This window comes from Rattus norvegicus, chromosome Y (assembly GCF_021556685.1).
Source record: "Rattus norvegicus strain SHRSP/BbbUtx chromosome Y, alternate assembly SHRSP_T2T, whole genome shotgun sequence".
NCBI classification, from domain to species: Eukaryota; Metazoa; Chordata; class Mammalia; order Rodentia; family Muridae; genus Rattus; species Rattus norvegicus.
In genome coordinates, this window is record NC_141555.1 from 22,156,248 (window position 1) to 22,228,336 (window position 72,089).

At 38.0% G+C, this 72,089-nt stretch overlaps 1 long non-coding RNA gene and 1 pseudogene across 1 annotated transcript; one reads left to right on the top strand and one right to left on the bottom strand.

The window, feature by feature from the left end:
• The first annotated feature begins 9,500 nt into the window (after positions 1-9,500).
• On the top strand, positions 9,501-29,340 carry LOC120099673 (uncharacterized). The gene is given in 3 exon segments (NR_190834.1): positions 9,501-9,674; positions 12,348-12,436; positions 29,242-29,340. It is a non-coding gene; the product is annotated as an uncharacterized LOC120099673 (long non-coding RNA).
• A 770-nt stretch (positions 29,341-30,110) lies between these two features.
• LOC147997985 (glutaredoxin-1 pseudogene) lies at positions 30,111-30,455 on the bottom strand (annotated as a pseudogene).
• Between the last annotated feature and the right edge of the window lie 41,634 nt (positions 30,456-72,089).

Consider the following 72,089-nt stretch of genomic DNA (forward strand, 5'->3'; position numbering starts at 1 on the left):
TTTGGAATAAAGAAATGAATGATATAATCCCTCAGGAACCATAAGAACAGGGAAGCCCAGAAGCTTCTGAGAGTCTCACAGCTCCTGATTGCCTTATGTATAAGGCTCAGATTAAGGCTATCTCTTCAGCGACCACTCAACTCCTACCAAAGACTCACCGAGCTTTCCCAAAAACCACATATTTCTTCCTTATTATTTATACCAAGACAGAAGGCCAGCTTCCTTCTTCCCATTTCCAATCTTTTATCCTCTTTGTTATCACATCCCAATTTGCTCTGAATTAGAGGATATCAGTAAAACCTATTGGTACTGAAGGAATATCTGAGAGGCAGTTGCAGTCACGACAATAGTTGTGACATCACAGAAGAACCTAGGACTCTCCAGGTTACAAGAGAGTTTTCAGGGAGGGCCTAATGATGATGTCACTGAGAACTGCTGTGACCTACCTGCATAACACCTTTCCTAACATTGACCAGATTCGAGTTTGCAATTTCCAAGTATGTCTCCTGTGACACAGTGGAAACCTATACATATCTCATCTCTATAAAGCTAGAGAAGTCTCTCTGCTTCACTAGTGGTTACAAGTTCTGAATGGAGAAATGTAGACAGGGACTTGGCATGGGTAGTAAAGATTTAAGAACATGGAGTGTAGGAGATTCTTCTAGACAATATTTTTATTCTGTATGCCACAGGTTTTTTCCTGTGACATACAGTTCAATTTTCTAGGTTTTCTCTGTTTCCCAAAGTCTAGTTTTTCCCTACAGACCTTTAATTGAATGAATATTTTATTTCCATTTTTATTGTAAATTCCTTGAAAAGATACTGTAGGCACCAGCGATGTGTACGGTCTCAAAGATGGTGCTGGTTTCTGCCTTCAACCCTCCCAATGGTGAGATTTCCTTGTACTAAACTAGTCCTTATTTGGCTATGCCTGCCTGGCCTGCTAGCTTCCGCATAGTGAGAGCCTATCTGCATGACCCACGTGGTTTGCTAGGATAGGCCATGGCTAGCTATTTAAGTGTGGTGCAGGGGTTCCCTGGGGTCATAAATGTGTATCAAGGTTCCTGAGTAAAACTGCTTGAAGAAGACCTTCGCTATTCATGTCTTCCTTGATGGTCGAGGTTGGGTGCGGCAAGAGGTGGCCCCTATGTGGACCTCCTTAGATAAGAACTTCTTACAGTCAGGGCAGCGCTGGAAAGTTCCCAAGGTAAGGTGGGACCATAGGGACCGTGTGAAATAAGCGGCTATAAATTCTCAGGGTAGTTAACAAGAAAGTTATTGGTAGCAGCGAACCAAAATTAGGAAGACGCTCGGTGAATTTAGCCGTAGAAGCATAGAAAATTTTTGCCATAGGGACCTCAGAATTTCATCCAATTTTTCTGGCTCTTCAAGAGCTGTTTGAGCATAAGAATCTAAAAAAAAAAGTAAAATAAAATAAAGGAGCGCCATAGAGAGATTTTTGAGCAAATGTGATGTCATTGCCCCCTGGTTCACAGTCTCTGGTACTCTGACTGTGGCAAGTTAGGAAAAATTAGGAAAAGACCTTGATTTTGCCTGGGAACAGGGGACTCTAAAACCTGGGGTCCATCCAGGGTGTCGCTTAGTGCGTGGTTGCCTTGAGGATGAAAAATGTTGTTTGGCAACTATTGAGAGGGGGCATGCTGCCCTAGAAATGCTTCAAGAGGAGAGGTCAGAAGAGCATGGAAGCCCAAAGGAGACAGATTCAGAAAAGACTGATACAGAGGAAGAAACAGACAAAACAGAGTCAGAAAAAGATTTACAGGAGTTGATAGATCAAATGCATAAACAGTCTCTAAGGAATAGACAGAAGAAGAAAAGGAAAAAGCCTAAAATGGTGGAGGAACCTCCTGGGTTGTTCCGCTCAGCTCCTCCTCCATGCAATGTTGGAGAAGGAGGAAGTATAGGGTGAAAGGCACCCTCCTGTGGTGAACAACAGTACAGGGTATGCGCAGGCTTTGCACCTGGCATCATTTGGCCAGTAATATGCTACTGAGGGAGCAGCACCATGCTAATGAGGTAATTCTTACTCAGCCAATCCCTGAAGGACAGCATAGCCTCAGCTGCTCTCTATATATCACTCTTGCTGTTTGAAGTCTCCCTGTCCCTGTTCAAGAGAGCTGTACAGTAAAGACTTCTTCGCAGAAGAATCCTGTTGCCGTGCTTTGTTCTTGCTGGTGAGAGATTGGGCATGTGACAAATGGGTAGTACATTCTGCCCAGAAGTGTGGAAGCCAGTCTGCACAAAACTGCATCTGGCCTATCCTGTTTATGTGGATGCTAATCAACAAAGGTATCATGAGACTTTAGACTTTAATGTGATCAATTCCCTGATGGAATCAGTAGGACATACGGCATTATGTCCTCATTTACCATAGCTCAGGTTGAGGTCTGATACAGATTTTTGCATTACTGCTAGTGATTGGATTAAACTGTCTTAGACTGGGACAGTATTTGGACTGGAGAGCTTTTCTTATTGAGTTTGCGAATGAACAGAATGCTTCTAACTTGGCAGCAGGGCAGGAGGCAGCCAGGCTGCCTGGGATAGAGATATGGTGCTGGGTCAGGGATGCTTTGCCAATGCTCAGACAGGGTATCTAGGACAGGTTTACCAGCAGATTAATGAAGTTGAAACAAAGGCATAGAAATCCTTACCTAATAAGTGAGAAGTGAGTGGAAACCACATCGAGATCCTTCAAGGACTTATGGAGCCATTCTCTGATTTTGTAGCCCGATTAGTGGAAGCAGCTGGGAGAGTCTTTGGTGACCCCGATACGGCTATGCCCTTGATTAGACAATTGGCCTATGAAGAGTGCACAAAGTAATGTCGAGCTGCTATCACTCCTTACAAGAATAAGGGACTTACGGTTGGGGATTTAGCTCAGTGGTAGAGCGCTTGCCCTGGGATCGGTCCCCAGCTCCAGAAAAAAAAAAGCAAGAATAAGGGACTTAAAACATGGATGAAGGTCTATAGAGAAATAGTGGGACCTTTAACTGATGCTGGACTTGCAGCTGCTGTTATGTAGATGACGCAGAGAAAAGGAGGAAAGTCAGGAGCCTGTGTTAAGTGTGGTCAACAGGGGTACCTGAAAAGGTAATGTCCAGAAAGGAGAAGTCTATTCAGTACATGAAGTGGCCAGTGCCCAAGGCAACAATGGCTGTGCCCCAAGTGCAAAAGGGGAACCATTGGGCTACTGAGTGCCGCTCAGTAAAAAACATCAATGGACAGACTTTTGCTCAAGTTTTGGTGGAGCAGGTCCAAAAATGGACAGTGGAGCCCACAACCCCAGGGCCCACATATATATGGGGCAGTTGAGAATCAGGATGTAGAACAGAGTCATGAGAGACCGCCATCCCTTCTCCGTCTGAGGGGCCAAGGGGAGCCACTAAGGGCTCCACAGGACTGGAACTCTTCTCCACTGCCAGATTCATACTAACTCGTTGGATGGGGGTCCAGTTGATTGAAACTGATTTTAAAGGACCCCATGAACTTGGCACATTAGGGCTACTTATAGGGAGATCATCTACAGCTTTAAAAGGACTACATGTCCATCCAGGAGTTATTGACCCAGATTATACAGGGGTAGTCAAGATCATGTTAGAATCACTGAAAGGGATTAGTGCCATTTCCCCTGGGGACAGAATAGCCCAACTATTACTTTGCTTAAGCTTCATGGAAGATTTGCAGCCCAGTCTAGAGAGAGGGGAGAGAATGGTTTCAGTTTCACAGACTCTGATCCTACATTTTTAGGCTTGGGTTTAAACCAACGCCCAATATTGGTGCTAAGGGGATATGGTAAAAGCATCCTAGGAGTGTTGAATATAGCAGCCAATAGAAGCATAATAACTTAGAAAGATTGACCCTCTGGACAGCCGGTACAGACCTCATCTCAAACATTACAAGGTCTCGGTTATGCAAGAGCTCCCGATATGCGTGCAAGACAATTGAGTTGGACAGATCAGGAAGGCCATTCAGGAGTTATGCAACCCTATGTGTTGGATTTGCACATTTACCTTTTGGGGAGAAAGGTAAGGGTTTCAAATTGACCAGTGAGTACTCTGAAACTTCACAAAAGATATCAAACATATGGGCTATTTTTCCGGTAAAAGAATAGGGAAACACATGCAGGGTAGGACTAGCCTTATAACTGCCCAACAGAGAGAAAGGAATCAGGACCTGGGTTTTTCCTTGGGGCCACCGAGGATGGGTTGCCATTACCTGGAAAGCAGAGGACCCAGGTGTGGGTTCCTCAGTGGCTGCTTTCTTCTGAGAAGCTTGCCACAGCTAAAGCTGCCGACAAAGCATATAAAAACATCACTATTACCTTGGAATACCCCAATATTTGTGATTAAAAAGAAGTCAGGAAAATGGAGACTGTTGCATGATTTATAAGGTAGTAATCAACTGATGCAAATCATGGGCCCAGTGCAAGGTGGGCTTCCTCTTTTTTCCTCTTTGCCATTCTGTTGCCCTGTTGTAGTGATTGATATGAAAGATTGCTTTTCCTCCATACCTCTTTGTCCAAGGGATAGTGAAATATTTGCTTTTACTGTTTCATCATGCAATCATGAAGAACCTGAACAACAATATGAATGGGTAGTTTTACTACAGAGTACAGCCAATAGCCCTTCTATGTGTCAACTTTTTGTGGGCAACGCCATTGCCCCAATAAGACAGAATTTTCCTGCACTTAGATGCATCCATTTTACAGTTGATATCCTTTTAACTGTAAAGAATTAAGAGATTTTAGATTTAGCATATCAAAATTTAGTTAAATTGCTAGAAGGTAGGGGATTGATTATTGGCCCGGGAAAGGTACAAAAGGGCAATCTTGTAAATTCTTTAAGAGCAAAAGTAAGTCCTTATACCATTATCCCCACAAGGTTGAATTGAGGAAAGATAATCTTAAGACTCTTAATGATTTTCAAAGATTACTAGGAGATATTAATTGGGTCAGATGTCATTTAAAATTACCAAATTATGAGTTAAAACCATTGTATAACACTTTAGTTGGGGTTTCGGCCTTGTATTCTCCTAGAATATTGACTGATGAAGCAAGGGAAGCTTTAAAGAAGGTTGAAATAGGATTACAAGGCAAAATATTACATCAATGGAAGGAGGGTGCAGACATTGTGCTATGCATTCTAGCCACCTACATGCAGCCCACAGGATTGTTGTGTCAAGATGGCCCTCTTCTTTGGATTTATCTCAAGGCTTCTCGAGCTAGATCAGTAGAGTATTTTCCTACAACAGTTACACGATTAGCCTTGAATGGGATCCAACAGTGCACACAATATTTTGGTGTTTCCGCAACCTCGATCATAGTGCCCTATACAGGACAGCAGATGAAGATCTTGTGTGGCACTGTAGATGATTGGGCTATATTATGTTGTGCATGCCATGGAGGGATAGATAATCATTATCCAAAACACTCTTTACTATCCTTCTTTAAAGAATATCCCGTGATCTTTCTAAGGTTACCTCCAGTCTTCCTATACAGGGGGTGCCAAACATTTTTACAGATGGATCCAAAAATGGCTGTTGGACTTATGGGATTAACTATCAAGAGCCAATTTTGTGTCAATATCAACCCGGCTCTCCACAAATAATGGAACTCAAGATTGGGCAGGAAGTGTGTAAAAATTGTTCCTTTCCCTTTAATTTGCTCTCTGATTCATCATATTTGTTAATATAGTTAAGATATTAGAAGTGGCTTGCCCTGTTAAAATTAGTAGTACAGTTTGCTAGCTGCTGAGGGAACTTCAGGAATTGATCTAAAACAGAGGTCACACGTTTTTTGTCCAACATATTAGAACTCATAAAGGTCCAAATATTAGAGCTCATAAAGGTTTGCCTGTTCCTCTAAGTGAGTGAAATGATCTTGTGGATAGATGGACCCGAAAGGAGTTCATCTTCCTAAGCTCATCATTGGATCAATCCCGACAGTTTCATTCAACAATTTCATATGACTACTAAGACCTTAGAGCAGAAGTATCATCTGTATTGAGGAGATGCTCCAAAGATAGTTTAGGATGTCAACAGTGTATCACCTTTCACCATCCCCCTAGTGTAGGTGTTAATCCTTTTGCCCATAAAGTTTTGGCAAATGGATGTACTTACATATCTGGATTTGGGACTCTAAAATACAATCATGTTTCTGTGGATACTTGTTCAGGTGTCATTCTTGCTACACATATGAGTGGAGAAAATGCATGCAATGTTATTGGACATTGCCTATAAGCCTGGGGTGCTTGGGGAAAGCCTCAACACTTAAAAACTGATAATGGCCCAGCATAAACTGCCAAATCTTTCAAATCCTTTTATAAAAAGATGGATGTGCACTTGACGCATGGCCTGCCTTATAATCCCCAACGTCAAGGTGTTGTTGAGCAAGCACATCGTACCTTGAAGGAATGCGTAATTATACAAAAAGGGGGAATAGGCCATGGTAGAACCCCAAAGAAAAGATATCCTTAGCCCCTTTTACTCTTATTTTTTTTTTAAATTTTGGTTGATGATGGCCTTTCTACTGCTGACTGACATCAGTGTCAGGCGGGCACATTGAAAGGTTATATGAAATGGAAAGACATGATCACTGGCTTATGGCATGGACCAGATCCCGTGTTGGCATGGGCAAGAGGTTCTGTTTGTGTGTTTCCTCAGGACCAGCAAGGTCCGTTGTGTGTCCCTGAATGATTGACCAGGAGGTGCAACAAGAATGAAGATCCTGCTCTTGCTGAAACTTCTTGGTGTGACCCAAATGCTGTTCCAAACGGAACCCCGGTGGGGGATACTATCGGTGTTCCCGAGACTCATGCCGTTACATCATGATTTTAAGCCCACTCCTCTAATTTGTCTAAACAGTTGTCAAGTTATCTTCTAGGCAATTGGATGGGAGAATTCAATTTCTTAATGGATCAGGTACATGTAGCCATCCTGACCATGATCTCCACATGTGCAGATACTAGACTGCCTACGGGAATGTCATCTTGGATTGCTGCTGCTATGAATCATCTGAGGGAGTGGGTGTGTATGGGAACCCTAGCTGGACTCTTGCTGCTGGTCTCCCTAGTGACCCTGTGGGGTCTCTGTAGAATGAGGTTTGTTTAGAGGTGGCACATGGTTATGGTGGTACACCTATTTGCAGCCATTGAAGCAGGACAGTCCCCTCAAGCCTGGCTTAAGGTCTTTCAGAAGACCTTGTTGTACCTCACGCCTGAGTATGTGTGAGTGACCCTGCCCAGTGATGGGCAACCTCCCTTCTATCTAAGGCATGGAACCTTGTGGGAGACAAGGTGTCCTAAGACTGATTTAATGAGCAGATGTTCCTAAGACAGGGGGTTGGGGAGGGGTCTCCATGCTCAACAGTGCCTTTGCCTGCTTAAATAATTAAACAAAAAGCGGGATCTATAGCTAGCTGTGAAGTGGCATGCCTAAAAGTTCGCACTGGTTTCTGCCTTCCACCCTCCCAATGGTGAATGCTCCTTGTAGTAAGCAAGTCCTTATGTTGCTATGCCTGCCTGGCCTGCTAGCTTCTGCATAGTGACAGCCTACCTGCATGACCCACATAGCTTTCTGGGATTGTCCAGCACTGGCTATTTAAGTGTGCTTCGGGGGTTCCCCAGGGTCAGAATATTGTATCAAGTTTCCTGAGTAAAACTGCTTGAAGAAGATCTTTATTGGTCATGTCTTCCTTGCTAGTCGAGGTTGGGCATGACAAGGGACTTGGTAAATATTCCTCAATGTGTACTCAAAAATTTTGTTTTCCAATTCCATTCTCTGCAATGATTTTGGACACAAAGGGGGCCCAAGTATAGAGTGAATATAACAGTGTAAATACCTGGTACCTTCTTCAAATGATAAACTCCCAAATCCTTATTTTATCAAAAAATTACCAGACATCAGGCATGCAAAGGAAAACATGGACTTTTGAAATCGATTTCTTTGATTTCAGTACTATACTATCGAGCTTCCAGTATTCCAATGCCCAGACTTGAGGTTTTAGGATGTTTTAACATGATTCTATCTTAAGGCCAAACATAAGATACCGCATGATGGGCAGGGAGAAGGATGGCTTTAGGACCAGTTAAACATCTACTTCAATAGCTTTATAAAAACATGAAGGAGTATTTTTGAAATGGTCATTTGTCAGTATTACGTTCTTGACATAGTTGGGTAGAATCCATGTTAACATTCCACTTCACCACTTAGGTGTAGGAGCCACCAAAATTATATATGTATATATCAGTTAAAAAAACTAGATAAGACTGATGAAGGTAAGAAGTGCATTCTGCCAGGAACCGGATATAAAGATTTCCTGAGAGACACAGATACAGCATGTCAAATACATAAGTGAATGCTAGTAGTAAACCAGTGAAGTGAAAACGGACCCATTGTTCATAAATTTTGAAAAAGGTTAGAGGAGCTGAGGTTGCTTTCAAACCCATACGAACAGCAAGGCCAATGAACCGGATCTTTCTTGTACTAGACCAACATACAAACAAAGTACATGGACTGACCTATTCTAAAAATGCATATGTGGCAGAGGATGGCCGTTTTGGGCAACATTGGAAAGAGAGGCCTTGTCCTCCACAGTTTGTCTCCCAGTTCAAGGAAATGTCATGTGGCAGAAAGACTGGTTAGAGAAGAATGAAATGGAACAGGTAGGGATTTTTAGGGAGGAACCTGGAAAGGAAATAATATATATATACATCTATTTAAAAAAGAAAAAAAACATGAATGATATAAAAGAAAAGAAAGCTGCCAAGTAATCTCACTTATTGTCTCAGAACTCTGAAGTGGTGGTCAGGTTAATACTAGTATAAAGACTGAGATGATGAGGTCTCAAATAGAAGCACTTCTCTCTCCCAGATATCAGTGTCAGTCAAAAAGTACACTATAGTTTTCTAAAGCATTGAAGAGTTTAACTTGAGTTACGGACACAATACTTGTTTTTCCCTTCTTCCTTAGGACCTTTTATTCTTGACAAAAAGAGTATAGATCATTTGCTCTCAGGAAATCAACTGTGCCTTTCATAACACTTGGTTTTGGATTAAAGAAATGAATGATATAAGCACTCTGACATCCAGCAAGCATAAGAACAGGGAAGTCCAGATGCTTCTGAGAGGCTCCCAACTCCTGATTCCCTTATGTGTAAGTGTCAGATCAAGGCTATCTCTTCAGTGATAGCACTCAACCCCTACCAAGAACTCACTGAGCTTTCCAAAGGACCAGATATTTATTCCTTGTTTTTTTTTTATACCAAGACAGAAGGCCAGTTTCCTTACCCCCATTTCCAATCTCATCATCCACTTTGTTATCACTCCCCAATATTCCCAGAATTAGGGGCCAATTAGTAATCCTTAAAGTTACTGAAGGATATCTGAGAAGCAGTTGCAGTCATGACAACAGTTGTGACATCACAGAAGAAGGTATGACTCTCCAGGTTACAAGAGAGTTTTCAGGGAGGGCCTAATGGTGATGTCACTGAGAACTGCCATGGCCTACATCCTGAAGAGCTTTCCTTACATTGACTGGTTCGAGGGTGCCCTTTCCAGGTCCGTCTCCATTGACGCAGAGGAAACCTTTACGTACACCATCTCTCTGAAGCTAGAGAATTCTGTCTACTTCAATAGTGGTTACATGCTCTGAATGGAGTAAGTTGGTCATGGTCTTGGCATGGGTTGAAAAGATTTAGGAACATGGAGTGTAGGAGATTCTTCTAGATAATACTTATATTCCAAGGTTCATTCCTGTGACTCAGTTCAATATTATAGGTATTCTCTGTTTCCCAAAGGCCAGTATTTTCCCTACAGACATTTAATTGTATGAATATTGTATTTCAATTCCTTATTGAAAATTCGTTGATAGGGGACTTTGGAAATATTCCTCAATGTGTACTCGAAAATTCTGTTTTTCAATTCCATTTTCTGCAATGATTTTGGTCACTAAGGGAGGCCCAGCAAAAGAGTGGGTATAAAAGTGTAAATACTATGTACCTACTTCAAATGGTAAACTCCCAAATTTTTATTTTATTGAAAAATTACCAGACATCAGGAAAGCAAAGGACAACATGGACTATTGAGTTAGGTTTCTTGTCGCATTTCATATCAGTACTACACTATCTAGCTTCCAGTGTTGTGAAGCCCAAACGTAAGATACCAGATAATGTGCAGGGAGAAGAATGGCTTGAGGACCAGTTAAAGGTCTACTTCAATAGATTATAAAAACAGGAGGGAGTCTTTTAGAAATTGTCATTTGTGAATTCTACATTCTTGAAATAGTGGGGTATAATCCATGTTAACATTCTTCTCAACTGCATAGCTGTAGGATCGACCAAAAGTATATGTATACATTAGCCAACAAAACTGGATAAGATTGATGAAGGTAATATGTGCATTCTACCAGGAACTGGATATAGATATTTCCTGAGAGACACAGATACAGCATTTCAAGTACAGAAGTGATTGGAAGCAGCAAACTAGTAAACTGAAAACGGACCACTTGTTGGTGAATTTTGAAAAAAAGATTAGAAGAGCTGAAGGTGCTTTCAACCCCATAGGAACAACAATGCCAATGAACCACCACGTTCTCATACTAGACCAATATACAAAGAACGTATATTGATCCTATGGCTCCAAATGCATATGTGTCAGAAGATGAGTTTTGAGCAATATTGGAAAGAGAAGCCCTTTTCCTCTCCTAGTTTGTCTCCCAGTTTAAGGTAATGTCATGCAGCAGAAAGGCTGGTTAGAGAAGAAAGAAATGCAATGGTTAGGGATGTTATGGGCCGGAAACTGGGAAAGGAAATAATATTTTAAATGTAAATATAGAGACATCCAATTAAAAAAATCAATAAATTTCGCTAAAAAATAAAAACCGAATGATATAAAGGAAAAGAAAGCTGCCAAGTAATCACACATATTGACTCAGAAAACTGAAGTGATGGTCAGCGTAATACTAGTGGAAAGTATGAGATGATGAAGTCTCAAATAGAAGCACTTCTTTCTTCCAAATATCAGTGTCAGACACAAACTGCACTATAGGTATCCAAAGCATGGAGGAGTTTACTTGGAGCTAGGGAAACAATACTTGTTTTTCGCTTCTTCCTTAGGACCATTTCTTCTTGACAAAAAGAGTAAAGGTCATGAGATCTCAGGAAAACAACTGTGCCCTTCACAACACTTGGCTTTTGGAAGTAAGAAATGAATGATATAAACTCTCCAGGAACCATAAGAACAGGGAAGTCCAGATGCTTCTGAGGGTCTCCCAGCTCCTGATTCCCTTATGTGGGAAGCTCAGATCAAGGCTATCTCTTCAGCGATAGCACTCAACCCCTATAAATGTCTCACTGAGCTTTCCATAGGACCATATATTTATTTTTTGTTTTTTATACCAAGACAGAGGGCCACCTTCTTTCTCCCTATTTCTGATCTCTTAATCCTCTTTGTTATCACTCCCCAATTTGTCTGAATTAGAGGCCAATTAATAAACACTAGAGTTACTGCAACTGAGAGGCAGTTGCAGTCATGACAACACTTGTGACATCGCAAAAGAAGCTAATGCTCTCCAGGTTACAAGAGTGTTGTCAGGGAGGGCCTAATGGTGATGTCACTGAGAACTGCCATGGCCTATCTGCTGAAGACCTTCCCTTATATTGACCAGATTCGAGTTTGCACTTTCCACGTATGATTCCTGTGACACAGTGGAAAACTTTATGTACTCCACCACTCTAAAGTTACAGATTTCTCTCTGCTTCACTAGTGGTTACGTGCTCTGAATGCAGTAGGTTATTAAGGGGCATGGCATTGGTAAAAATATTTAGGAACATGGAGTGTAGGAGATTCTTCTAGATAATATTTTTATTCTATATGTCACAGGTTCACTCTTGTGACATACACTTCAATTTTCTAGGGTTTCTCCATTTCTCAAAGGTCAGTATTTTCCCTACAGACCTTGAATAGAATGAATATTGTATTTCAATTTCTTATTGTACATTCTTTATTAAGGGACTTTGTAAATATTCCTCAATGTGTACTCATAAAATTTGTTTTCCAATTCCATTTTCTTCAATGATTTTGGTCACAAGTGAGTGTAGCTATAGAGTGAGTATAACAGTGTAAATACTGTGTACCTACTTCAAATGATAAACTCCCAAATCCTTATTTTATTAAAAAAATTACCAGACATCAGGAAAGCAAAGGACAAGATGGACTATTGAATTCGGTTTCTTGTCCCATTTGATATCAGTACTACACTATGATGCTTCCAGTGTTCCTATGGCCAGACTTGAGGGTTTAGGATGTTTTACCATGATTCTTTTTTTTCAGGCCAAATCTAAGATACTGGATGATGGTCAGGGAGAAACATGGCTTGAGGAGCAGTTAAACATCTACTTCAATAGGTTCATAAAAAAAAGGTAAAGTCTATTTGAAATTGTCATTTGTGAATTCTACATTCTTGTCATAGTTCGGCAGAATCCATGTTAACATTCCACTTAACTACATAGGTGTAGGAGTCACCAAAATCATGTGTATAAATCAGTCAACAAACCTATATAAGATTGATGAAGGTAAGAAGTTCATTCTGCCAGGAACCAGAAAAAGATATTTACTGAGAGACACAGATACAGCATGTCAAATACAGAAGTTAATGCTAGTAGCAAACCAGTGAACTGAAAACGGATCCGTTTTTGGTAAACTTTGAAAAAGTATTACAAGAGCTGATGGTACTTTCAACACCTTAAGAACAACTATGCCAATGAACCAGAGCTTTCTCGTACTATACCAATATACAAGGAAAGTACATGGACTGAGCTATGGATCCAACTGCATGTGTGGCAGAAGAAGGCCTTTTTGGGAAACATTGGAAATAGAAACCCTTGTCCTCCCTTGTACGTCTTTCATTTAAAGGGAATGTCATCCTGGAGAAAGGGTGGTTAGAGAAGAACGAAATGGGAATGGTAAGGATCTTATGGACCTGAAACTGGGAAAGGAAACCATATTTGAAATGTAAATATAGAAATCTCCAGTTAAAAAAAGCAATAAAATTTGCTAAAAATATAAAAAAATGAAAGTTATAAAGGAAAGAAAAAGCTGCCAAGTAATCACACATATTGACTCATAAATCTGAAGTGGTAGTCAGAGTAATACTAGTGGAAAGACTGAGATGATGAAGTCTCAACTAGAAGCTCTTCTCTCCCAGATATCAGAGTCAGAAACAAACTGCACTATAGATATCCAAAGCATTTACACTGAGCTAAGGAGACAATACTTGTCTTTGCCTTCTTCCTTAGCACCTTTTTCTTCAGGGGAAAAAGAGTAAAAGCCATGAGCTCTGAGGAGAACAACTGTGCCCTTCCCAACAACTGACTTTTGGAATGAAGAAACTGATTCTATACTTCCAGGAACCATATCAAGCAGGGAAGTCCAGATGTTTCTGAAAGGATCGCAGCTCCTGATTCCCATGTGTGGAACGCTCAGATCAAGGATATCTCTTCGGCGAAATCACTCAAACCCTACACAGGAATCACTGAGCTTTCCATGGACCATTTATTTCTTCCTTTTTTATACAAAGACAGAATGGAAGCTTCCTTCCCTTTTATCTCCCTCGCAAATGGCTGTTTATCCAGAATAAGAGGTCAATGAGTTAAACCTAGAGGTCCTCAAAGAATATCCAAGAGGCAGTTGCTGTCACCATGACACCTGTGATATCACAGAAAAGCTAGGGCTCTCCAGGATACAAGAGAATTTTCCGGGCGGGCCTAATGAAGATTTCACTGAGAATTGTCATCGTTGAACATGAACTGTTGAACATCTTTCCTTACATTGACCAGATTTGAGGGTGCCCTTGCAAGAGTGTCTCATGTCACACACTGGAAACCTTTACATACTATATATCTCTAAAGCTGGAGACCTCTCTTTTCTTCATTAATAGTTACATGTTCGGAATAGAGAATGTTGGTCAGGGGCTTGGCATGGATAAAAAAGATCTAGGAACATGGTGTGGAGGAGATTCTTCTGGATACTAATTCCACTCCCAGGGCCATTCCTGTGAAATACAGTTCAAGTTCCTAGGTTTTCTCTGTTTCCCAAAGTCCAATATTTTCTCTCCAGACATTTAGTTGAATGAATATTGTATTACATTTTCTTATTGTACACTTTGAAAGGGAACTTTATATATGTTCCTGAATGTGTACTCAAAAAATCTCTTTTCCAATTTAATTTTTTGCAATGATATTGGCAACAAAGTGGGCCCAGCTAAAGCGTGAATATAACAGTATATTTATTGTATACCTACTTCAAATGATAATCTCCCAAATCCTTATTTTATACAAAAATTACCAGCCATCAGTAAAGCTAAGGACAGCATGGACCCTAGAATGCGGTTCTGAATTTCTTTGGGCTTGAAAATTTTTGCCTACAAAGTCTTGTGGGTGTATTTGTGTGTTTATCCCTCCACTGGTGGTCCTTCCGGGCTACAGGAGTTGGCCTCTTAATGTTCCATATCACAAATGTAAGTCACAGCTTAAGTCATCCTATTGATTTGTGGGTACCTCCATTATCCCAAGTCTCTTTCTCTTCCTGGAGGTTTCTCCCACCTCCTCATCTTTAAAAGTTCAAGGTTTCCTTTCTTTCTTATGACTATCGGGTCATATCTCCTGTCCCTTCCCACACAGGATCAATTCTCCTCTTCCTTCCTTCTCCCATCTAGTTCCTTCCCTCAATCTGCCTCCAAGACTATTGTATTTCCCATTCTACATAAGCGTCAATCATATGCACTTGGGCCATTCTTCTTGTTTATCTTCTTTGTATCTATGAGCTTAGTGGAGGATGTCCTGTAGTTTATGGATAATATTACTTATAATTGAGGAATTTGAAAAACCCTGCTGAATCATATTTTTATTGTAGTATGTTAAAATTGAAAACTATAATTTAGTATGAGTGAATGTCAGGAGGAGAAAATTTAAGTAAAAAAAAAAAAACTTAAAACATAGATCAAATCACAGATTTTAAAAATTGACCTAATAATAAAAATCTCTATTATCATAAGGAATTATTATTTCACAGGCAATTTTTTAAGTGGTACCATAAATTTGGCAGACAAAAGATGTTTTCACCAAATAATTATGGATAATGTGACTAAGATCAAATAAGATAAATATATTGTTTTCATTTTGATATCACTTACTGGCATTTTTCTTCAAACATGATGTATATAGCATTAAACATTATGGCATTAGTTTTAAATTTTCATATTTATTTTAACCTAACCTGTAAAGTAACAGGTTGCCTTTTGTTATTTTTGTAGACATTCAACCTCATCCTCGCATACTCCGTTCTTTATTCCCACCTGCCCTATGTCCCTCAGTACTTATACTAGTCTGTCTCATTATTCTTACTTCTACATTCATATCCCACATGTTCAATATCTTCCATACCACACCGTTTTAAACCCTACATTCTAATCTCTGCGACCTATTCCAGTTAAATAAACTCAAACCACCCACAGCTTCACATAAATACAAGTATATTAAAGGGAGCTTCTTTGATCTATATAAGAAAGGACACATGTTACTTGCCTTTCTGAGTCTTTGTTACCTTTCTCGGTATATTTTCTAGTTACATCTATTTTTCTGAAACCATGGTAGTTTAGTTTTCCTAGGGGAGAATGAAGTGGCATTGTGTATATTGTCACATTCTTATGTATCTACATATAAATGAACATTCCTTACTATTCTCAATAAAACAGCAATAGATTTCATTGTGAATAACTATGAGAAGGCTCAGATAGAGAAGTCAAGATTAATTACTAAAAAACTAAGAAAAATTTTTCAAAGATAAAAATAACTAACATATTTGTGGTTATATTAACTAGAGCGGTATATGTTAAAGTTAATAAAGGATGTGGTATTTATAATATTTTTATACTAATTAAAAATGTAGAATATTCAATACTTTAAAGAATACTTATAAAATTGTCCATCACTAAGTGATATTTCCACTAAAAATGTAATCTTTTTATAAAACACTTTGGATATATATATATATATATATATATACACATATATATACATATAATTTATATATACATTTTGGTTATATACACACACACACACACACACACACACACACACACACACACATATATATATATATATAATTTACCTTCAAAATAAAGGACATTAAGAAGTTACTGTCATAAAATAAAATAACAACACCAAAGACATGTTATATGAATAAAAAATACACTTGGAGTTATTGAAAACCTCTCCAGTTAAATTAAAAGACTTAGAAAAAAGATAGCATTTTAATAGAAATGCACATGTCAAACAGGATACAATAAAATACTCAAACTCTACTATAATGGTTACTATGCATTCCTATGAGCTAAGGTTTCATCAAAAACATGGTACATGAAGAGAATGTATATATCAGAAAAATAAATTCACGTTTAGCATAGTAACTTTCTTCATAAAACACAACCAGACACTTCTCTATTTTGTTGCTTAAAATGTATGTACAAAGCTCGGCTTTTGATTATAACACTAATATTTCAAAACTATCATTAAATATGCAAAGATCCTAACACAAAACATAGGGTTTTCAGGGCAACCATACAAACTTAAGAAGGAAAAGAAAACACTTTTAAGTGCATAGATATGCGTAATGAAGTCCTCAGCTAACCAGTAAAATATGAGTCAAATTTATTGATCTATATAGTCCATAGAATACTCTCTCCCAGTTCTTTATTCCTTAGCATATGTTATTGCTTATCTTTCTCTGTTTCTTATCTTCTGAGAGCAGGTGGTGTTTCTCACAAAATTATTTTAAATCATCTGATCTTCATTCCAACAAATAGAAGCTGTTTACAATAGAGTAAAACCAATTAAAAGTTCTCATTCTTTATTGTGCAAAATTTATATTTGATTTTGTATGCTTAATTTGCTTCTACACCTTAGTGATGACCATTCAACACTAGCCTGAAATCCACCATTCTTTATTCAAAATGTAAAAACTAATCACAGAAAATCCTTCAAAGTATTTTTACATGTTTATTTAATAAAAATTTAGCTTATAGTTTAAGGGGAATAGTGATGGAAAACATCTTTTCATGCATTTTTTGGTGTCTTCACATTATTTTATAGCTAAGACATTTCATTAGAAACAAGATAACGTTATTAACATCTTACTAAAATCAGAATTTTTTTCTTTGTATAATACTCAACTTATTCTTGAACATTTTTGAGATAGTGTTTCTTTTATATCCCTGGCAGACTCTCTCTCTCTCTCTCTCTCTCTCTCTCTCTCTCTCTCTCTCTCTCTCTCTCTCTCTCTCTCTTTCCCTGTAGACCAAGCTGGCCTCGAACTTTGAGTTATGCCTGCTTCTGCTCCCCAGTGCTAAGATTAAAGGCCTGTGCCATCACACCCCGTGTTTTTCTACATCTTTAAGAAGCTCTTGTCTGATTATATTCCAAATCTTATGAAGTTAGTTCCCTAAAGTACCTAGAAGAAATCCAATACCAAAAATATATTTTGAATATCTAAGTCCCTCTTCCTGAGGTCCTGATTCATCTAGTCACCTAGCAAGCTTTCTGAAGGAACTGAAAACAGCAAATTTTTGCTTTCATTACAGGAATAAAGAAAAGGCCTGTTCACTGAACAATCTCATGATATCATGGAACAATTCTTCCAACACTACAAAGTGAAATCTCATAAAGAGACTGTTACCAGAAGCCACAGTTTGTTACCTTCTATTTTGTTGTGCACACTGTGACCATCATTTCATTATAACCAGGTTGAACCCAAAGGTATTCTCTGCCCCAAGGATCCATTTCTATTATATTGTCATATTCAGCCATGATCAGTTAAATTTAAGCACCGACCACACCAAAGTGAGGATTTATAAAATATCTAACAGAAACATGGGAAGAAATGCTACAAAAATAAATTTATAAATAATAAACAAAAGTTCTTTTACTTGTTGTAACACAACATCTATCCATTTTCATTGTGTTGATTGGTTCTGTGTATATTCACAAGCCAAGAAAATTGTATTTAAGCCAGGAAACAACTTGTGAGATTTAGTTCTCTCTATTATTTAGACTATGAAGACTAAACTTAGATATCAATGCTTAATAGAAAGCAACTTTCCATGTTGTGTCATTTCACTGTTCCTCAGATTTTTTTGTATAATTGAAAAAGTATAGCTAAATCTTGTTCTTTACTATTTTTCCCACTCCATTTAAATTTCTACTTTAATTCTGAGTAATAAGTCACAATGGGATCTGATTACATATATTGTCCACATACGTATTTTTCGAAAAATTACAAGGCAAAATTTTACATGCTAGAAAGTACACTTTTGAGAGTACATTATATTGGAAATTTAATTCATCCTTTTTCATTTGTTTTCTCTGAATGTCTATTATTTACTAATTTGTTTTAAATTTTTAGATAATTGTCTGTGTTTGTTTGTGTGTGTGTGTGAGTGCCAGTGTGTATACATACATACATATGTATATTTGATAATTCAAATATAATACTAGAGAAAGTTGATTGAGTGATATTGATAATTTATTGACGCAGTGAATTTTTGTATATGCTGTATATATTACCTTGAAAATATTTCTGTGTATTTTTTCAAAAGCAATTTTTAAATATGTATACTAGATCAAACCTACTAATTGCAGTTTTAGCTTTTTCCACACTAATTTTATCTCATTAGATGTCTAGAAAGAAATACAAGGATGCATGAATCTTAACTCCAACTGTAGGTAGAATCAGTGATATACCTTTCTTTTGCTCATCTTTAATTCATAAATTATATAGTTAATTTGCTCTAATCATATTAGAAACCTGTGTCACATTATATATACGTATTCGTTGATAACTTCCTCATGTCAACAAACATTGAGAATTATTGATTTATATATATTATTACGAAATCTAAGAACATTCAGTGTCTTCCATAATCAACTACCATATGCATGAATATTAGGACCATTTCCTGATTGACGCGATTAACAAAAATTATTTGATGTACCAATCCTGTAAACATATTTTGACATTAGCCATCAGAATTTTTTCAAGGAGTTGTCTAACTTTTAGTAAAGGGAAATATAGTAAAATTGAATCACAAATTATGTCAGTTTTTTTCATTCTATATTCCTATAAATTGTAAAATACAGTTTTGTTCAAATAGGTCATAACAAAAAGGGACATATGGGCTATAGACAGCAAAAAAGACCAAAGGAAAGTAATACCAAACTCTAATATTTGTGCCAATATCAGAAATGGGAAATAATATTTTACTATTAATTTAATTATACAAAATGTCATTTTTATTTAATAATTTTTCCTGAATATTTTATATATTTTCAGTTCAAATGTTATCTCCTTTCCTCCCTCTCCCATAAACCACCCCTCCAGCTTCTTTGAGGATATTCCCATTCCCACCCACCCACATCAACCTCAGTGCCCTGGAATTACCCTTCACTGGGGAAACAAGTCTTCATAGGCTTAAGGACTTTTGTCCTTCCAATCATGCTGGACAGTGCATTTCTCTACCACACATGTGGCTGGTATCATGGGTTCCCCATTCTGTACTCACTAGTGGGTTGTTTAATCCCCCGAATTTCTGGTGAGATCTTGTTGATTGATATTGTTGTTTTTCCTGGGGTTTTTCAAATCCCTTCAGCTCATTACTATTTTCTCTAAAACCTCCATTGAAACCCCCTTGTTTGATCCAACGGTTAGCTGCAACCATCCTCATTTATATCAGTAGGGATCTGTCAGAGCCTCTAAGGAGTCATCAATACCTGACTTCTATCAGCAAGGATTTGTTGGCATCAGCAATAAAATATGTATTGTGTGACTGCATATTGGATGGATCCCCACGTGGGGCAGTCTCTGGATGACCCTCTCTTCAGTCCCTGCTTAACTCTTTATCATTCTATTACCTCCAATGAATATTTTGTTTTCCCTTCTTAGAAAGAATGTAGCATCCACATTTTGGACTTCCTTTTGCTTGGCCTTCATATGACCTGTGGATTCTTTTTTATGCATTCCACACTTTTGGGTTGATACACACTTCCAATTAGTTTATACTATTTGTGTTCTTGCCTCACACAGAATGGTAATTTCTAGTTCGGTCCTAAGAATTTTCTTCAAACATTGCTTTTGACAGCTTAGAAGTACAGGTGTGTAAATGTACCACATTTCCTTTATCCATTATTGTGTTGAGGTATATCTGGGTTTTTTCCAGCTTCTGACAAATATGTATAATATATATATAGTACATATATATATTGTATATATGTGTATATGTATAATATATATAGTATAATATATGTATATATATATGTATATATATGTATACATATGTATATATATGTATGTATATATATAATATAATATATATATATATATATATATATATATATATATATATATATATATATATATAAATTGTTGCTACCAACTTATAGCATCATGTGTCCTTGTTATATGTTGGAGCATCTTTTGGGTATATACCCATGAAGTGGTATTGCAGGATCCTCATGTACTACAAATTTTGTGAGAAAATTCCAGACTGATTTCCAGAGTGGTTATACCAGCTTGCAATCCCACCAACATTGGAGGAGTCTTCCTCTTTCTCCACATCTTTTAGGTACCATTTTTCAACTGAATTTGTTTTTATCTTAACCATTCTGATTGGTGTACTGTGGAATCTCAGGATTTTTTTTTATTTCAATTTACCTGATGGCTAAGGATGTTGATATTCCTCAGTTAAGAATTCATTGTTTAGGGGTTGGGGATTTAGCTCAGCGGTAGAGCGCTTGCCTAGCAAGAGCAAGGCCCTGGGTTCGATCCTCAGGTATGAAAAAAAGAAAAGAAAAAAAAAAGAATTCATTTTTTAGCTCTGTATACCATTTTGAAAGGACTATTTGATTCCCTGTAACATAGTTCCTTGAGTCTTTGTATAGATTGAATTTAGCCCTCTATCATATGTAGGATTGGAAAAGATCTTCCATAAAAGAGGTAAAACAAAAGCCAACATAAACATTAAAAGTTTGAAAATAAAACAAAAGAAAAAGAACTTGTGTATGTTTCAGAACAGGAGCACTGAAAAATGAGCTAATTCTGGTCAAGTTGAAACCTACCGTGGCAAGCCGGAACTAGAATTAAGAGCGGCAAGACATAGACAGGAGAGCAGTGACAGGAACATGGCCAGGCCTCAGAGATAAGGCTGGTCCTTTATAGGGGCACAGAATGAGGAAAGAAAATATTTCAAATAAAGCAGCACCTTGCCTTTCTGCTCACTTCAGTAATCCCATCCTCCAATAACCCCCATTTAGGGACTAAAACAGAAGAGTTATGGTATGAATGTCCCTCACTTCCCGTTTACTTTTAACCCTGCCCCCAAAATCAGGAAATTCCAAACTTTCTAACTTCCAAGAACAAAAATACAGCCCCAGGTATAAGGAGGTCCTGAGGACCAATTGACAAACTGCAAAATGTGAGAGTAGAGAAGGAGGAGATGTCTCATTCAACATAGCAGAAGTGTGACTGCCCAAGGTGAGAAGAGAAAAGTCAACCATATCAGGTAAACCAGGTCTGCTTCTCACAACATTTAAGTCATTTATATTATCCTTTCCTTTATAAAAGAAATGATTTATTTGGCTTACATTCCAGAATTTAAGAGTCAGTGATGGATGATATCAGAGCAAAGATACACAGGGAGAGGTTGCTGAAAGATTACATATCAGACCACAACAGGAAGGTGGAGAAAACAAGATTGAAATAGCTTCAGTCCTTTGAAACCTCAAAGTAACCCCTAAGTACATACCTCCTGCAACAAGGACATACCACCTAGTGAGATTGCAATTTTTGGGCATTTACATTATTCTTAACTATACTTATTTCAAATCACTTTCCAGATCATTCTTCGTTTTGAATGAAGCTGATTTATCCTGCAATGTGTCTGTACTATCTTCTCTTCCTAATATTGGCTTTCAACATGGGGATAATAGATGGTTCTGGATGCATAGAGGATGTTTTTATTCCTATATATCTCTCCCTTTACGTACTATATATGTAGTGACATTTCAAAGAGTTTCATTTGGAGAATGTATAAATGGTTGAGCTTAAATATACGGTTTAAACCTCTATTGACATTTTTTAGAAAATATTAGGTATCCATTATTTGTTAATAATTTCTTCTCTCATATGATAAACAAACAATAAAATTTTACTCTAATCAAAATAATTCTCTATAATTTTAATATCCAAAGATACAGAAGAACATTAAGATAATGTGGAATATTAAATCAGCTGAACTGCATGTTCATTTATTTAAGAATAGGAAGAATCATTGACATGTTTCTGGAACATAAAATAGGAAAAAAATACCAAAGCATTGAATAAATAGTGGCAGAAGAACAGGGACATTTTGTTAAATATAGTTTACCTTCAGGTCCATTGCTTTCTTTTATCTAGTAAAAATTCATTTTTTCTTTTCTTTTTTTTTTTTTGGAGCTGGGGATCAAACCCAGGGCCGCGCTAAATCCGCTGAGCTATATAACCAAACCAGGAATAATTCAATTTAAATACTCTTTTTCAGTATTTTTCATCCTTTCATTGACTCTACTTTCAAAGCTCTATCCCATAAATAGCATGATTGTTAAATTTAAAACCAAGAATTTTGTGTGTGTCAATCACTTTCTGTATTTCCTTATTTGTGGTTTATTCTGTTCCCAATGGCCATGTTTTGTTGAAGTCATGAAGAATTTCTGGCTCATTTGATGAAAATTTTCTGAAAACATATGTTATTAATAGTTGTAAAATGCTGTGCATATGTTTAATAGTGCTGTATATTATAGTTAAAAATCATTTGGATAAAGAATTTTTCCATGAATATCGTAACACACTAAAAAACTAAAGGGAAAACGTAGAAGCACTAGATATTAATTATATATTTTTACTCTTCTAGATTTTGCAACTTTACACAATATGAGCAAATCACTTCTTTCTGTGAAATTCATATTCATGAGCTTTATATTCTAATCAAACTCCTGTGTCAGCTCCCATAAAGTTGGATTAAATGCTAATTGTAATACAAAATGTTTGTAGTAAGTAAATGGGAAAATTATTTGACTGCATGTATTAAACAAGCATGTAATGTAAGCATAGGTTTTCTCTTAATGAAATAAGAACTACCAGATATAACGTGAAAAATACATCTATTAAAGTAAATTCTTGTTATATCACAGCTATTAATTCATGGTCTGATTAATGGCTTAAATCACCAAACCTTAACAGTAAGTAGGAATTTCTAGTGAATTAGAGGTTCTCTCAAGCATCTTCATGTAACTCGATCTAAAATATATTACTTTAAAATTCTCCTAAATACACTTATCATAAAATTTCCACATCAAAAATAAATCCAAAAATTTTCATTTGCTCAAAACAAGACATTGTCTTTCTTTACTTCCTGCCCTCCCCAAAATCAGTCTACTACCAAACTCATAAATTTCCAACATAGCTCTCTGATTCATATCTTTTTCATTACTACTGACACTACTTCCAGATTGACTTCAAAAACATCCTTCAAATCATTCTCTGTATCATTTCATAATACATAAGTAACGAGAGTCACTTACTATACACATAGTGAGTTAAACAAACTTATTTAAAACTATTCAATGATTTCTAAGACATTTTCAGTAAATAAGAATTATATCTTTAATATTGTTTCTATATTCCCAAATGTGACATTGCCTAAGCTTCAGCTTTATTTGGACTGCTCTTCTATCTCTTTATCAATACAAACTACTCTCATATTTACTTTTTGGATATGTCAAGGTCTTTGTCCTTTTATCGTCCTTATATTTACTGTGATTTTGCCCAAATATAGTTCAATTATTTTCCATCTAATTTAACTTAAATGTCACTTCCTTAGGACAATCTCCATGACCTTATTTCTAAAATAGATTCTTCAATTATTTGCATACAATCAACTCCAACACACTGATTTATGCATTCTTTTCTTTCTTTTTTCTTATATTTTTTCTTTCTTTTTATAAAAGAAAGTTCATAATACTTTTTATTCATTCCTAATCTATGCCACTATTATGGAGCCTGGTACATTAATGGAGATTTATTATTTATTACATGATTCAGTAAGTTATAAAAATAAACTTTATACTATTCTTCGTTTTAATGAATATGCATTCCATGCATTGGTTAAACCATCATGAAGTAATTATATGAGTTCATATATATATATTACAATTCAATGACCTAGATGACATTACCTAAACATTTTTATTTGTCAACGATAGTCTATTTCATATTCAACAACAATACTTTGTTGACTGACCAATTATCTCAGCTAGGAATACATTTGACATGAAAGAATAATATACCTAATTTTAATTCATAGCACCCATGTAAATGTGCCAGGTGACATTCATTTGTGGTCCCATCTCTGAAGATACAAAGAGAGGATAATTCCTAGTGACTTATTGATCACAGAGTCAAATTTAAACATAAACCATTTGAAGAAATGATGCTACCCTAACTGTTGGTCTGTATATAGCTGAGTGCCAATTGATCCATTTCTATCTCTTTCTTCAAAGTTCAAGTCCACGACCATCAAGGAAATCTATATAAAACCATATATGCAGAAACCAACAGAAGGGAAAATGTCAGAAAGTGCTTAAAACACATTTGCACAGGAGAAAATTTTCACAACAAAATGCCAATGGTTCTGGCTCTAAGATCACCGGTCAATATATGAAATCTCAACAGTCTGAACATTTTCTTTAAAGCAAAGTACACTGCCAATAGGACAAAACAGAAATCTACACATTTGGGAAAGACTTTAAACAACCCTATATCTGGTTGAGTGCCATAATAAAAAATATAGAAATAATTCAGAAAGGTAAACATCCACACAACCAAGTAACCCAACTTTTAAAATGGGTTAGAGAGCTAAACCAAGAATTCTCAACTGAGGTATCTCAGTAGCTGAGAAACACGTAAAGAAATGTTCAACATCCTTAGTTATCAGGAAAATGCAAACTGAAATGAACTTGAGAGTCTACATTACACCAATCAGTGTGACTAAGACAAAAAACTAATGAAGTAGCAGAGTAGGCTATGATGTAGAGAATGTGGAACACTCCTCCACTGCTGGTGGGATTGGTACCTATACAACCACTTTGGATATCAATGTGGAGGATCAGAGAATATTACAAATAGCATTGCCTGAAGACCCGGCTTTACCTCTCACTTCAACGCAAATACTCATACATGATTCACATGTAACATTGACATGTGATTGAACATGTTCATGGCAGCATTACTTATATTAGTCAAATGCTGGAAACAATCGTGATATATGTCCACTCAACTGAGGAATAAATACAGAAAGTGTGCTATATTTAAACAAAGAAATACTACTCAGGTATTAAAGATGACGAAACCAAGAACTTTGTAGGGAAAGGGATGGACCTGGAAATTAATGAAGTAACAGAGATCGAAAAGGACATGACATGGGATGTACTTAGTGAGAAGTGGAGGTTAGCCCATAAAGATCAGTATACCCAATGCACAAATCATTTATCACATGGAGGGTAAAATGTTCCAAGGCCAAACTGCGGATTCTTGAAACCCACTTAGAAGTGAGACCAAAATGATAATGGAAGACAGAGGAATAGAGGGTCCTTGCTAGAAGTAGAGAAGGATGGACAAAATGGGGGGAGTAGAAACAATATAAAGCAAAAAGAGGGAAAATCTAGAGGAAAATTGGAGTAAATATCAATAAGCATCAGTGGTGCGTGGTGAACTTAGGTATCCCACAGGATTTCACAGATGCCAGGGATGCAAGAGGGTCCCATAAGTTTCCAGGGATGATGGTAGTTGAAATACTAAGGAGCAAACAGATAGAACCACAAGAGTCTGCCTTCTGCAGCTAGACATGCCCACCTGTGAAGAGAAGGTGATGCCCACAAAATTCAAAATCTTTAACGTATAAATGCCCAAAGTCTAAAAAAAAATGCAAAGACAAAAAAGGAGTAGAGACTGAGGGAAAGGCAATCCCGAGACCACCCGACCAGAAGAACAATTTCATCCACAGACTCCAAATCCTCAGACTATTCCTGATGTCAAGATGTACCTGCAGATAAGACCCTAATAAGTCTGTCCTCTGAGGGGCTCTGCCATCACCTGATGGTGACAGATTCACATACAGATGACCATTTGACAGACCTGAGAGCCAGAAAAGCATGGTTAGGGGATTGCCTGAAGGATCTGAAGGGGATTGGAGCCCAATATGATGTACAACACTATCAATTAAATTTACCCTTCAGAGGCTCAGGACATTTACCACAAATAAGTATATACTTGGGCCAGTCCATGGCTTCTGCTACATAGATCGTAGAGGATATGGAGGAGACAACTGCCTCATCTTCCATCTCTGGGAACGCAGTCAATTGGTACTGTGGAGACGTCATATTCCAGAGAAGGGGGATGGTAGAGGACAAAAGTGGAAGTGGGCATGTAGGTGGGGGAGCACCATCTTAGAAACAAAGAGGATTTGAATGGCTTGGGTGGTTCAAGGAACAAAGACAAATTTGGGAAATGACATTTGAAATGTAAACAAGTAAATAAATTATTGTACACATATAATGTTTATAATATAATACATTTATGTTTCCAAGAGGGACATTCACATCTCCCTCCTTAAGGTCTATACAGTCATTATCTGTACTACAGGTTTACTGAAAGGTGAAATCCATAATTTTTGAGATGTACTTACTATTGAAAATTTAAATAGATAAACCCAAATAATATTTTATCTTCTGTCCCTGTACTTATAATAAATTGTTTTTAACCTTGATAAAAATTTTAAAAAATTGTTTCTACTCCATTAGGTTTCCATTCTATGACTCAAATTTCTCTCAGTTTTAGCTGTACATATCTATCTTTCCTCCATTGTTGCACTCTTCCCTGTCTCTTCACATTTGACATTCCTGTACCTGACAGTGTCCCTCAGCAATTCATCACTACATGTGTACTTCCCATAATGAGGACAGCACACTCTAAACTGATCATACAGAAACACAGTTTTCTGAATTAACATTCAAGTTAAAGTGAATAAGTATCCCATTTTCCCTTTTTGATCTGGGTTAAGTCATCTATGATGACTTTCTCAAGAAACATTCACTGTCTTGAAAATTACATGCTTTCCTTTTTCTAGTCTGTCAATGCACTATATTTTCCTTATGCATTCATTTGTTAAAGAACAACTTGCATATTTCCAAATTATCAAGTGTCTCTATACTAGAATAAATCAACATTTGGATATATGCCCTCGATTTATACATTTAGGTGTATCCATTTCTACATTCATGAAGAAATATACAGATTTCTAAAGTTGCTGTAGAAGTTTGTGTTCCCACCAGGAGAAAAGCAATGCTCTCCTCTCTCCATAACACAGTAAAGATAAGTAGGCTCATGTGTTATTAAACTAAGGTTTCTGAAAGGGATGAAAAAATTTCAGAATAATTTTGATTTGCATTTCTGTCATTTATAAGGGTGATATGTATTTTGCATTAGATTCTTAGTCATTCAAGTTTCTTCAATTGTGAATATTTTGTTTAGATATGTACCCAATTAATTATTTTTCTGGATATACAGTGTTTTAGTTTTTTCATTATGATTTATAGAAACCCATTGTTTAACGTGTACATGCAAAAATGTTTACTATATTTGAAAATAGCCACTTTAATTTACTAAAGTCAAATTAGATAATGTGCTCTCACTAAACTCACAGAATTGGCAGATCTCTTGGTACTAACAGAATTCATTAGATTACTTTATGAAACATTCCTATATAATAAAACATTCTCTATGTATATAATATTGAGGAATGTACTTTAATTGTTTTATTTTTTTGAGAATTTCCACCAAAATTTTTGACGATAATTTTTCCATTTATTTTACCTACATCACTATATTTCTTTGAATCCTTTCTTTGTATATCTTCTACATTAAAATACTGTTTAATAAGCCCATGATGATCCCTTACAAAAATCGTTCAACCCTCCAACAGAAGACATTAACTGCCCATAGTGTTTCAGTTAGGAGTAACATCTTCAGGCATTTACACTGCATCATGGACTGTTGACTCGCTTGAAGCTGTGCAGGTGCTATGTGTCATGAGGTGAGCACTCTGTGTATCCAGAAGAAAGGATTTCCCTATGATCACCCCACATTTTGGGCACGTACAGTCTCTTTGCACTTTGTTTCAGGGTGGTCTTTGAGCCTTGTGGAAGGGGTATAACATGTATATCCAACTCATCATGGCTGAAATCAATAAAATGAGAACAACAATATAATGAATGAAAGGAAGAGTTCATTCATGGAAAGTATTAACAAGATTGGTGTAACCTCTGGCCAAGTTAGTTAAAGAAAGGGTAGAATTAAGAAAATTAAAGAGAAGGGAGGAGAGTGGAGAAAAGACTTTTTATATTTACAGTCCCAAATGTAGAATATTTTTAAACCATTAATGATTTACTGGATGTATTGAATGTACCAACATTAAATCACCTCTATATGCATAATTTAAATAGCACTATACTGAACAATGATACAGAGTCGGGCATTTAATATCTCCCTCCTAAAATACCATAGTACCATATGTATTCAGTTTAAAATTTTGATTAGACATTTAAAAAGCATTGAAAGTTTCTTAGATCATTCCATAAAGTAGACAAAATTATTGAATACATTAACATTCTGTTTTGATTCTTGTATTATCCAACAATTGACAGAAAACAAACGAGAGAGAGTGAGGAAGGGGGGAAATGAGGTAAACAGAAAGGTACAGAGAGAGGGAGAAAGAATTACAAACGACTGACAGAAAAAATGGAAGACTGAGTATTAGAGAGTAATTCACACCGATGCACATATACTCTCAATAACATTCTTGTGAACAAATTCAAGACGACATTAAAAATAATCTTCTACAAGGTAAGCTTTCTTAAAATATCAAACATACAAGTCAGATTTAACACACACACACACACACACACACACACACGCATATATATCTCAAGTCTACTTCTAATCTGATCTTTGTGGTAGGGTGTTATATCTTTAACACAGAACTTTAATCAAATCTATTATTTATTTTTATTTTTTAACTCATCTGCAGATACATCTTCTTTAAGAATGAATCCTTCTCATTGTAGACCAGAGAAGAGACCTGCAGTTACATGATTAATAAACATCATTGGAAGACATCAAAGCAAAATGTAAAAGTGTGAATGGAAAAAATATTTTAGGACAGTGTTTTGCAAGAAACTTCTTTCATAGACAGTCTTTGAAGGAGAGCCCTGTAATTTTGAATTTCATATTTGACTTTTCTAGTACTCTGACTAGAATGTATTCACAACTGTTTGGGATTTTCTTGGCAAATAACCAGTTTGGGAACAGAACTCAATTCATCATATGGTCTGCTGTCTATGTTAATATTGCTACAGTAAGAAAAAATTCTGCTAAAACTCTTCATCTGATTTTCATACAGCATCCTCATACAAGTGTGGACTTCTGTGGGTTGTAGTAGGGAAAGGTTGAGAACACTGGCTGAGAGTTGTAAATGCAGAAGTACATGATTGAGGGAGGGAAAGGCCAGTGTGTAGATCATAAAGAACTTCACATTATTCATTGTTTAAATTATCATTAGGAAGTGGACTTCTGCAAAATGACCTCAGCAGAACCTCATGGTAGAAAAAGAGTAACTGATTCACTGGCGATTTAGATGCACTGGATTGTTAAATATGGGCTTATAGGTAGAGACATATCAGCACATTAAGAATGGAGAGTCAATCCTGTGTGATCTGTTAAGCTTCCCTACTCCATGTTTTCAGGGAAACAGCATCAGATTTTAACAATGAGCTATAGAATAATACCGATTTGTTGAAAATCCCAATCATAAGAAAAACTGACATCCTTCATGATGCACATAATATCTCAGGTGCACTGGACTCAGCAGGACTGAATATCTTCTGTCAGCATGGCTTTTTATTGACAACCCTTACATAACTGCAGAGCTCCAATCTGCTTTAGCCACGTCATCAGCTCCCCATTCTGTTGGAGTGAGATTAGATCACTGCGTCTGCCTATGCAGTCTTTCTTTACCTATAAAGGCCCAAGGAACTGTTCTCACTCCAGTGAGCTGTTTTAAGTAATCTTGAATCGCATTGGTGTTGTTAGTGGCTATGATGTCTACAAGTCCCAGAGCAACATGTTTGAATGGGAGATGATTGAGAATTTCTTGAATATTTCTGCAAAAATGTACAGGTGGGAATGGATGAACAGTACCGCCTTCCCAGACTGGATCTTTCAGTTCACATACACGTGAGCCATGCTGTCACGCTGCAGCTTCCCAGAAAAGAAAGTTCAGTTGAATATACTGGTCTGTTTGAGAATCGTAATCCCAATGCGTTCTAAACCATGCATCCTACTTGAAGTCCATAGATAACATTGAAGAAAGAAGCTTTTCCTTTTTCCTGCTTGCACTCACATTGCCACCAAACACTCACAGACATTAGAACCTGCATTCTGAAGATTTATCCATATACTAATTAACATATGAGACATCTAGACTTTTGGATCAATAAACTATTGGATTCTAGGACTTTCCAAATAGCCACCCATTGTCCAATTACGTGGTCCATAATTGTCATTGTAACAAATGCCTTTTCTCTCTACAGAGAGATTCATCCTTTCTGTTCTGTTAGGGAATACCGTCTTCTGCACCAGGAATCTAGAGAAGACCTTTTAGTGCTGCTTGTGTCTAATAAGAGGTTCAGCTCAATTACAAATTTCCAATGGCCACATTCCCTTAGCATGATTTTCATATTCTTATTTTCTATAGTTCATGGGAACAGAGTAAATTAGAAATAGTGATCTGTCAATGCACAGTAATATATTTGCATGAGTGCATCATGTAGAAGAATTACGGATAAAAAAGAATTGGAAAACCAGATGTCTTTCCTTTTGTGGACCAAGACCTGATAAACTGAACTATAAAAATCTGAGACAAGTTGTCTGAAGTTTGTTCTTTCTTTCAATCATGGGTCTCCTAGGGAAGGATTTCAGGTATCAAGAGCCAGAAAGAATTATTTTTATTGCTGACCCAACTCACCTGTTGAATACCTCATTATTGGAAATGAAGAAAAACTGTATCCTTCCTGGTATAATGTGTATAAATCTATATATCATTCATAGAATGGGTACTTTTAGCTCTTAGTTTCAAAGCAACGGTCTGTGGAGACGCAGAATTGATTCTTTCCCACATTAATTCTCAGGCTGATGTTTGGTCTCAAAAGTTCATTTCAAGAGTTGCTTTATAGCAGTCATTTACTGAATTGGAAGAAACTCATTTTAAATGTTGTGAAATCTATTAGAACAATATCAACTACCTTTCTCCCTTCTCATTTTTAAAATGAATCATTTTCCATCAAATGCCTGTTGTCTCTACTGCAGGCTGCCTCCTCCCAAACCAGTCTGAATCTTACTCTTAGCAGTGCATTTATGATACATCAATGTAATTTCCTTTCAACTTTCACCACATGAAGAGTGTTAATTCTTCATTACATGTGATGTGTCTAATCTACATTGTCACCAAGGATGAGATTTGAGAGTTTTGAGATGCTGAGGTGTAATGAAGTATCTACAAATAACCTACTAGGATGACTGGCAGTTTAGACAATGACCATGTCTATACCATATATGTACTCCTGTAGGTATCACAAAACTTCTCTCTTTGGCTGAGTTTGATCCAGTTCAATTAAGACAGTAAAAAAGGAAGGAAAAAAGTCATGCACATGGGATGGAAACATAGCTCATGCATTTTGAACATTTCCTAAGAATAGAACTAAAATGGTAACCCATGCAGAATTCTCTCACCCAACTGGCTTCAGTGGGAATTGCATGCATATGGTGCATAGCCTTAAAGCAGGCAAAACACTTACATAAAAAAGAAACAATAACAGTGTCCTTTGCCTTACATAACCTTTGCAGTTTTATGAGATCCCCTTTGTGGATTCTTGATCTTAGATCATAAGCCATTTGTGTTTTGTTCAGGAAATTTTCTCCAGTGCCCATGTGTTCGACATGCTTCCCCACTTTCTTTTCTATTAGTGTGAGTGCATCTGGTTTGATGTGGAGGTCCTTAATCCCATTGGACTTAAGCTTTGTATAGGGTGATAAGCATGGATCAATCTGCATTCTTCAACATGCACAGCTCCCATTGAACCAGCACCATTTGAAGAAATGGAGAATTTGAAGAAATTTGAAGAAATCTATTCCATTAGATGTTTTGGCTCCTTTGTCAAAAATCACGTGACCATAGGTTTGTGATTTCATTTCTGGGTCTTCAATTCTATTCAACTGGTCAGTCTGTCTGTCTCTGTACCAATACCAAGCAGTTTTATCACTATTGCTCTGTAATACTGCTTGAGTTTAGGGATAGTGATTCCCCCAGAAGTCATTTTATTGTTGAGGTTTTCATTAATCTGGGTTTTTTGTTATTCCAAATGAATTTGTAAATTATTCTGCCTAACTCTCTGAACAATTTGATTCGTATTTTGATGGGGATTGCATTGAATCTGCAGATTGCTTTTGGTAAAATTGCCATTTTTACTATATTAATCCTGTGAATCCATGAGCATTGGAGATCTTTCTACCTTCTGACATATTCTTCAATTTCTTTATTCAGCGGCTTGAAGTTCTTACCATGCAGATCTTAAACTCAAATTTTTCACTTCTTCTTTAAAAGGGGAACAAGAATACCTTTAGCAGGGAATAGGGAGGCAAAATTTATAACAGAGGCAGAAATAACACTCATTCCGAGTGTGCCCCACATGTAGCCCATACATATACAGCCACCAATTTAGATAATATAGATGAAGCAAAGTAGTGCAGGCCAACAGGAACCGGATGTAGATCTCTCCTGAATACCGCAATCATATAGGCCAATGGCAGCAGCAAAACACTGAACTTAGAATTGGACCTCTGTTAAAGGAATCAGAGAAAGAACTGGAAGAGGTTGAAGGGGACCGAGACCCCATATAAACAACAATGCCAACCAATCAGAACTTCCAGGGACCAAGCCACTATCCAAAGATTATACATGGACTGACCCTGGGGTCCAACCTCATAGGTAGCAATGAATAGGTATTAAGATCACCAGTAGAAGGGGAAGCCCTTGGTAGTTCCAAGACTGAACCCCCAGTGAACATGTTTGTTGGAGTGAGGGTTTTAATGGGGTGAGGATGGGGAGGGGAAGCACATATTGAGAGGGAGGGGGATGTGTTAGGGGGATGTTGGCCCAAAAACTAGGAAGGGGAATAACAATTGGGATGGTAAGTAAGAAATACTCAAGTTAGTAAAGATTAAAAAAATAAATAAATAAATAACGAAATAATAGCAACAATAATGTTAATGATAATAAACTGACACAAAAACTATTGAAACTAGTCACCAAATACATATTCAAGTCCAAAAACATAAAAACTAAGTATAAAAAAGTTTTTAGAAACATGGAATTTATTATCTCTCCCAAGTGGTTCCCACTGTGACTATATTTCACGAAACCTGAGAAAGATAGGTCTCATTTTTCTGATTTCTATTTTTACACCATTGGTGAATGTTTTCATTTCCTGAGAGTCATTAGAGCAAAACTATTGGGTTTCTCACTAGTTTGTTCTATACGATCATCAGTAGAGTACTATATTTTAGGAGAACCTAAACATATGACCGCAAGGATGCATCATGGATATCTTTTGCATCATGAAATTGGTATCCACAGTGGGCCATATTAGCAACATCGAAAGTCCAATCCACATGTTTAACTCTGGCTTGTTGTGAACAAATTATCAATCCCAAGGGCCCTGAATGTTTCAGTGATCTACCTCTGCATACGGTTCGTCAGATTACAGGATGGCTACACCAAACATGAAAAAACAACTTTCTTAAGAGTTGAAAAACACAATTTATTATGATAAATATATATTAACTTTTTTCAAAAAGTGTTTAAATGATCCAATCATAACATAAAGTTCATGACCTTAACTGAACTGAAAATTCACCAGAAGAACAAAAATTTAAAAAAGAATGAAAAACAAATCTTCCAACCAAACCAAATAAAGCTAATACCCGAAGAAAACAAAAGAAAAACCAAAAACAAAACAGAGTAATTAAGTTAATCAGCATTCTCTTGTTGAAGAATTAGCACCTCCGTTGTACCCTGTGGCTAGACTTGGGAACATAGTGGGAAGGCAGTCAGTCACGAATTGTAATAAATTTTAAAGATTAATCTAGTTATGCCTCTTTGGGGCCTTTACAGGTCAAGGACTTCCAAGGCTAATATGAGACATGTACAGTGTTTGGTTTCTAGATATTGAATTTCTCTTTACTGATTTCCAATAATAAACATGAAAATCCCTCAGAACAACAATGAATTAATCCTCTTAGACACCTCCTGTATGCCTAGCAATATTTGATGTGCTTCAACAATTCTTTGAAACCCTCTCATGTTCATGTTCAGTGTGAAGGGAATTCCAATGTCTGAATGGAAACTCACTTCCCTTTCCTACTTGGGCTATAGCATTTACTAAGCTCAAACATTTTCACTCCCAAGGAGATATAGATTTTAACAATTTGTCCTCTCAATGTGTACCAATATATTAATAGCATATAATTTCTACCATTCAAAGTCTTCCTAATGCATATTTCCTGAAGCCCTTAACTTTCTTCATTTTCATAACAGGTTCTGCTTCAGGAAGCCCTTATTTAGATACAATGTTTCTCCTTGGCTTTGAACCAGCTGCTCAGTCTTAGGTACTGAATTTACCCAAGCACAAGTTTCTCCCTTTTGAATTAAGCTGTTCCCAGTATGGTATATTAGGTTTTTCAACTTGAAGAATTGTCAAAGCTCTTATTGTCCCTATAGAGTTATGACTAGTAATGACCTGGTTCCATCCTACAATCATGAGAACTGAGCATTTAGAGTTCCATATTATTAAAATTGAGTCACTAGAATTCTCTTAAATGGTGTTTCCAAAGTGGGATTCAGTTGTTACTGTTTTCAAATGATTTCTCTTAAACTTTAAAATGTAAGCATTGCTCATGCACTGAATTCTTTCTCAAGAAAGGAGGAGGAATTCTGAATTCTTTCATTGACATTGAGTTTGACTTACCTGTGGAGTATACACTTCATATCTTGGATCAAACCAGCATTCCCCAACTGCACAGAGCAAGTCACTTATCTGTAGGATGTGTGTGTGTGTGTGTGTGTGTGTGTGTGTGTGTGTGTGTATGTCACTCCATGGTAACTCCTGCTACATTTTGGAGAAGCACACTTCTTCAAAGATACCATGGCCTCCTTTGTTTTGCATGCCTCTATAACATATCTAATCACTTCAAATTGCACCATTTACTTATAACTTTGGGCCACAAATTAAACTCATAATATCCTCCAATCTTCATATGGATTCAGAGCTCAATGATAAATAATTTTTGGAGACCTTAGATTCAAAGTTGTCCTAAAACTCATTAAGTATTTATTGTTCTGTAAATGCAAATCAAGCTGGTATTTTGGACATTTGAGTTTCATGGCCAGAAATCATCAGCTAAATGCATTTCCTCCATTCTTGGCAAGTTCATGCTATGCTTCCCGAATGTCAGGTTTGCTGTGACTACCTAGTTATATAGTCTTATGATATGCAAGTGAGTTCTAATACAGTTTTCTTAATACTCAGTGGATCTGATCAGAATCTGTAAGGTGGGGAATCAATCCCTTTGTGCTAAACGTAGGTTGCAAACTGCCTCTGTATATTTTTTGAATAACATCTTGGATAAATGCATGTGCTTTTTAGGTGGTTTTTCATTATCTATTAACAGTCTGCATACCATATCATCAGATTATTTTAAATTTCCATGTAAAGTGATTTCTTGTCCCTCCTGGCTTAGAATTGTTTGGGGATACTTAGATCAATCTGTGTAGCCCTACACAATTCTTCTTGATATATTTTCATCTATGGATGGTGTAATATCTACAACCTTTGATATACTGCCTTTGATACACCTTCCTTCACCTGTGTAAATGAAAATATTTTCATCTATGGATAGTGTAATATCTAAAAACTTTGATATACAGAACTTTATGCACCTTCCTTCACCAGTGTGAAAGAAAAATATTTACAGCAGATGGATCCTGTAATGTTTAGGACACTACATGATTCCCTTAGCTAAAATATGACTATGCATTCTTATTCAGGCTCAAACAGATCCATTAGGAGATGCCACTGACTGAAAATGTCAACTACTACTCAGATGTCTTCTATGTATACAGTCAGAAGAACAGTTACTTCAGTTCTGGTGTGGAACTGATGAATTTTCATTTTCTATATTAAAAAATTACTAATACAAGAATTGAGGGAATGCTTTCATCTATGTAGAACATTAATTTCAGCCTCACATACAAATGTGTGATGTGAAGTTGTTGCAACACTGTATTGCAGAAAGAATAATATACTTTTGGGTATGGTCTTTCTGGACTAGAGTTTGATGTCAATACTGTCTTCTGTGACAGATTTTCAAGCACATATGAACATCTGAGATTCCAGCAGAGTAAATCTTGCTCAAGATAATACCCTTAATGTTATTTGTGACCCTCATCGGGACCAATTACTTCTAGGTATCAGAGTTCTCACTCATTTTTAAGTTTTTTTTTAATCTCATGCTAATTTTTGATGCTCTCTTTCCCCCATGGAATAGTTAGTCAATAGGCCTGTGCAGCAGATATCAGCGGCATGACCAGAGGTTTGTAGCAATTTACCTCATTGCTTAATTCATAGATACAAAGATTTTTTTTTTATGAGAAGGCCTTGATCTTCTAGAATGTAGAATGTTGTTGTCTGTGGCTTTCTTTGGCTCCCTCCATTCTCACAAGGTTCATATCAGTGAAGAAACTGTGTACAGAATGTGAAAAACACTTGCTGGGCCACAGGATAGACAAAATCAACAAAACTTTCCTTACATGGGATTAGAACATAGTGGAGAGGAGATACATTTAGCTTAGTCAATGAAATACTCCCCCTGTATACCTAATGGACAATTGTTTACCCACCTGGATTGACTTGTTAGCCATGCCTGTTACCCTGCTTATCCAGTTCCAAGGAGACTTTATTCTCATTAAGGGATAAGGTGGTGGACCAACATCTTATGCTTCCTCAGTATTTCCCAATTACTCCAAGATAAGCAGAATCCTTCAAAAGGAGCTCCCATTTCCATAGTCTACCTGTCTTCAGGTCTGAAGCTATGAGCCCATTCAACAAGAAAATCTCCATAACCAAGACAAAGTAAATCTTTTCTTTCATTAGTGCTTGGGAGGATGGGCAGCTCTGATGATGTCTTCCTTACTGTAGGTTCTTCTTGAGACAGGAGAGGGGGAAGAGAATTGGAGGAGGGTAAGTCTTGATCCATTTAGAGTTGCAGAATAATAATAATAATAATAATAATAATAATAATAATAATAATAATAACAATCATCATCATCATCACCATCATCATCATCAATACAATCTCCATCACCTTCAAAAGTAATTTAGGCTTGTAAGATGATTCAGCATTTAAGAGCACTGACTGCTTTTCCATAGGTCATGCGTTTAATTCCCAGCAAAAACATCGTGGCATAAAACCATGTATAATGGCATCTGACTCCCACTTCTGTCGTGTCTCACAGTTACAGAATACTCATATAAATCAAATAAAACACATCTTTAAAATTAATAAATAAAAGTTTATTTATCAAAGTTTAAGTTACTGTGCTTCTGTAGCTGATCAGCTTTTTGTATTCCTCTGAGAACAGAAAATGCATTATCTGTCTATTAAAATCCATAATGAGAGCTCAAACATTACTTGCCATATCCCAATACTTTTATTCAAAACACAGCCTCTGCTTTTCTGAGAAATTAAATAGTTTCTTATCAAACTCCTATCCTTCTTTAGGTCCTGCCTCTGAGGCACATAAGAAAATTAGTTTGTACATGAGGACCTTACAGTTGCATTTTCCTGTAGTGTGAGAAAACTGAGGTTAACAGAGAGGGGTCAAGACAGTCAATAAAGAAGTGAGCAAAATGGCTATCTTTTGTCCAAATGCTCTTGGTGCAATGGGTCAGAATTCCTGGGAGTTTACCCAACTCTCAGGTCATCTTCTGGAGCTCATTAGTCAATTTTTCCAACTTCTTAATCTGTTTTACTAGCTCACTGATGGTGGTAGGTTGGGATGACGACTTCCCAGCAGACCCTGTAGAGAAACACAAGGGAACATGCATAGTAATGGCCCAGAGACAGGAGAGAAAAACCTGAGTTCCCCAATGAAGCATGATGAAAGGGGAAATCTACAGATACTTGGAAGCACTGAAAGAGGATGAATGCTCTCTTCAAGCTGGACCTATTAGCTATTTTCTTTCTCCCAACCATGATTGTTAAACATATGCCTCATTCCTTTCTGCAGTCCACCTGGCCCTTAACAACAAAATCAGAACAAGACATGAATAAATGGAGGACATTTTCTGTTCGTATCTGATGGGGTGCAGGTAAGTCCTGGAGTCCATAGTGTTTAGAACCACCAAGCCTTAATCATGTATGTTCAAGACAAGGAGTAAGAGACTTGATGCATGTCCAGGGGACTTGCCCTTGTCATAAAATTCCAATGTCATGCCCAGGAATCCTCTGAAGATAAAATTCAATACTCTACCCTGAGCGTCAAAGCTTTTATCCCTGTGGCTCTTATTGGTATTCTTCCTCATTCAGAATGAAATAAAGGAACACATAGTAGACAAGATGCATGCTTGGCAATTCTTGACTCTCTGCCAAAAATTTATCAGATATTCCTGAAACTGGGTCTCTTCTTTTGGAATACAGAGGCTTCAGGTCATAAGTCCTACTCCTAGAAGGCCTGAGCCAAGACCATCTCCTCTAGGAAGCTCTTCAGAACCTGCCCACTGCACTCACTCGCCCTTTTCCACCAGATATTTTATGTGTTCACTTCTATAACAAGAAAGTATCTTAACTTTTCTTCCTCTATCTTTTGTCTCTCCATGCACTTTTCTCTGTAAATAGCTTGATCATCCTGAAAAACATTTGTGTGGGTAAACAAATAAGTACTAACTAAATGCCACAAGGGCAGTTTCTGGTTCAATAACACTAGTGACATCACAGAGAATACCGTGAACATTCCAGCATACATTAGAGTATTCAGAAGAGAGTCCCCTTCAACAGCATATAATTAAATGTTAACTAGATCTTATCCAAATAAACAAGCCAAGTTGCCCTTTCCAGGATCTTTGCCTGAGACACAAGGGAAGACTTTATATCACTATACCTTCTAACCAAAAGATATCACTGATCTATTGTATTTTTTTACCAGAATCATGCATGAATAGTGAAGACTCAATTTTCAAACACAACCCACAAATGGTCCTCCCCACCTTAGGTAGCACACTCAATATGACAAAGAAGAAAATAAACAGAGAACAAAGTTCAGACTGCTTGTCACTGATATGTTGATTCGACACATTTAATCCATCTCAGGGGATATCTTCTGTAGCTAAATGACAAATTTCTCCAAATTCTTCATCTATTCCTCCTGCTAAGTAATACTGGAGGGTTGGGATGATGTCTTCCCAGTAGGCCAGGTACATAGATAAATACAATTAAGCAAATACTTGGGGAATATCCTACAACAGTTTGGAAAGGGGAGTAAAAAATACAGAAAAATTTTAAATTCTGATAAAAACTTCCCTCACAGCCTCGAAAATTACTTATTTTAGCCATGAGGCTGGTTGTGATATGATCAGTTGTACACATTTCTGTCTGCAGGTGCATTGATTAACACAGGTGTAATTTGAGTCATCAAAAGCAAACACTCAGAGAAAGCATGATGGATCAATCTTGGAATGAGCAATTAAGAAGTGAAACTGAAGTATAGAGAAGTATCATGTGGAAGAAACAGACAGACAGAGACACAGACAGAAAGACAGACAGACAGACAAACACACACACACACACACACACACACACACACACTCACACACACACACAAAACAAACAAGCAGTCATAGGGAAAAAGATGTTGTAGATCAGAGGTACGGAGCTTCAGCCAGGGAAGAAAAGTCAAATTCTTCATTTGGGTGCCACATGTGACAACTTCTATGTTACTGAAAGGCAGTCATTACTACATTTATGTACCACATCCCTTAGGAAAATACAGACAGGGAAGGGTACCATAAGGGAAGAGACTAGGTATTATTACATGATGCATGGTTATTAAAGCCCCATGTTGCCTTTCTCCTGATGCTGGCAGTCCTTGTAAAGAGAAGAGAGTCCGCGGTCAGCCTGGAATGGATTTCTTTGATATCTGAAAATTTTCCTTTCATACATGACCCTTTGCCCCTAGGCTTGTTGGGAGTTGTTGAATATTCTATGTCTTCTCAGTTGTTAAAGTTCTAGTCTAGTAGATTTGCACATCAATTCTATTTTTAATTGTGGTTCTCCAATAGACAGCAAGTTCAGATCACACTGGGGTTTATGAGAGAAGCAAGTGCATAAACTGACATGAAATATGTTATCATTAGTAAATACTGTAATAGGAAAGCTGAAAAATATGACAGAGAGGCAGACAGACAGGGAAGAGAGATGAGACAGAGAGATAGGAAAGACACATACAGAGAGAGAGTGAAAGAATTCTATGCCTTGTGTATATGAAGTCAGAAAATAATTTGTGAATCTAGAAGACAAGGTATAAATGACCATCTGTAAATCCCAGTAACTAAGAAAGAATCCTGGAGCCAGTTGTTCTATTGAGACTTCATACAGATTGGTCTATACCAATGTGAGACACAAGACTTCCATGAGCAAATCCTTAGCCTGGATAATGCAGTTATGGTGGTCCAGAAAAAAAGCACAGATTTGTCCCCAGTGTCTGCCTCTCATTACTCTGATCTCCCATGTCACAAGAGGTTGAATGGACTTCCACATATCCTGAAAAGTAGCTCACAAGTAATAGCAGCTATTTTCAATGGTGCTTCATCTGAGCCTACGCTTGGCTTGTGGATGGTACTCAGGAAGCTAACTGACAGGTTACACTTTGCCTAGCTGGGTGTCAAAGTTCAGACATGAGACCCCATTCCGTGATTGTCAACACTTCCATGTTTCCATTGGGAGGGCAGTGTCACATGGCCTGATACTGTCTTGTCACACCTTTCTTATGCTTCATGTGACCAAGTTGACAGCCTACTTCAACCTATTCAAAGATCAACAAGATGCAACTTTGCTTCAGAGACTTCATGTCTGGCCACAGAAGCCAAGAGAAAATGTCACAGTTAATAGTGATAATGTAGCCATGCCAGGGCATTTCCTCCAAGTTTTACTTTAAAGTGTATTATTTTATTGCAGATCATGCTACACTTTCTAGAAGGTCATGGTATGGGAGAATATTTGGATGCTCCGCCATCCACAGTTTATAGATTTCATAAATGGACTCCTTTCAGTGACAAGGTTTCTGTAATCTTGCATACAAACTAACAATTTAAGCACACAAACAGAAACTCACACACACACACACACACACACACACACACACACACATACATACGGTGTAGGGATAATAGAGATGTCAGTGTCAGACACAAACTGCATTATAGGAATCCAAAGCATGGAGGAGTTTACACTGAGCTGTGGACACAATACTTCTCTTTGCCTTCTTCCTTAGGACCTTTTTCTTCAGGGAAAAATAATAAAGTCCAAGAGCTCTCAGGAAAACAACTGTGCCCATCCGAACCCCGGGTTTTTGGAAAAAAGAAATTAATGATTTAAACACTCTGAATTTCAGGAACCATTACAAAAAGGGAAATCCAGATGCTTCTAAGAGTATGAGAGCTCCCAATTCCCATATGTGGAAGGCTCAGATCAAGGCTATCTCCTAAGTGGAACCACTCAAACCCTACCCAGGAATAACTGAGCTTTCCCAAGGACCACATATTTCTTCCATTTTTTAAAAAGGAAAGAGAAGGCCTGCTTCCTTCTCCCCATCTCTGATATCTTCATCCTCTTTATTCTCCCTCCCAAATGGGTGTTTACTCTGAATAGAAGGCTAATTGGTAAACACTAGAGGTACTGAAGGAATATCTGAGGTGCAGTTGAATACACGACAACACTTCTGACATCACAGAAGAAGCTAGGGCTCTCTAGGATGTAAGAGATTTTTCATGGAGGTCCTAATGATGATGTCACTGAGAACAGCCATGGCCTACCTGCAAACAGCTTTCCGTACATTGAGAGGTTCGAGAGTGCCTTTTCCAGGTATGTCACCTGTGACACAGTGGAAACCTTTATGTACTCCATCTCTCTAGATCTAGAGACTTCATTTGCTTCATTAGTGGTTACATGCTCTTAATGGAGAAAGTTTCTCAGGGGCTTGGCATGGGTAGAAATGTTTTAGGAATGAGGAGAGGAGGAGATTCTTATGGATAATAATTTTATTCAATGGACCATTCCTGTGACATATGATTCAATTTCTTTAGTTTTCTCTGTTTCCCAAAGGCTTGTGTTTTCACTACATACCTTTAATTGAGTATTTTATTACATTTTCTTATTATACATTCCTTTTTATGGGACTTTATGTATATTCCTGAATGTGTTCAAGAATTCTGTTTTCCAATTCAAGTTTTGGCAATGATTTTGGCAAGAAAGGGGGCTCAGCTATAGAGTGAGTATAACAGTATATTAATTGTGTACCTCCTCCAAATGATAAACTCCCATATACTTATTTTATCCAACAATTACCAGACATCAGTAAAGCAACGAACAAAATGTATTACAGAGTGTGGTTATGCAGTCCCATTGGATATCAGTTCTCTAATATCTACCTTCATGTGTTCCCATGACCAGACTTGAGGGTTTTAGATGTTTTACCCTAACTCTTTCTTCAGGCCAAACATAAGATAAAGGAGTATGGTCAGGGAGAGGAATGGCTTGAGGTCCAGGCAAACCTCAACCTCAACAGTTTTATCAGAAAAGGAGGAAGTCTATTTGGCACTGTCATTTGTGGATTCTAAATTCTTGACCTAGTTGCTCAGAATCCATGTTAAAATTCCATTTAACCTCCAAATTGTAGGAGCCACCCAATGTGTGTGTATATATGTGTGTGTATAGCATAAATAAATATATATAACAAATTATATATGCCACCAAACTAGGTATGATTGATAAAGCTCAGAAGTACATCCTGCCCAGAACTTTATATAGATCTTCCCTGAGAGACACAGCTAGAGCATGTCAAAAACAGAAGTGAGTGATAGTGACAAACCAGTGACCTTTAAATTCACCTCTTGTTGGTTGATTTTGAGAAAGGTTTACAAGAGCTGTGTAAGTGAGGGGTCTGAGGGTACCTGGAAGAGAATTAGTGACAAGCAACGCAAAGAAGGATGCCAAGGCAAGAATCTGAACCACGCGTCAATTTTCTTTTTCTCCATGACTGAATTTATACCATAACAGGGGTAACAGAGAGAGGGGTGAAAGTAAGAAACATTTATGCAGTCGAAAGACACAATATTCCTCTGGTCAGAAAATTGGCCGAAATTGAAAGGATGTCAGAAAGTTCACCCATTTGTCATATTATTAGTCGTCAGGACAACTTTATCATATTATTTTTTTTCTTGACCACCAGATTTGTAATAGTCACTTTCTCCTGGCTGGGGATTTTCCATTAACCCAGCCATACTTAATTCTAACCATAATAATAACATCACCAACGTAGGACTTCAGTGGCATCACTCCCGACATCTCCTCCTTCCTTGAAGTCAAATGAATAGGTGTCAAATGTCCGTGCTTGCCATGGAATGAACCCCTCGAGAACTTTGTCTGTCTTAGGTTGGAGTGATATTTGTCACATGGCCAGGAGAATCTTTTAGTCAGGGTCTTTCATGGGATCAGACAGCAACTAATGGCACCTCCCAGCCCCATGTCTTTGGCCCTTTACTCGTGAATATTTCACTCCCTTATCTGTCATTGACTGTCCAGGTTAGCACACAGGGTTTACACTTTCTTCATTTTTCAGCAAAGGCATCAGGACAGTAGGCAGAAAAGAATGTTGGCCTCATTTGACTGAAGGACAAAAATATCTTACCTGGGCTGGAAGGAGATGTGTAGGTGAGCTTGTCCCTCATCAAAGCCTCTTCCATAGCTAGCCTATGATAATATACCTAAATAGAATAATATACCTGCCAGCTAATCATTTCTATCTACTCAGAAATCTAAAGGGTCGTTGTTAGGGAATGATAGTTAGAGTAGTACAAGTATATATGCACCACAAAACAAGGTAAGATTGATGAAGCTATGAAGTAGTGCATGCTGTCAGAAACTTGATATAGATTTTTCCTGGCACACACAGCCAGACCATGTCAAATACAGAAGTGAATGTTAGTGGCAAACCAGGGAACTGAAAATGGACCTTTTGTTAGTAGATTTGGAGAAAGGATTTCATGAGCTGATGGTGCATTCAACACCATAAGAAGAACAATGTCCATGAACCAGAGCATTCTGGTACTAAAACAATAAACAAAGAGTGTTCGTGGACAGACCTATGGCTCCAAATGCATATGTAGCAAAAGATGGCCTTGTTGGGTACCAATGCAAGAAGACCTTGGTCCTACCAAGGTGTGACTGATAGTTCAAGGGAATGTCAAGGAACAGTAAGGAGGATTAGAGAAGAAGGGGTGTGGGACCAGTTAGGGATCTTGTGGACAGAAAAGTGTGAAAGGAAATAACATTTGAAATGCAAATATAGAAATATCCAATTAAAAAAGCAATAAATTTTGTTAAAAATTAAAAGAAAAATGAAATAAATAAAAGAAAATAATTTCCAGCTTACCACATCTATGGACTCAGAAATCTAAAGAATCACTGTCAGGGAATGGTATTCAGAGTAATACTAGTCGAAAGATTGAGATGATGAAGTCTCAAGTGGAAGCACTTCTCTCTCCCAGATATCAGTGTAAGACACAAACTGAACTATAGGTATCCAAAGCATGGAGGAGTTTACTCTGAGCTGAGGACACAATACTTGTCTTTCTCTTCTTCATTAGGAGGTTTTTCTTCTGGACTAAAAGAGTAAAAGCCATGAGCTGTCAGGAAAACATATGTGCCAAGATGAAAACCTGTCTTTTGGAATAAAGAAAGTAATGATATAAACTCTCTGATTTCCAGGAACCATAACAAACAGGGGAGTCCAGATGCTACTGAGAGGATCTGATCTCCTTATTCCCATATGTGGAAGGCTCAGGTCTAGGCTATCTCTTCAGTGATTCCACTCAACCCCTACACAGGACTCACTGAGCTTTCACATTGACCACATGTTTCTTCCTTTTTTTTGTTCTTTTTTTTTTTGGAGCTGGGGACCGAACCCAGGGCCTTGAACTTCCTAGGTAAGCGCTCTACCACTGAGCTAAATCCCCAGCGTTTCTTCCTTTTTTAATACCAAGACAGAAGGCAAGGTTCCTTCTCTCCATCTCTGATCTCTTTTTCCTCTTTGCTCTCTCTCCCAAATGGTTGTTTATTCTGAATTAGAGGCCAATATGCAAATCCTAGAGGTAAGGAAAGAAGATCTGAGAGGTAGTTGTTGTCACGACAACACTTGTGACATCATATAAAAGAAAGAGCTATTCAGGATACAAGAGATTGTTCAGGGAGGTCCTATTGCTGATGTCACTGAAAGCTGCCATTTCCTACCTGCAGAACAGTGTTCCTTATGAGAACCTGATTCAAGGTTGCACTTTTCAGTAGTGACTCCTGTGACATAGTGGAAACCTTCATTTACTACATCTCTCTAAAGCTAGAGACTTCTCTTTCCTCCATTAGTGGTTACATGCTCTGAATGGAGAAAATTAGTCAGGGGCTTGGCATGGGTAGAAATGATTTAGGAACATGGAATGGAGGAGATTCTTCTACATAATATTTTTATTCCCAGTTTCATTCCTGTGACTTACAGTACAAATTTCTAGGTTTTGTCTGTTTCCCAAAGGCCACTATTTTCCATACAGACCTTTAATTGAATGAATATGTATTTCACTTTCTTATTGTACATTCCTTGATAGGGGACTTTATAAATATTCCTCAATGTGTACTCAAAAATTCAGTTTTCCAATTACATTATCTGCAATGATTTTGGCAACAAAGGGAGCCCAGCTCTACAGTGAGTACAGTGCAAACATTGTGTACCTACTTAAAATGATAATCTCCCAAATCATATTTTATCCAAATATTACCAGACATCAATACAGCAAAGGACCATATGGATTATAGAATTCAGTTCTCTAGTCCTATTTTATATCAGTACTACAATATCAACCTTAACGTTTTCCTGTGCCCAGACTTGAGGGGTGGATGTTTTATGAAGATTCTTTCTTAAGGCCAAACATAAGATAATCAAGGATTAGCAGAGAGAAGAATGGCTTGAAAACCAGTTAAACCTCATTTCAATAGGTTAAAAAGAACAGGAGGGAGTCTATTTGACATTGTCATTTGTGGATTCTACATTCTTGACCTAGTGGCGTAGAATCCATATTAAAATTCCACATAGCGTCATAGCTGTAGGAGCTAGCAAATATATATATATTTGATATATATATATATCAGCTACCAAAACTAGATAAGATTGGTGAAGCTAATTAGAAGTGTATTTTGCCAGGAACTGAATATATATATTTCCTGAGAGACACAGCTAGAGCATGTCAAATAGAAAAGTGAATGCTAGTGTCAAAGCAGTGAACTGAAAACGGACTCTTGTAGATTTTGAAGAAGGATTACAAGAGTTGAAGGGGCTTTTAACTTCATAAGAACATTAACACCAATAAACTAGACCTTTCTGCTAGTAAACCAATATTTGAAGACTATACATTGGCAGTCCACGGCCTCAATTGCATCTGTAGCAGAGGATGACCTGTTTAGGCACCAATGGAAGGAGAAGCCCTTGGTAATCCCTAGGTTTGACTCCCAGTTAAAGGGAATGTGAAGGCGCAGTAAGGGGTCTATAGAAGAATGAGAGGGGCCCGGTTAGGTGTCTTATGGGCAAGAAATAGGAAAAAGAAATAATATTTAAAATGTAAATATACATAGATCCAATTAAAAAGCAATATAATTTGCTACAAAATAAAAAAAGGAAGAAATAAAAGAATAGAAATCTGCCAGCTAATCACAACTATTGACTCAGAAATCTAAAGGGTTATTGTCACAGAATGGTAGAGTAATTCTAGTGGAAAGATTGAGATGATGAAGTCTCAAGTAGAAGCACTTCTCTCTCCCAGATATCAGTGTCAGACACAAACTGCACTATAAGAATCCAAAGCATGGAGTGGTTTATTCTGAGCTCAGGACACAATACTAGTCTTTCCCTACCTCCTATGGAACTTTTGCTCTGGCCAAAAAGAATAAAGGCCATGAGCTTTCTGAAAAACAACTTTGCCCTTTTCAACACTTGGCTTATTAGATATGGAAATTAATGACATAAGTTCTCTGACTTCCAAAAAAAAAATAACAAGAAGGGAAGTCCAGATGCTTCTGAGAGACTCCCTGCTCTTGATCCTCATATATGGAAGGCTCAGATCAAGGCTATCTCTTCAGTGATCCCACTCAATGCCTACCCATGTCTCACTGAGCTTTCCCATACACCACCTCTTTCTTCCTTTATTTATAGAAGACAGAAGGCCAGCTTCCTTCAACCATCTCTGATTTCTTCATGCTCTTTGTTCTCCCTCTCAAATCGCTGTTTACTCTGAATTAGAGGCCAATTAGTAAACCCTAGAGGTACTGAAGGAATATCTGAGAGGCAGTTGCAGCCACAAGGACTTGTGACATCACAGAAGAAGCTAAGGCTATCCAGGATACAAGAGATTTTTCAGGGAAGGCCATAGCCTACGTGCTGAACAGATTTCCTTACATTGACCAGATTTGGAGGTGCCCTTTCCAGGAGAGTATCCTGTGACACAGTGGAAATTTTACATGCTACATCTCTCTAAAGCTAGTGAATTCTCTCTGCTTCCTTAGTGATTACATGGTCTGAATGGAGAAAGTTCTACAGGGGCTTGGCATGGATAGAAAAGACCTAGTAACAAGGAGTGAAGGAGATTTTCTGGTAATTAATTATATTCCCACTTCCAATCCTGTGACATACAGTTCAATTCCCTAGGTTTCCTCAGTTTTCCATGTGCCAGTATTTTCCCTACAGATCTTTAATTGAGTGAATATTGTTTTACATTTTCTGATTGTACACTCATTGACAGGGGAATATATATATATATATATATATATATATATATATATATATATATATATGTGTGTGTGTGTGTGTGTGTGTGTGTATATGTACATATATATGTACATATATATATATATATATATGTACTCAAAAATTTCATTTTTCCAATTCCATTTTTTTGCAATTTATTTGGCAAAAAACTTGACCCAGCTAGAGAGAGAATAAACAGTGGAAATATTGTGTACATACTTCAAATGATCAACACTCAAATCCTTATTTTATCCAAAAATTACCAGACATGAATAAAGCATAGGAACACATGGACTATACAATACTCTTCTCTAGTCACATTTGATATCTGTACTACACTATCTATCTTCCTGTCTTCCCACTGCCAGATTATAAGGGTTTAAATGTTTTACCATGATTCTTTCTTAAGCCCAAATATAAGAAACAGTAGGATGGGCAGTGTGAAGGAAGCTTGAAGAACAGTGAAACCTCAACTTCAAGTACAGAAGGGAGTCTATTTATCATTGTCATTTGTAAATTCTAAATTCTTGACCTAGTTTCGCAGAATCCCTGTTAACATTCCACCTAACCAAATAGCTGTAGGAGGCACCAAAATGTGTGTGTGTGTGTGTGTTTTTGTGTGTGTGTGCGTGTGTGTGTGTGTGTCAGCCACCAAAAATACATAAGATTGATGAAGCTAAGAAGTGCATTCTGCAAGAAAATGGATATAAATATGTTTTGAGAGACACAGCTAGAGCATATCAAATACAAAAATGAATGCTTGTGGCAAACCATTGAACTGTAAATGGACCACTTGTTGGTTGATTTTGAGAAAGGCTAACAAGAGCTGAAGGGGCTTTCAACCCCATAAGAACAACAATGCTAATGATCAAAGCTTTCCGGTATGAGACCAATATTGAAAGACTGAACAAGAAGAGACCTATGTCTCCAACTACATATGTAGCAGAGGGTGGCCTTGATGGTCACCAATGGAAGAAGAAACCCTGGAACCTCCCTTGGTTTGACTCACAGTTAAAGAGAATTTGGAGGGACAGTAAGTGGGGTTATAGAAGAAGTGGAGAGGTACCTGTTAGGGATCTTATGGGAGGAAACTCTTAAAGGAAATGATATTATAAATGTAAATATAGAAATATACGTTTAAAAAACAAATATAATTTGTAAAAAAATAAAAAAATATAAGAAATAAGAGAAAAGAAAACCGACAGCTAATCAGAGCTATTGACACAGAAATCTAATGAGTCACTGTCAGGGAATGATAGTCATAGGAATAATATTGGAAAGACTGAGATGATGAAATCTCAAGTAGAAGCACTTCTCTCTCCCATGTATCAGTGTCAGACACAAACTGCACTATAGGGGTCCAAATCCTGGAGGAGTTTACTCTGAGCTGAGGACACAATACTCCTCCATCCCTTCTTCCTTAGGACCTTTTTCATCTTGACAAAAAGAATAAAGCAATGAGCTCTCAGGAAAACAACTGTGCCCTTCCCAACACTTTGCTTTTGGAATAAAGAAATGAATGATATAAACTCTCTGACTTCCAGGAACCATAACAAGCAGGGAAATCCAGATGCTTCTGAGAGGCTCCTATCTCCTGATTCCCATATGTGGAAGGCTCAAATCAAGGCTGTCTTTTCAGGGAACCCACTAAACACCTACTCAGGGCTAACTGAACTCTCCAATGGACAACGTATTTCTTCCTTTTTTATACCAAGACAGAAAGGCAGCTTCCTTCTCCCCATCTCTTATATCTTCATCTTATTTGTTCTCCCTCCCAAATGGCTGTTTACTCTGATTTAGAGGGCAACTATTAATCCCTAGAAGTACTGAAGTAATATCTGAGAGGCAGGTGCTGTCACAACACTTTTGAGCTCACAGAAGGAGCTCCAGGTTACAAGAGATTTTTCAGGGAGGCCTAATGATGATGTCTCTGAGAATTGCCATTGACTACCTGCTGAACAGCTTTTCGTACATTGACCATTTTCATGAGTGCCTTTTCCAGGAGAGTCTCTTGTGACACAGTGGAAACCTTTATGTACTCCATCCCTCTAAACCTAGAGACTTCTCTTTTCTTCATTAGTGGTTTCATGCTCTGAATGGAGAAAGTTAGTCAGGGGCTCAGCATGGGTAGCAAAGATTTAGGAAAATGGAGTGTAGGAGATTCTTCTAGATAAAATTTATATTCCCAAGTTCATTCCTGTGACATACAGTTCAATTTGCTAGGTTTTCTCTGTTTCCCAACAGGCAGTATTTTCCCTATAGACCATTAATTTATTGAATATTGTATTACACAAATTTGATCATGTTCTAGTTTTCTTCTCTTGCTTAGTGCTGAAAAAAGTGATACCCAATACTGTATTAGAACAAATATTACATAGTACACATCAAGACAACAAATTACTCCCAAGGATAATGTAACTTCATACGTAAGCAATTTGAATTTACAGAGAAATGGTTAAGTATTGTATTATTTATCTTTAAAAGTATTCTTATAAGAATCTTTAGAAAAACATAAATATAAACATCTGTATAAAAATTTCATATCTGCTTTAAATGGTCAGAATGCACATCTGTGATTGACCATCCTTATTAAATCCTATCAGGAAGCTGAGGTTAAAACTGGGTCATGAATCAATCATCAACAGTCCACCCTTTGTGACAGTCACACCATTAGCCTGTGCCGCCATTGTTCTTGATCCCTGACCTTAAAAGTTCCTAGCCTTTCCAAACTTCAAATTGTTCAATAAATTGTTTTTTACATCAGAATCAGTAGGCAATAGATCTTAGCCAGCTTCACGAACAATTTAATTTTTCCAAATGCTTTGTAAGGGTGTTGGTCGTAGCTGACCATTCTACATTTCCTCGGGCAATGATGGAAACACTGATATGCCCCAGGGGCAATTGCTAAAAGACCTATACCACTGTTGTTGCAAATACCAATGGCACTTCCCTCTGAGTGGTGGGAAACTCCATGATGATTTTCAGGCACTTCTTAGATTAAGAGAGGTAAGAGTGCAATAACTGAGCAACACTCTACATGAAGTCCTTGTTGGGTTCATGACTTACCAAGGTCCAATGAGGCTGTTCTGAAGTATGGGGCATATCCCAGGAGTTCTAAGGCTCTTTGCCATTCCTCTTTCACAGGCCTTGGTCATACTCCTTGTCAGAACCAAATTTGAACGATGCTTTTACCCTGGATAGAATTTCAAATACTATACTGAATAGGGAGAGTACACAGCCTTACATTTTCCTTGACATTAATTGAATTGCTTTATATTTCTTTCCATTTAGGTTGATGTTGGGTACCGACTTGCTGTCCTTTCCTTCTATTATATTTTGCATTGGACTGGTATCCTTGATTGCTCTCATGCTTTTAACATGAAGGGGGGTTGGAATATTTTTGCAACTTTTTCAGGATCTAATGAGATTATCATGTGATTTTTTTCTTTCAGTTTCATTATATAGCGAATTATATTGATGGATTTTCAGAAATTGAGCCATCCCTGCCTACACTAGAAATTAATAATTACACAGCATAACCTACAGAAGTGACCTCATATTCACATGCATACTCTAACATCTCCCCCCTAAAAACAAAAACATGCAAACCAAAAAACCATTCACCCTACAGAACAGATCTAATACTCATATACACACTCAAACATCCCAATCGAAAAAACAAAAACCAGAAAACATGCAAGCAAAAAAACCCTGCTCCCGCAACATCAATATTGCATGAACTAAATATAACTTCTCATTAATACCTTTAAGCATTAATGGCCTCTACTCAACAGTAAAAGGACACAGGCTAACACAATGGATTTAAAAACAGGATCCATCCTTCTGTTGCAGTCAAAAAACACAATTTAGCAACCGAGATAGACACAACTTCAGACTAAGGGGTTGAAAAAAGTTTTCTAAGCAAATGGGCACAAGAAACAAGTTGGTTGTAGCCATTCTTACATCCAGCAAATCGGACTTTCAACCAAAAGTAATGAAAATACATGGGGAAGGACACTTCATATGCATCAGAGGAAAAATCCACCAAAATGGCATCTCGATTCCAGATGTCTATATTCCAAAGACAAAAGCAGCAACATTGGTGAGAGAAATATTGCTGAAGATTAAATATCACATCGAACCTCACATATTAATAGTGGAGAACTTCAATATCCCTCTATCACAAAGGCCAGGCAATTGAGACAGAAACTAAAACAAAATAAATGATGTAACTAATACAGGGTTCAATTAAATTGACCTCACTGGTATCTACAGAATAGTTCACCCGAACACAAAACAGCACACTCTCTCTTCAGTACATCATGGAACCTTATCCTAAACTGACCATGTTCTCCCACTCTAAACAAGCCACAACAGACACAGAAAGACTGCGCTAACAATTGGATCTTCTCAGATCACCATGGATTAAAACTGGACTTCAACAATAAGAAAAAGTGTATAATCTCATTGAAATTCAATAGCTCACAACTGAAGAAACATCAGCTCAGACAAGAAATGAAAAAAAAAGAAAGCATTCCTAGAATTAAATGAAAATGAAGGCACAGCTTCTCCAAACTTAAGGGACATAAGGAAAGCAGTGCTAAGTGGATCATGCATATGCAGCACAGGGCACTTTCCTAAAGAAACCAGAGACCCCCCAAACTAGCATCTTCCCAGCACACCCTAAATCTCTATAATAAAAAGAAGCAAATACATATTAAAGGAGGAGACTGCAAGAAATGATCAGACTCGGGGTGAAAGTGGTCCATTAGAAACAAAGAATACAAAGATCAACAAAAAGAAGAGCTGGTTCCTTGGGAAAATCAACCTGACAGACAAACCCTTAGACAGACAATGTAATAGGTGGAGAGACAACATCCAAATAACACAATCAGAAATGAACAGGGAGCCGTATCAATGGACACTGATGAAAGTCACAGAATCCTTAGGTCTCACTTCAAATACCTGCTGACTCCAAAATTAGAAGCTCTGAACGAAGTGGATGACTGTGTAGACTGATTAAACTGACCACAGCTAAATTCAGATTAGATAAACTGTGTAAATAGCTCTACAACACCTAAAGAGACACAAACATTAATTAAGTTTCCCTACTGAAAGAGCAGGAGGGCCAGATTGTTTGAGTGCGGACTCCTACCAGATTTTCAAAGAATTCTCAACCTACTCCAAAAAACAGAAACAGGATGAAAATCGCCAAACTGGTTCCACGACACCACTGTCGCCCTGACACCTAAATCACAAATGACTCAACAAAGAAAGAATTTCACACCAATTTCCCTTACGAATATTGGTGGAAAAAATACTAGGTAAAATGCTCAAAAATAATATCCAAGGGTATATGAATACCGCCACTCAGTGCCATCATGTAGGCTTCCTTCTGAGGCTACAGAAGTAGATCAATCTATGAAAATTCATCAAAGTGATCCACCATATAAGCAAACTGAACTGAAAAAAAATATTCTACCCTCAGCATTTCCCATTAACATGCGAGCTCTACTTGGAGTTAAATTTGTGGAAGCTGCATATCATGCAATATATATATATATATATATATATATATATATATATATATGTGTGTGTGTGTGTGTGTGAGTGTATATACATATAAAATATTATTCTAATAAATTACTATATTAAAGTGTTATTTACTAATATTATGATAATATAATTAATATTCATAGAGTATATTAACATATTAAATTGTTATATATCAATATTATGATAATATATAATAAATATCAATATATCATATTAACATATTAAATTATACTATTATTATAAATAATAAATACAGATATATTGTATTAATATATCAAATTATTATAAATTATTATCATGAAATAATATAATTAATATTAACATATTATGTTAGTATATTAAATTCTTATATAGTAATAATATTATACCTCTCTTACCCTCTTCTGCATCTCTACCTATACCACCCTCAACCCTCCAGTATCATCTTTCCCCTCTGGCTCCCTGTCATAGGCTCTAGCATTTACTGAACAGGTAAAATGGACAGCAGGTTCACATGCGATCTCCTTAATCCATGATAGAGGTCTAGTCAGCGGAAACATCCTTTGAGGAAGCAGATAAATATCAGCATTCAAATAATATTTGCTGAGGGAAGATCAAATCCGAATAATCACTTTGCATATCTATCCAGTGGATTCTGAGAAAATGGGGAATATTCTTCCTAAAGACCAAGCTATACTTCTCCTGGTCTTATATCTGAAAGGACCTCTGCTATACTCAAGGACATGTGCTCCATAAGGTTCCTAACTGCTTTCTTCATAATGAGAAGGAAATAGAAATAACCCAGATGCCCCTCAATCAGAGATTGGCTACAGAAAATGTGGTTCATTTACACTATGGAGTACTTCGCAGCTATGAAAAATAAAGACATCGTGAAGATGCGGTGAAGTATATGGAATCAGAAAGTATTGTTCTGAATGAGGTAACTGAGACCCAAAATAACATTTACATACTCACTTAAAAGAGGGTATAAGCCATAAAGTACAGAGTTCACACACTATGATCTACGGAAACAAAGAGGTTAAACATGAAGAAAAACCCAAGAAAAATGCTTGAAATTCACTCAGAAGGAGGAAGAAAATATTGAGAGGAGGCAGATGGAAGGAAAGGATTGGGTGGCTGAGGGGATGGGATGGGAAATGGGGTTTGAGAATCATTTCTTGGGAGAGACGAGCAAGAGAGACAGAGGGCCAAGAGAATAAAGAGAAATCAGTGACTGTCCAGGGTGGGTGCTATCTCTATGGTTTGCCTGCAATCTGGGATGGGTGAGACTAACCCGGCATCAATGAGGGTGACTTTAGCTGAGACTCATAACAGTGGGGATACGGATACTGAAATGGTCACTTTCCGTAGCTGCGGAAGACCCAAGGTGGAATGATAAGGACCCAAACCCACTCCCCAAATTTTGACCTAGAAATTGCCTTCTCTATAAGAGACACAGGAACAGAGATAGAAGAGGAAATGAGGGAATGGCGACAGGATAAGTGCCCGGATGTGAGACTTATCCCATGGACAGTCGTCAAACACTGACATTATTAATGGTCCTTATGTTTGCAGACAGGAGGATAGCATTATTTTCCTCTGCAAGGCTCAACGGAGCAGCCGACTGACACAGAAGCAGAGTCACACGACCAAATATCGGATGGAGCTCAGTGAGTCTCACTGAAGAGCAGAGGGAAGGACTGAGAGAGGCAGAGGAGCACAATGGTCTTCACCTGGGGTCACTAAACCCGTCGCCTGACTGTGAATACTGTTCTCCTACCTGGGCTGCGTTTTCAGGACCTGGTGGGAGACAATGAACCTATTCCTAAAGAGAATTGATGTGCCAGAGGAGAGGGTGCACCGAGAGGGGTCCTCCACTCTCTCAGAGAAGGGGAGGGGATAGAAGGAGGGACTCTAAATAGTGGGGCCTGGAGGATTGTGGTGCCAGGGCAGCATTCAGAATGTTATCTGGTGAATAGATACAACTATTCTGGCAAGGAGGGGACCGGGGACATGACATCACAGGGACGGAAGTTTGACATCATTGGGGTGGGGCATGACATCATGGGGTAGGGTATGACATTATGGGGGCGGGGATATCACATCATGGGGGCGGGGTATGACAGCATTGGTTAGGGCATGACATCATGAAGATTAAGAGAACATAGATGAAACTAGAAGAAAGAAATCAGCTCGAGAGCGAACTGAGACCTAGAGACACAGACATGGCGGGCGTTTACCTAGGCATGGTATCATCTGTGAGACAAATCATATTCTATCTACAATCTACAAATGCAGAGAGGACACAGGAAAGGAGAAGGCCCATGAGGGGGAAAGAGTCGACCTCTCTGAAAGGAAAACTGGAACAGATTTTGTGGGTGAGTGAGAGCGACTGAGGACAGGAGCAGAGGATCTGTGGGGAAGATGGAGGGATAGCGCGGTGCAGAGAGTACCGGCCAGAATTAGGGAACATACGGGTTAATGCAGAAACTCGATGAACTGGTTAATTCATGGCATATAGTAGGAGACCTTCCTGAGAATTTTATTTGATGGAGAATGCAAAGTCTGACTGTGCAATCAGTTGAAATCGAGCAAGCAAGACCTCTGGGGTGGGGATGGGGCACATTCAGTGGAGTCGGTTTCTGAGGAGGTCAAATGGAGATCCCTGAACCACAGACTGAGGCTGGGACAGAGATTAAATAAGCTCAACCAAATGAGGCCTCCATCAATGCAAATGCACCCGAAAACCCCTTCCTGCTCTCCAAGGTTTGTGTAGCCCTTTTTCACCCTGAGTAAAATATATGCACACAGCGCATCCACGAATACCTTCTAAAAGAGCTGTGACACTGATTTCCTTGGAGGAACCCCTAACTCAATTGCAGGTAGACCAAGTTTCTGCTGAGGGATTGGTTCCTGGGGCCACTTCATCCTTTCACACCTGGCGTGCACCTGGACACTCTAAGAAGCAGACATCAGAGATGTGTGTGTGTGTGTGTGTGTGTGTGTGTGTGATGTGTGTGTGTGTGTGTGTGTGTGTGTGTGTGTGTGTGTGTGTGTGTGTTAGTCGTGCATAAGCTAACCATCCTCTCACAGACTGTCTGGATTGGTTTTTTTTTGGAAGGTTGGCGAATCTTTCTCTTGTCCTTAGAAAAGACCAATCTGGCTCTCAACTCTCTCTGTGAAGCCGTGACAGGGTGAGTGATTTTCATGTGTGAGGTAATTTGCGTTCATGGACACACGGCTCAATATTTACTTTCCTTAGTCTGTGTTCCCTCGAGGGCATTATTCTATTATTATTATTATTATTATTATTATTATTATTATTATTATTCCAGGATTATTCGTTTATATTATTGTCTGCGTTGCTACCAGTGTGCTAAAGTTCACTGATGGCAGAAAGAAAGATTTTGGTTCACAGGGTTCCCATTGGACGGCCATGATTTGTTCTTGGAACTGTACATTTTATTTACATGCTTACAAGAGCAAATACATGCAAGTACAGAAAGTTCCTTGGTCTTCTACATGAGAGAGACACCCTCACGTAGTCCTCTGATCTACTTGAGAAACAGAGAATTTAGATGGACAATGAAAAGGATGGTGATCAAAGACCCACATTAGAGAGAAATACGACAGTTTTTCACAATGTTTCAGGCTTTGGGGATTCGTAGACATTACACAACCATTTTTTCATTCGTAGCAGGAATAGTCAGAATTATTAAATACGAGAAGGCAGAAAATTTTAACAACATATTTATGCCATCTAATTTAAATTCCTGTATTCTGTCTCTGGAACACTACATATTCTCTTTCAGGTTCTTGTTGAAATTATGAAGAAGTGAAAACTGGTTTGTGTTTATCTGTTCACATTCATTTTTTTTATCTTTATTAACTTCAGTATTTCTTATTTACATTTCGACTGTTATTCACCTCCCGGTTTCCAGGCAAACATTCTCCTAACCCCTCCCCCTCCACTTCTTTATGGGTGTTCCCTTCCTCATCCTCCCCACATTACTGCCCTCCCCCCAACAATCAGGTTCATTGGGGGTTCAGCCTTGGCAGGACCAAGGGCTTCCCCTTCCACTGCTGCTCTTACTAGGCTACTCATTGCTACTTATGAGGTCGGAGCCCAGTGTCAGTCCATGCGTATATAGTCTTTGGGTAGTGGCTTAGTCCCTGGAAGCTCTGGTTGGTTGGAATTGTTGTTCATATGGTGTTCCGAGCCCCTTCCAGTCCTTTCTCTGATTCCTTCAGTGAATGGCTGCTGGCATTGGCCTATGTATTTGCTGTATTCTGGCTTTGTCTCTCAGGAGAGATCTACATCTGGTTCCTGTCAGCATGCACGTCTTTCCTTCATCCATCTTATCTAGTTTGGTGGATGAATATGTATGGGCCACATGTGAGGAAGGTTCTGAATGGGTTTCCCTGCTGGCTCTGTTCTAATCTTTGCCTCCCTATTATCTCCCAAGGGTATTCTTGTTCCCCTTTTAAAGAAGGAGTGAAGCATTCACATCTTGGTCATCTTTCTTAAGTTTCATGTGTTCTGTGCATCTAGGGTAATTCAAGAATTTGGCCTTATAGCCACTTGTCAATGAGTGCATACCATGTGTATTTTCCTGTGATTGGGTTACCTCACTCAGGATGATATTTTCGAGTCCATCCATTTGATAATGAACTTAATAATGTCATTATTTTTGATAGCTGAGTAATATTTCATTGTGTAGATGTACTACATTTTCTGCATCCACTCCTATGTTGAAGGGCATTTGGGTTCTTTCCAGCTTCTGGCTATTATAAATAAGGAATTCTGCACTAAACACATCTCGACCGGACTCTTTTCAGTTGGGAGACCTTTAATGACTGCTTCTATTTCTTTAGGAGTTATGGGGTTGTTTAAATGGTTTATCTGTTCCTGATTTAATTTTGGCACCTGGTATCTGTCTAGGAAATTTTTAAGTTTTTTTGAATATAGGCTTTTGTAGTAGGATTTGATGGTTTTTTGAATTTACTCTGATTTTGTAGTTATTTCTCCCTTTTCATTTCTGACTTTGTTAATTTGGACACACACTCTGTGTCTTCTCGTTCGTCTGCCCAAGGATTTATCTATCTTGGTGATTTTTCAAAGAACCACCTTTTGGTACTGTTGATTCTTTCTATGGTCCTCTTTGATTCTACTTGGTTGTTTTCAGCTCTGAGTATGATTATTTCTTGCCTTATTCTCATCCTGGTTGTATTTCCTTCTTTTTTGTTGTAGAGCTTTCAGGTGTGCTGTCAAGATGCTGACATATGCTCTCTCCTGTTTCTTTCTGCAGGCACTCAGAGCTATGTGTTTTGCTTTTAGCACAGCTTTCATTGTGTCCCCTAAGTTTGGGTATGTTGTACCTTAATTTTCATTAAATTCTAAGAAGTCTTTAATTTATTTCTTTATTTTTTCCTTGACCACGTTATCATTGAGTAGAGCATTGTTTAACTTCCATGTATATGTGTGCATTCTTTCCTTATTGTCATTGAAGACCAGCTTTAGCCCTTAGTGGATGGATATGATGCATGGGATTATTTCTATCTTTCTGTATCTGTTGAAGACTGTTTTATGACAAATTATATGGCCTATTTTGGAGAAAGTACCATGAGGTGGTGAGAAGAATGTATATCCTTTTGCTTTAGGATAGAATCTTCTATAAGTATATTATAAGTCCATTTGGTTCATGACTTCTCTTAGTTTGTCTATATCTCTGTTTAATTTCTGTTTTCATGACTGTCCATTGATGAAAGTGGGGTATTTAAATCTCCTAGTCTTATTGTGTGAGGTGCAATGTGTGCTTTGAGATTTAGTAAGGTTTCTTTTATGTATGTAGATGCCCTTTTATTTGGAGCATAGATATATATGATTTACAGTTAATCTTGGTGATTTTTTCCTTTGATGAATATGAGGTGTCCTTCCTTATCTTTTTAGATGACTTTTGGTGAAAGTCAATTTTACTTGATATTAGAAAGACTACTCCACTTTGCTTCTTCAGACGATTTTCTTGGAAAGTTGTTTTCCAGCCTTTCACTCTGAGATATTGTCTGTCTTTTTCTCTGAGCTGGGTTCCCTGTATTGCAAAATGCTGGGTCCTCATTCAATACCCAGTTTGTTAATCTGTGTCTTTTTAGTGGGGAATTGAGTTCTTTGATGTTGAGAGATATTTAGGAATAGTGATGGTTGCTTTCTGTTATTTTCATAATTTGAGGTTAGTTTATGTTTGTGTGCTTCTCTTCTCTGTTTTCCTGGGAAAACGTTAATTTCTTACTTTATCTATGGTTTTACTTGCCTTTGTCTGTTGGGCTTTGCAATTTATTATCCGTTGTAGAACTGGATATGTGGAACGGTATTGTGTAAATTTGGTTTTGTCATGGAATATCTTGGTTTCTCCATCTATGTTAATTGAGAGTTTTGCAGGATACAGTAACCTGGGCTGGCATTTGTGTTCTCTTAGGGTCTCTATGACATCTGTCCAGGATCTTCTGGCTTTCATAGTTTCTGGCGAAAAGTCTGGTGTGATTCTGATAGGTCTGCATTTATATGTTACTTGACCTTTTTTCCTTACTGCTTTTAATATTTTTCTTTGTTCTGTGCATTTGGTGTTTTTACTATTATGTGACGGGAGAATTTTATTTACTGGCCCAATCTATTTGGAGTTCTTTAGGCTTCTTGTATGTTCATGGGCATCTTTTTCTTTAGGTTAAGGAGTTTTGTCTATGATTTTGTTGAATATATCACTTTCCCTAGATGCTGGCAGTCTTCAATCTCTTCTATACCTCTTATCCTTAGGTTTGAGCTTCTCATTGTTTCCTGGATTTCCTGTATGTTTTGGGCTAGGAGCTTTTTCTGTTTTACATTATCTTTGACAGTTGTGTGGATGTTGTCTATGGAATCTTCTGCTCCTGAGATTCTGTCTTCTATCTTTTGTATCATGTTGGTGATTCTTGCATCTATGACTCCTGGTCTCTTCCCTTGGTTTTCCATCTCCAGGGTTGTCTCCCTTCATGCTTTCTTTATTGTTTTTATTTCCATTTTTAACTCCTGGATGGCCTTGTACATTTCCTTCTTTTGTTTTGTTGTTTTTTTCAATTAGTTTTTAAGGTATTTTTGTGTTTCCTTTAACGGATTCTAGTTGTTTACTTCTGTGGTCTTCTATTTTCCAAACGGAATTATTTATGACCTTCTTATCATCCTTGATCGTCATGATAAAATGTGATTTTAAATCTAGATCTTCCTTTTCTGGTGTGTTTGGATATCCAGTTTTTGCTTTGGTGGGAGAATTGGGCTCTAATGACCCCAAGTAGTCTTGATTTCTCTTGCTTGCTTTCCTGTGCTTTCCTCTTCCATCATGTTGTCTCTGGAGTTAGCTCGTTTGACTCTTTTTGACAGTGGCTTGGCTGTCCTGTAGGTCTGTGTGTCAGGACTGCTGTAGACTTGTTTTCCTGTTTCTTTTACCCAGTAATGGGAACAGAGTATTCTGCTCTCAGGCGTGTAGTTTCTCCTGTTCACTGGCTTTCAGCTGTCCCTGTGGGTAAGAACCAGCACGACTTGCACCTAATTCTCCTTGGTTCCTCTGTGGGTGGGTTGCACAGATTTCACAAAGTGCTTTCCTGTGGAGTCAGGAATCTGGGCAGAGAATAGTCTCCTCTGGTTTCCCAAGAGTGTCTGTTCCTCTGAAGTTCTAGTTCCCCCACCCTCAGGATTTGGTTGCAGGGAGCTGTTTGACCAGTTCTGTTCAGATCCTGGCACAGTCTGGAACATGGTGGTCCTGCAGATTTACTGCTCCTATATTCCTGTGTCCAGAAGAACTTTGCAGTTACCTTTTGGGTCAGAGATGTGGGCAATGATGGGCATAAGTGTCAGTCTTTCCTGCCCTGAAGTCTCTTTTTAGCCTACACTCCTGGGTGATCAGCTCTCTCTCCCACAGCATCTACAAGCAGGGAATTCTGGGCCAGGATCAGTGAGGTTCAGGTACAAACTAGAAACTGGAAGTGCCTGGTCCCAATGTGAATTCTGCCTTTGCGTGTCCCGAGTCCATTAGGCAGGACACTTGGAGCAAAAAAGTTGGTTTAACCTCTGCTCTCAGGCCTGAAGTCACTCTTCGGGCTGTCTTTCAGCTCTCCATGAAGGCAGCAACCAGAAATGTCCATCCCCTACAGCTACTAGGTCCCTATGCACAAGAGGCACAGGTGGACCTTGGTGGTTTTTCTTTTTTTTCCTTGAGTCCGGATTGTTAGCAGAGTTCTCAGTGGTTTCTACCCCTCTGATGGTCTAAGTTTTCCCCACATTACACAAGATTTGTGTGTAGGATGCAGTTTGGACCAGGTCAGATCCAGATGTAGTTTGGACTTTAGGAATCCTACAGCTTGACTGCTCCTATATGCATTTGTCCAAAGGCATTATTCAGTTTGCTCTTGGGTTAGGGATGTGGGCCCAGGTGGGCAGAAGTGGCAGTCTCTCCTTCCCTGAGGTCTCAGTATTGCCCACTCTTCTGGGTGATCTGTACCACAGAGATTACAAAGGAGTTTCAAATGTTCATTCCCTATCCTACATGTCTCCAATCGTTCCAATTCTCCTCCAAAGTGTGTTGGATAAGACCCCTCTGGTCAAGGGGAGGTACAACCAGACCCATCAAATAAAGAGGGCTGCATGACTTCTTTTAAAGGTATTCTCAGTGATTTTTCATATTCCACAAATGGATTAAGTCCTGACCCCTCTCCACATGAGAGTTTAATAACTTCACCAACTACCGAAGCAGGGTAGAGAGCTATGTCCACTCACAAAGATAGTAAAAGATGTCTCCCATCTCCACAAAAAGTTCCTTATACAAGCTGCTTCGTGCAAAATGAGTTTGAAAACTGATTCTGCTGACAAAGGGATTTCAGAACTTCCCTATTAAACCAAGAGTACCTTCAAAGTCCTCCATTATTAAAAATGACATTAAATAATCACTTGTTGTCCAAGGGGGACAAAATGCAGTCACAAATCCCCAAGTGAACCTCCTAACACACATACCAGCCTAAGTAGAGACAAAAAGTTTCTGCATGTACACCATTAGATCAAGGACCACTGCCAGTATCAGAAGAGGCTCTTAAGAGTTCCACACCCACGCACGATGTGGTAGAAAATTCTGAGTCCACCCAAGGAACTCTTGTGCATTCTGCACATAAAATATATGTTCTACCACACTCACCATTTGGCCCAGTACTTCCAATGTCCCTATACAACGGAGAATTATTCAAATATCCTCCACCACTGAAAAGGATTCTACTGACTTGTCATCAGTCCCAAAAAATCAAGTTTATCACCACATACTCAATGAGCCATGCAGACTCCATATTTATACAATACACAGAGAAGATAGAACATCCCCTACCTCCTCAGGGGACTCTAGGTCATTCTGTCCTGAAAGGAGAGGCTCCAAAATTTTCCACATACACATCAGAGATGCTAGAATTTCCCAAAACTGAGCAGGATTCTCTGAGTAGTACTCTATCTCATAAAGAGAATGTGGGACAAGAAATATCTACAAAAGTAGTTCTACCCACAGCCACATCTAAAGAAATGGCTTGTGGATGTGAAACATGTACAAAAGATGGACTACGACATATTCGAACTATAGAGAAGGTTATGGATCCAACCATATGTGAAAGTGGAGTGGTGGGACATGATATGCAAACACCAGTGTCTGTAGCATCCTCAGCATCTGAGGAAAGGGATTCCTTGGATTCCATTAGTGCAAAAGAATGTATATGACCTCTGCAAACTTCACGGGAGTCTATAGTAACTTCCTGATCTCCTCAAGGTCAAGTAAGTTCCCCAAAGTCAGAAGATACTACACACTCTTCCAAATATGCTCAAAGTGATTTGTCATTGTGCAAATTAGACTTCAAAAACACAAAATATTTTTTCATATTTCCAAAGGTCTGAAGGAAAGTCCACATCAAAAAAAAAATCATTTAGGCTGTGTGCCATTAGCCCAAGTATATCAGAAAAATTCCTTGTCTTCTAAACTGTCTAAAAATCAGTCTGACTCTAGCTCTCTTCCTGGGAAACATTTACCATGAGCCATACAATCCCCAGGACAATTGAAATCTAAAAAGGGGTATCTAGAAACTTTACCATCGGCCAAAAGGTCTTTAGTATGTTCAGCAACTTCTCCATGAGCTCAGTTAACCCATAGAACAAAAGAACTAAAGCCAACTGCACAGAGTGTTTTCCCAAGATCCACATATTTCTTCTTTTTTTTTTACGACAAGACAGAAGGCCAGCTTGTTTCTCCCCATATCTGATCTCTTCATCCTCTTTTTCTCCCTACCAAAAGGTTGTTTACTCTGAATAGGAAGCCAATTAGCATACCCCAGAGGTACTACAGGAATATCTGAGGTCCAGTTGAAGACATAACAACACTTGTGGTATCACAGAAGAAGATATATATATATATATATATATATATATATATATATATATATATATATATACCAAAACTAGACAAGATTGATGACTCTAAGACGTGCATTCTGCCAATAAACTGTTGTAGATCTTGCATTAGAGACACAGCTAGAGCATGTCAAATACAGAAGTGAATGCTAGTGGCAAATCAGAGAACTCAAAACAGACCCCTTGTTTGAGAAGGTTGAGAAAGGATTACAAAAGCTGAATGGGCTTTCAACCCATAAGAACAACACATTCAACTAACCATAGCTTTCTTGTGATAAACCAATATTCAAAGACTGTTTATGGACAGACCTATGGCTCCAACTGCATATGTGGCAGAGGATGGCGATGTTGGGCAGCAATGTTAGGAGAAGCCCTTGGTTCACCCTAGTTTTTACTGCTAGTTCAAGGGGATGTCAAGGCACAGTTAAGGGGTTATAGAAGAAGGGTAAGGGGGCAGTTAGGAATCTTTTGGACAGGAAATTGGAAAAGGAAATAACATTTGAAATGTAAATATAGAAATATCCAATTATGAATATCGACGCAAAAATACTCAATAAAATTCTGGCAAACCGAATTCAAAAGCACATCAAAACAATCATCCACCATGATCAAGTAGGCTTCATCCCAGGCATGCAGGGATGGTTTAATATACGGAAAACCATCAACGTGATCCATTATATAAACAAACTGAAAGAACAGAACCACATGATCATTTCATTAGATGCTGAGAAAGCATTTGACAAAATTCAACACCCCTTCATGATAAAAGTCCTGGAAAGAATAGGAATTCAAGGCCCATACCTAAACATAGTAAAAGCCATATACAGCAAACCAGTTGCTAACATTAAACTAAATGGAGAGAAACTTGAAGCAATCCCACTAAAATCAGGGACTAGACAAGGCTGCCCACTCTCTCCCTACTTATTCAATATAGTTCTTGAAGTTCTAGACAGAGCAATCAGACAACAAAAGGAGATCAAAGGTATACAGATCGGAAAAGAAGAGGTCAAAATATCACTATTTGCAGATGACATGATAGTATATTTAAGTGATCCCAAAAGTTCCACCAGAGAACTACTAAAGCTGATAAACAACTTCAGCAAAGTGGCTGGGTATAAAATTAACTCAAATAAATCAGTTGCCTTCCTCTATACAAAAGAGAAACAAGCCGAGAAAGAAATTAGGGAAACGACACCCTTCATAATAGACCCAAATAATATAAAGTACCTCGGTGTGACTTTAACCAAGCAAGTAAAAGATCTGTACAATAAGAACTTCAAGACACTGAGGAAAGAAATTGAAGAAGACCTCAGAAGATGGAAAGATCTCCCATGCTCATGGATTGGCAGGATTAATATGGTAAAAATGGCCATTTTTCCAAAAGCAATCTACAGATTCAATGCAATCCCCATCAAAATACCAATCCAATTCTTCAAAGAGTTAGACAGAACAATTTGCAAATTCATCTGGAATAACAAAAAACCCAGGATAGCTAAAGCTATCCTCAACAATAAAAGGACTTCAGGGGGAATCACTATCCCTGAACTCAAGCAGTATTACAGAGCAATAGTGATAAAAACTGCATGGTATTGGTACAGAGACAGACAGATAGACCAATGGAATAGAATTGAAGACCCAGAAATGAACCCAAACACCTATGGTCACTTGATTTTTGACAAAGGAGCCAAAACCATCCAATGGAAAAAAGATAGCATTTTCAACAAATGGTGCTGGTTCAACTGGAGGGCAACATGTAGAAGAATGCAGATCGATCCATCCTTATCACCCTGTACAAAGCTTAAGTCCAAGTGGATCAAGGACCTCCACATCAAACCAGACACACTCAAACTAATAGAAGAAAAACTAGGGAAGCATCTGGAACACATGGGCACTGGAAAAAATTTCCTGAACAAAACACCAATGGCTTATGCTCTAAGATCAAGAATCGACAAATGGGATCTCATAAAACTGCAAAGCTTCTGTAAGGCAAAGGACACTGTGGTTAGGACAAAACGGCAACCAACAGATTGGGAAAAGATCTTTACCAATCCTACAACAGATAGAGGCCTTATTTCCAAAATATACAAAGAACTCAAGAAGTTAGACCGCAGGGAAACAAATAACCCTATTTAAAAATGGGGTTCAGAGCTAAACAAAGAATTCACAGCTGAGGAATGCCGAATGGCTGAGAAACACCTAAAGAAATGTTCAACATCTTTAGTCATAAGGGAAATGCAAATCAAAACAACCCTGAGATTTCACCTCACACCAGTGCGATTGGCTAAGATCAAAAACTCAGGTGACAGCAGATGCTGGCGAGGATGTGGAGAAAGAGGAACACTCCTCCATTGTTGGTGGGATTGCAGACTGGTAAAACCATTCTGGAAATCAGTCTGGAGGTTCCTCAGAAAATTGGACATTGAACTGCCTGAGGATCCAGCTATACCTCTCTTGGGCATATACCCAAAAGATGCCTCAACATATAAAAGAGACACGTGCTCCACTATGTTCATCGCAGCCTTATTTATAATAGCCAGAAAATGGAAAGAACCCAGATGCCCTTCAACAGAGGAATGGATACAGAAAATGTGGTACATCTACACAATGGAATATTACTCAGCTATCAAAAACAACGAGTTTATGAAATTCGTAGGCAAATGGTTGGAACTGGAAAATATCATCCTGAGTGAGCTAACCCAATCACAGAAAGACATACATGGTATGCACTCATTGATAAGTGGCTATTAGCCCAAATGCTTGAATTACCCTAGATCCCTAGAACAAACGAAACTCAAGACGGATGATCAAAATGTGAATGCTTCACTCCTTCTTTAAATGAGGAAAAAGAATACCCTTGGCAGGGAAGGGAGAGGCAAAGATTAAAAGAGACTGAAGGAACACCCATCCGGAGCCTGCCACACATGTGGCCCATACATATACAGCCACCCAATTAGACAAGATGGATGAAGCAAAGAAGTGCAGACCGACAGGAGCCGGATGTAGATCGCTCCTGAGAGACACAGCCAGAATACAGCAAATACAGAGGCGAATGCCAGCAGCAAACCACTGAACTGAGAATAGGTCCCCTATTGAAGGAATCAGAGAAAGAACTGGAAGAGCTTGAAGGGGCTCGAGACCCCAAAAGTACAACAATGCCAAGCAACCAGAGCTTCCAGGGACTAAGCCACTACCTAAAGACTATACATGGACTGACCCTGGACTCTGACCCCATAGGTAGCAATGAATATCCTAGTAAGAGCACCAGTGGAAGGGGAAGCCCTGGGTCCTGCTAAGACTGAACCCACAGTGAACTAGTCTATGGGGGGAGGGCGGCAATGGGGGGAGGGTTGGGAGGGAAACACCCATAAGGAAGGGGAGGGGGGAGGGGGATGTTTGCCCGGAAACCGGGAAAGGGAATAACACTCGAAATGTATATAAGAAATACTCAAGTTAATAAAAAAAAAATGAAAAAAAAATAAAAAAAATAAAAAAGCTATAAAATTTGCTAAAAAAAAAAAAAGGAACGAAAGAAAAGAAAAGAAAATTAGCAGCTAATCAGACCTATTGACTCAGTAATCCAAAGGGTCCCTGTCAGGGAATTATAGTCAGAAAAATACTAGTGGAAAAACTGAGATGATGATGTCCAAATTTGAAACTCTTCTCTCTCCCAGATATAAGTGTCAGACACAAACTGCACTATAGATATCCAAAGCATGGAGGTGTTTACTCAGATCTAGGGATACAATACTTGTACTTCCTGTCTTTTTTAAGTCCTTTTTCTTCTTGTCAAAAAGAATAAAGGCCATGTGCTATCAGGAAAACAACTTTCCCCTTCCCATCACTTGGCTTTTGGAATGAAGAAATGAATGATATAAACTCTCTTACATCCAAGAAGCATAATATCGGGGAAGTCCAGATGCTTCTCAGAGGTTCCCAGCTCCTGATACCCATATATGGAAGGCTCAGATCAATGCTATCTGTTAAGAGATACCACTCAACCATACCAAGGACTCACATTTCCCAAGGACCACATATTTCTTTCATTTTTAATACCAAGACAGAAGGGAGCTTCCTTATCCCAATATCTGATCTCTTCATCCTCTTTGTTCTCTCTCAAAAATGGCTGTTTACTCTGAATTAGATGCCAATTAGTAAACCTTTGAAGTACTGAAGGAATATCTAAAAGGGAGTTCCAGTCATTACAACACTTGTGACATCACAGAAGAAGCTAGGAATCTCCAGGTTACATGAGATCTTTCAGGGAGGGCTTAATCGATGATGTCACTGAGACCTGCCATGGCCTACCTGCTGAACAGCTTTCTTTACAATGACCAGATTTGAGGGTGACCTTTCCTGGTATATCTCCTGTGATTCAGTGGAAACCTTTATGTACTCCATCTCTCTAAAGCTACAGACTTCTCTTTGCTTTATTTGAGGTTACATGCTATGAACAGAAAAAGTTAGTCAAAGGCTTGGCATGGGTAGAAAAGATCTTGTAACATAGAGTGGAGGAGATTCTTCTGGATAATAATTTTACTCTCAAGTACATTTCGTGAAATACAGTTCAATTTTGTAGATTTTCTGTGTTTCCCAAAGGCCAGTATTTTCCCTACAGTCCTTAAATTGAATGAATATTGTATTTCTCTTTCTTATTGTAAATTTCATGATACAGGACATTATAAATCTTGCTGAATGAGGACTCAAATATTCTGTTTTCAAATTCCATTTTCTGCAATGATTTTGGCAACAAATGTGGCCCAGCTATAAAGTGAATATAACAGTGTAATATTGTGTACCTACTTGAAAAGATAAAGTCCAAATACTTATTTTAGGTAAAAATTGCCATTCATCAGTAAACCAAAGGACAACATGGACTATAGAATGAGGTTCTCTAGTCACATTTGATATCAGTTCTGCATTATGTACCTCACTGTGTTCCCAGGGCCAGACATGAGGGTTTTGGGTGTTTTACCATGATTCTTTCTGGGGGAATAATACGATACAAGGAAGGGCAGGGATAGGAATGGCTTGGGGTGCAGTGAAACCTCAACTTCAGTGTGTTCATAAGAACAGGAGGGAATCTTTGGCATTGTCATTTGTGGATTCTCCATACTTGAGTTCGTTCACAGAAACCATGTGAAAATTCCACCTATCCACATAGCTGTAGGAGCCACCCATGTGTGTGTGTGTGTGTGTGTGTGTGTGTGTGTGTGTGTACACACACATATATATATACACACACACATATATATACACACACATATATATACATATATGCATATATACATATATATACACATATATACATATATATACACATATATACATATACATACATATATATATATATATATATATATATATGTATTATCACTCACCAAAACTATAAAAGATTGATGAAGCTACAGGAACAAGGATATAGGTATTTCTTGAGATACACAGCTAGAGCATATCAAACACAGAAGTGAATGTGTCATTGTAAAAATATAAAAATAAAAAAGTAAAGTTGTCTTTTACCCTGCTAACTCTGGCACTGAGTGTCTGAATTACTGTGCTAGATATATTGGCAGAAACACATTCCCACTCCTCGGCTACCCAATGTTTCCTGTCGACCACACTTTCCTATACACAAACCCTCACATAAAGAATACACAACACAATAATCTTTGATCCAGTTTATTAGATATAATTGCCCACTTAAACATACAAAGCCAGGTACCATCTATCCCTTAGGAAAATTAATAACGACATGTAAATACACAGAGCCGAATCTTAAATTCACCTACCATGGCTTCTCACTCTGTCATATTCCTTTCACTCTTTTTTCCTCTAGTCGCCCCCTCTTCCTTCAACCTTCTCTCCCGCCCATTCTTCCTTCTCCTCCCATGATAACCCTCCTTCTATCCTGTTCCTGCCACTCACATAAACTTTACAAATTCAATAGTGAAGTGGTACTGGTGATGTCACCTGAGTTCTGAGTACAGCACTATGCAGCTGAACTTGAGGCAGTGGAATTAGCATCAAACACAGATAACTTCAGGGCAAACCACAACAAGAACTCTAGTGGCAAACCAGTGAATGGAAAAAGGGACTTGTTCTTGGTAGATTTTGAGAAAGGATTAGAAGAGGTGAAGGTGCTTTCAACCCCATAAGAACAACAATGCCAATGAAACACAGCTTCCTGGTAGTAGACCAATATTCAAAGACTACATGAACAGACCTCTGGCTCCAACTGCATATGTTGCAGAGGATGGCCTTGTTGGGTAATAATGGAAGGAGAGAGCTTGGTACGGCCTAGGTTTGACTCAAAGTTCAAGTGAATGTCCAGGGGCAGTAAGGGGTGTTATAGGAAAAGTGTAAGGGAACTGGTAAGAGATCATATAGTCAGGAAAATGGGAAAGAAAATAATATTTTATATGTAAATTTAGAAATTTTCAATTTAAAAAGCAATAAAATTTCTTAAAAAATGAAAAAAATGAAAGAAATAAAAAAAAAGAAATCTGCCAGCTAATCACACCTATTGACTCAGAATTTTAAGGGGTCACTATCGGGGAATAGTAGTCAGAGTAATACTAGTTGAAAGACTGATATGATGAAGTCTCATCTAGAATCACTTGTCCCTCCCAGATATCAGTGTGAGACACAAACTGCATTATTATAGTCCGATCCATGAAGGAGTTTACTCTGTGCTGAGGACACAATACTTCCCTTACCTTTCTTCCTTAGGTCCTATTCCTTCTTGACAAAAGGATAAAAGCTATGAGCTCTCAGGAAAAACTATAGTGCCCTTCCCAACACCTGGCTTTTGGAATAAAGAAATGGATTATATAAACTAACTGACGTCCAAGAAAAATAACAAGAAGGGAAGTCCAGACACTTCTGAGAGAATCCCAGCTCCTGATTTGCATATGTGGAAGGCTCAGATCAAGGCTATCGGTTCAGTGAATCTACTCAATTCCTACCAAGACTCAAGGAGCATTCCCATTGACCACATATTTCTTCCTTTTTTTATACCAAGAAAGAAGACTGGCTTCCTACTCCCCATGTCTGATCTCTTCATCTTCTGTGTTCTCCCTCCCAAATGGCTGTTTACAATGCATTAGAGGCCAATTATTAGAACCTAGAGGAGCTGAATGAATATATGAGCGGCAGTTGCAGTCAGGACAACACTTGTGACATCACAGAAGAAGCTAGGGTTCTCCAGGATACAAGATATTTTTCAGGGAGGCCGAATGATGATGTCACTGCGAACTGCCTTTGCCTAACTCCTAAACAGCTTTCCTTACATTGACCAGATTTGAGGGTGCCCTTTCTAGGAGTGTCTCCTGTGACACAGTTTAAACCATTACACATTACATCTCTCTAAAGCTAGACACTTCTCTTTTCTTCATAAGTGGTTACATGCTCTGAATGGAGACAGTCAGTCAGGCACTTGGCATGGGTAGAAATGATCTAGGAACATGGGGTGGAGGAGTTTATTCTGGATAATGATTCTATTCCCAGATCCATTCCTGTGACATACACTTCAATTTCCTAGGTTTTCTCTGTTTCCCAAAGGCCAGTATTTTCCCTACAGACCTTTAATTGATTGAATATTGTATTTCATTTTCGTATGGTACTTTCCTTTATAGGACACACATATATACACATATAT